Source organism: Peromyscus eremicus, chromosome 11 (genome assembly GCF_949786415.1).
Source record: "Peromyscus eremicus chromosome 11, PerEre_H2_v1, whole genome shotgun sequence".
Classification (NCBI taxonomy): domain Eukaryota; kingdom Metazoa; phylum Chordata; class Mammalia; order Rodentia; family Cricetidae; genus Peromyscus; species Peromyscus eremicus.
In genome coordinates, this window is record NC_081427.1 from 22,202,957 (window position 1) to 22,275,045 (window position 72,089).

Here is a 72,089-nt window from a genome sequence, read left to right on the forward strand (position 1 = left end):
TCCTACAATTCTTCCTCCCACTCTTCCACAGGATTCCCTAAGCTGCTTTGTATGTTGCTCTGGGTCTCCGCATCTGATCCCATCAGTTGCTGGATAAAGCCTGTCTGATGACAATTATTCTAAGCTCCAGTCTACAGTATAAACACTCTACCCTACCACAAGAACACTTGCTCAACTAAGTACTTAACAGCTTTGTTCATAATACCCATGCTGTGGGATGGTCTGTATGTCAAGTGTGTTGCTGATTGGTCAGTAAATAAATCACTGATTGGCCATTGGCTAGGCAGAAAGTATAGGCGGGACAAGGAGAAGAATTCTGGGAAGTGGAAGGCTGAGGGAGAGACACTGCCAGCCACCATCAGGACAAGGAAGATGTAAAGTACCGGTAAGCCACAAGCCACGTGGCAAAGTAAAGATTAATAGAAATGGTCTAAATATAAGAGTAAGAGCTAGACAATGACAGGCCTGAGCTAATGGCCAAGCAGTTTAAATAATATAAGAGTTTGTGTGTTTATTTTATAAGTGGGCTCTGGGACTGGCGGGACTTGGTGGCGGGAGCTGGAGAAAAATTCTCCAGCAACAAATGGCGCCCAACGTGTTGGCAAGAGTTTCCACCTAAAACCTGAGTAAAAAGATTCTAAAACGGAGCTGAAAACAGTTCCTAGTTGTCTCTTTCAAGTTAGCGGCAGCCTGCGTGTTTGAGCTACTGCTGGTGGGTTCCTAGCGTGCGTGCTCGACCTGCCGCCGTATGGCAGGAATGAGGCCTCTGCAAGTGGCACATTAAGCTATGTGGTGGATTTAGTCTTTGCTAGTACAAAAAAAAAAAAAAAAAAAAAAAAAAAGAGAGAGAGGTTTCTGGGCTACACGCTGCTTTGATAGAAGCATAGACCCACTATTTCTGAGAGTTGATGGCTCCCAGAACTGGCAGAATACGTACTACCACCATGTTGGGAAGCTGAAGTGGGCGGAGCCAGGAGCCATAGCGCCAGCGCCCTTTCAGGCTTAAAAGGCTGCAGTTTAAAGCAATAGGCTCAAGATAATATAAAAAAAATAAGCCACGTAGAGATGGCTACCACACAGAGAATCTGGATTATGTTCTCTTTGATATTCGTAACTGAAGAAAAACATTTGATTACAAAAGCTGTTGAGTTATGCCAAAATGTATATTTTAAAGGTACCTTGACTTCAAAATTTGGATGTAAGGATATGTTGCTTTGGAAAGGAGGCTCTGATTTTGTTTCCACAGAAAGCCAGAGGCTATGGATTTGTTCAAGATTAAGATACATCAGGTTTGACCAGCCAAGACCCCCTGAAAGGTCTCCGATGACACCATGGCCCTGATGATCCAACATCCAGAATGGTTTCAAGGCAACTGGCTCAGACGACATACCCTCATGGACTATTCCATAATTCTAAAATTTTCTTTGTATCCCCATAAGATACAGTGCCCCCCTCCAGTAAGAGAAACTACGCCCAAATTCCCAAATATACCAAGCTGACTTTGGAGATATGTAAAGGTTAAAACCTTCCTTTTTAAGAAAAGAAAAGGGGAAGTGCTGTGGGATGGTCTGTATGTCAAGTGTGTTGCTGATTGGTCAGTAAATAAATCACTGATTGGCCATTGGCTAGGCAGAAAGTATAGGCGGGACAAGGAGAAGAATTCTGGGAAGTGGAAGGCTGAGGGAGAGACACTGCCATCCGCCATCAGGACAAGGAAGATGTAAAGTACCGGTAAGCCACAAGCCACGTGGCAAAGTAAAGATTAATAGAAATGGTCTAAATATAAGAGTAAGAGCTAGACAATGACAGGCCTGAGCTAATGGCCAAGCAGTTTAAATAATATAAGAGTTTGTGTGTTTATTTTATAAGTGGGCTCTGGGACTGGCGGGACTTGGTGGCGGGAGCTGGAGAAAAATTCTCCAGCTACATACCCAGAAACTGGAAAAATCTAGATGTCCATCAACTGAAGAATGGATAAAGAAAATTTGGTACATTTACACACTGAGTATTACTATTGTTCAGCTATTAAATAATTCATGAAAATTGATGGAAATAGAAAAAGAAATGATCGTAACTGAGGTAATCCAGACACAGAAAGACAAACATTGTATAAACTCCCTTATAAGTGGATATTAGCTGTAAAGCAAAGGATAATCATAACAATCCATAGCCCGAGAAAGGCTAGGTAACAAGAACGATTCAATGGGGAAAACGTTATTTTCCATGGGAAGTGTAAATAGAATAGAATTTCAAGGGTAGACTGGGGGCCTGTGGGGATGGGAATAGGGAGATACAGGGTAGGATGATGAAGGAAGAATACTAGGAAAGATGACTGGAATTGGGGGGCATTTCATGGACAAGGTAGAAACTTAGTGCAATGGAAACTCCCAGGCATCTACCAGAGTGACGCCAGTGAAAACTCGTATTAATTTGGGATGTAGCATCTGAACCTGTCATCTTCTGTAACCAGGCAAGTATTCCAGTGAAGGAATTGAACACCAACTACAAAACTTTCTACCTACAATTTGTCCTGCTTGCAAGACATGCTGGGGTAACTGATGCAGACACTGTCAGGATGGCCAGGAACTAGAAACTAGATAACCCAGGGACCCAGGATAGTACCAAACATGTATGGAAAAATAAAAAGTCAGTGAAATGATCCCTAATGATACTCTGCTACACATAATATTTATTTACAAACGTAGCATGCCTTATCGAAATTCACATTTAAGAGCTGGTTCAACATATGAAGATGTAAAAGCCAAGACAGATAACATTAGTGTGTTCTAAGGACAATATATATTTCTGGTTTTATACATTTATTTATTTTATAGTGTGTGTGTGTGTCAGAAGAAATGTCAAAACTGTAACAACTATTGTTGATGCCTTAATTGTGATGACCCCAAAATTCCACTTTCTCCAATTCTCTCCAACCACAAAAGGAAGTAATTCAAAGAAAAGAAGGAAGAGGAGAGAGAAGGGATGATTATAATAAAATATTACATTAATATGTGTAAAAATGTCATAATGATTCCTATTAATTTGTTATATATAATATAATGATATTTTCAATGATTAAGATGGAAGAAGGAAATTAAAAGAGCGTAACAGTGGCAAATTAATATAACAGCATTGTCCAGAAATGTCACAATATAACTTATTTTCTATAATTAACCTATAGCATAATAAGTATTCTATGGTAAAAAGGATGCATTGAATAAGTGGAGTTCAGTCTTGTATTCATTTCCAGTCAGACAGTTAAGTAGATACTACTTCTAGATCTAAACTAGATATTAATGGTAAATACGTCATTGACATAAGACTCCTGCCAGTGCCACAGAAATGGTAACAGGGATGTTGAGCAATGAGACTCACAAGGTGACATGCATATCCACTGATAACAAATCTCATATTTAGCACTATGAATCTATTTTGGCTTTCTCATGCACTATTATGCGATTTGGTAAAATAAACATTCATAATGTCAAACTCATAACGATCATTGAAGAAGACCTTTCTTAGGTATTATCAAAGTATGTGGGAAAGTTATTGTATATTTAAAGGAAGAAATTAATGAGTGAATTCTGAAATAAGAATTATTCCTTCTTAAAGACAGAACTCCTGTATCAAATAAATAAGGCATGAGAATTAGTTACATCATGCAGCAATAGCATATACAAACCTAAATATGCAACTTCTTTTTTACAATCTGCAATTTTTAAGAACATTATACAGCTTGATTTGTCAATCACCAAACTTATAAAGAAAATCTACTCACACTGAGAAGCATGAAGCTGTCAATATAATGTTTATATATTGTTGACACTATATATCATTTCCTACAAAATGAAGAATGACAAATTGTAAATTGCATGACCTGTGAAATATACTGTCATTTACCACAGCCTCCCTTCAAGGTTTTAACACTGTAGAATAAATAAGTCTGTCAAAAGAAGAAATAACACAAAATTGACATCTAATTGAATGGCCTGTTTTAGAATAAAGATTTTCTTTGAATAGGAATGTTGAAAAATAGAGGCCATGAATTTGAAAGAGAGCAAGGAGGGTTATGAGGAAGGGTTTAGAGAGAGAAAAGGAAAGTGAAAATTATGTAATGATGTCAAAATAAAAGAAATAAATTGAGAAAGAATATTGAAACATGGTGATACAGCAGCAGTTCAGAGTTAGAAGCGTGTTACTCTGTCAAAGGACCTGGGTTTGGTTCTGAGGACATTGGATGATTAACAAGCATCCACAACCCTATTTCTAGGAGATCTAATTCATTTTTCTGATATCTGTGGTTACCAGGCACACATGTGACACACACTCATACATGTAAGTAAAACCATCACATTCATAAAAAATGAAAATCTCAAATTATATTTGAACACATTTGTGAACACAATATTTTAAATAGGAATGTAATACCTGTTTTGGAAACATTTGGCAAACTTCAATTTCTGTTGATTTTTTATATATACAGGGGTTTGAAATTTTACATAGATGAGGTTGAAAGAGTTGAGGAATGATTATTGGAATTATTAGAAGATCTTGGAGGACAAAAATGATTGCAGTGTAAAGGAGAAGACCCATTAACAGAACATAAACTGCTTTGAATTTTTAGATGAAAATATGTAATCTTCATATTTCCATGTCTAGTGAAGAATATAAAGGTGGAATTAGAAAGACAGTATAAAAAAGTAATTATGAATGCTAGTGCACACGGTTAAGAAATATAGGAAAGTATATAAAGTAAAAGTTACAATGTACTACTATATAGCCCTAAGGATTTTGATAATCTGAGAACTTTTGGTTAATAGAAATCCATGGGATTTTTTTAAATATCTAAGTTACATAATTTTGAAATTCAAATATTAAAATGCTTGGTATAACGTCAGAGATGCTTTTAGTTCATTCAGCTATTTATTAAGGATTCTGTGGGGAAAAATACATATAGATGAAACTGAACCAAAATTCAGTAATTTTAACAGCACTTCTGTCTCTTTGACCACTTATGAGGACTAATAAACTCTTAGACCTATTTAAAATATAAATTGTAATTTAGTTTGACTTATTTTTTTAATTTGGCTTCTAGATTATATCTAGTTGTTCTAATTTCATAACATGGACAGACATTTTTTTTTCTGTCCAGAAGACACCATAGTATTAGCAGATTGGATGTTTAGGAGACTGCTTCTCAGGAGGAATTGGCAATAGCCTAGACAGAGTATCTAAGGGAAGATGTTCAGCAAAGACAAGAAGCTGTTAATGAACAAGTCACTTCCCAAGAAAATCTAACTGTGCTCAAATGCATCAGAGAATAGGCCCATTGTTCTTGGTTCCTAGAAGTTCTGTTATATAAGGACTTTGTTGTAATCACATCTTAATTTATTTTTTGCTTGAATTAGTTCTATTTTCTTGGAAATCTATTTTTCAAGTTTTATGTTTGAGATTTATAATTATACCATTTCTGCTATTCCTTTGCTTTCTCTAATCTCTCTCATGTGCCCCCTGACTCTGCTTTCTGTTTTTTTTTCTTTTATAGTGATTTTGTTTTATTTAACTTTGACATGATTATCATACAATAACAAAAATGGCAAAAGGTTCAAGTATAAGCTATGTGATCTTCAGTACAAATGTTAATTAATAGTAAATAACTGCTCTCTTTCTGTTCATCGTTTCTTTTCCTTAGTTGTTGTTAGTGGTGTTGGTAGTAGTGGTGAGTGTGTGTGTGTTCCTAAACAATGAAATATATCCAGTACTGTTTGGATAATGTTATTTATACTTACATGTTTTCAAGTATGATGGTTTGTTGTTGGGAAAGTATTTTTCCCACTGTCAGTATTCCTTAGTTTCTTTTTCTTTTTTTATTTTATAATTTAATTTAATTTTACATATCAGCCACTCCCCTGTCTTCCCTCCTCCTGCCCCCCCCTGCACTCCCCCCAGCCCACCTGCCATTCCAATCTCCTCCAGGGCAAGGACTCCCCTGGGGATTCAGCTCAGCCTGGTAGATTCAGTCCAGGCAGGTCCAGTCCCCTCTTCCCTTCACCCAGGCTGAGCAAAGTGTTCCTGCATAGGCCCCAGGTTCCAAAGAGTCAGCTCATGCACTAAGGACAGGTCCTGGTCCCACTTCCTAGGGGCCTCCCAAGCAGTTCAAGTTAATCAAGTGTCTCACTTATCCAGAGGGCCTGATCCAGTTGGGGGTGCCTCAGTTATTAGTTCATAGTTCATATGTTTTCACTAGTTTGGCTATTTGTCCCTGTTCTTTTTCCAATCATGGTCTCAACAATTCTCACTCATACAATCCCTCCTCTTTCTTGCCAATTGGACTCTTGGAGCTCCACCTTGCCTGGCCATGGATCGCTGCATCCGCTTCCATCAGTCATTGGATGAGAGTTCTGGCATGACATTTAGGGTGTTAGGCCATCCTGTCACCAGAGTTGTTCAGTTCGGGCTTTCTCTCATCCATTGCCGGTAGGCTATTGTGGAGGTATCTTTGTTGATTTCTGGGGACCTTTCTAGCACTTTGCTTCTTCCTATTTTCATGGGGTCTTCATTTATCATGGTCTCTTATTTGTTGTTCTCCCTCTCTGTTCTTGATCCAGTTGAGATCTTCTGCTCCCCTAAGCTCTCTTTCCCCAGACCGTTGCCCTTCATTACCCGCCCCCTCATGTCCAGTTTGCTCATGTAGATCTCATCCATTTCTCTGTCGTTGGGTGATCCCTGTGTCTTTCTTAGGGTTTTCTTTTCTAGGTAGCCTCCATGGAGTTGTGAGTAGCAGTCTAGCCATCCTTTGTTTTACATCTAGTATCCACCTATGAGTGAGTACATACCATGTTTGTCTTTCTGAATCTGGGTTACTTCACTCAGGATGATTTTTTCTAGATCCATCCATTTGCCTGCAAACCTCATGATGTCATTGTTTTTCTCTGCTTAATAGTACTCCATTGTGTATATGCACCACATTTTATTTATCCATTCTTCAGTTGAAGGGCATCTAGGTTGTTTCCAGGTTCTGGCTATTACAAATAATGCTGCTATGAACATAGCTGAGCATGTGCCCTTGTATGATTGAGCATTCCTTGGGAATATGCCCAAGAGTGGCATAGCTGGATCTTGAGGGAGATTAATTCTAATTTTCTAAGAAAGCACCATATTGATTTCCAAAGTGGCTGTACAAGCTTGCATTCCAGAAATCATCTGTAGCTAGAGTTTTCCTGACTGGCCCACAGTCAGGACAAATCTCTGACACCCGCCAGTCCCACAGCCACTCAGACCCAACCAAATAAACACAGAGACTTATATTGGTTACAAACTGTATGGCCGTGGCAGGCTTCTTGCTAACTGTTCTTACAGCTTAAATTAATCCATTTCTATAAATCTATACCTTGCCACATGGCTTGTGGCTTACCGGTACTTACATCTTCCTTGTCCTGACGGTGGCTGGCAGTGTCTCCCTCACCCAGCTTCCTGTTCTCTCAATTCTCCTCTCTGTTAGTCCCGCCTATACTTCCTGCCTGGCCACTGGCCAATCAGTGATTTATTTATTGACCAATCAGCAACACATTTGACATACAGACCATCCCACAGCAATCATCTTCAACAAATGGTGCTGGCATAACTGAATGTCAACATGTGGAAGGCTGCAAATAGATCCATATCTGTCACCATGCAAAAAACTTAAGTCCAAGTGGATCAAAGACCTCAACATAAATCCAGTTACTCTGCACCTGCTAGAAGAGAAAGTAGGAATTAGTCTTGAATGCATTGGCACAGGAGACCACTTTCTATATATAATACCAGTAGCACAGACGCTAAGAGAAACAATCAATCAATGGGATCCCTTGAAGCTGAGAAACTTTTGTAGAGCAAAGGACATGGTCAACTAGACAAAGAGACAGCCTACAGAATGGGAAAAGATCTTCACCAACCCTACATCTGACAGAGGGCTGTTATCCAGTATTCCTTAGTTTCTTGAAGTTCTTTGTCTAGTGTTGAGGCCTGTTAAGGTGTCTCCCTCCTATATTAGCATGTCTTATAGTATCGTCCTTCTTCAGGTCATGTTTAGGCAGCCATGTTATTAAGACTTCATGAATTTGGCTTCTGACTTATCTAGGAGACTCTATCTCACAGAGAGCTCCATGTTCCTCTGGTTCTTACAGTCTTTCTTCCCTCTCTTCCACAGTGATCCTTGAGACTTTGGTGAGGAGTTGTGTAGTCCACGTCAGTCAGGACTGGGCTCCACAACTTGGGATTTTGGTCAGTTTTCTGCAATTGTCTCCATCTCTTCCAAACAGAAGTTTCCATGTTGAGGGCTGAGAACCACACTGATATGAACCAGCATTATTCTTTTCTAAATTCTAAATAATTGTTTTTATACCTATAGAAAATGTAGATCTGATTCCATTTTCAAGTAAGACCATTTTATTAAATATTCTATAAAACTGACAAAACCGATTTTATATTGAAACTATTTTCATAGTCATTAGAGAAAAATATGTTCAAAAAAGTCATTAAATCTACAGTCATAGTGTTTCTTTCTTTTTTACTCTCTTACACTATTTTAATTATATGCAATAATTCTTAGTTGTTATTTATCTGACTGTAGCTGGAAGTTTTCTCCAGTCCTGACAGGCCCCTGTAGTCCTATGATCCACTTATAAAATAATCACTCAGAAGCTTATATTAATTATAACTGCTTGGCCATTGGCTCAGGCTTATTATTGACTAGCTCTTACACTTAAATTAACCCATAATTCTTATCTATGTTTAGCCACATGACTTGGTACCTTTTCTCAGTTCTGTCTTGTCATCTTGCTTCCTCTGTGTCTGGCTGTCAACTCCCCACTCAACCCTCCTCTTCCCAGAATTCTCCTTGTCTGCTTGCCTTACCTGGCTACTAGCCAATCAGCCTTTTATTAAGCCAGTGTACTAGAGCATTATCCCACAGCATTTCCCCTCTTCTGTCTAATCAAAAAGGAAGCTTTTAACTTTTTAAGGTTTTATATCTAATTTATCTCTTATCATAATACAGGAAAATTATAAATATAACTATCTAGCCTTCAACTATATCAAACACCCTAGAAGGAAATGTGTTGTAAGCAACTTCCAAAATTCTGGAAATGACAGAGACAGATGTCTGCCTGGACAGTCATTTAAAGTTTCGCTACTATGGTGAGGCATCATCTTTGGCCTACAGGCTTAGCATATCTGACAGACTCATTTGTGAAGCAGGATGTACAGAAGGCCTGCAGCTCAACTCCACATTCAATGTGAGTATTCCACGTACCAGAAAAACTTGAATTCTGCCAGTGTCATGTCATGATTCAGGATTTTAAATTCTGGAAATAGCTGGTATTTTTGGAATTCAGCTTCTCATTCTTCTCGGCTTGTGAGTGGCTTCATCTCCTTTATTAAATGCCAGTCTACCATTGAGAGACCAGACTCCATCAGCCTACTTACTCCTTCAAGAGTAACTTCCCCAGCTACTGTTCCACTACATACAAGCAGCCGTCAGTCCACTGCCTATTCAACTGCCTTGAAAGGAAGGGGCACTGTACCTTTTCCAGATTGCAAAGCCACCTCAGCAATGTTGTCATATTTTCCTGGCCTCAGAGGATGCATAATGCCAAAGCAGCAAACACACTTGTCTTGGCAAGGATTGGCAGTTTTTTTGTATTTTTTTTTTTTTTTTACAAACTTGAAGGCCTGTGGCAGAAACTTCTTGCTAGCTAACTTTTCTATCTTAAATTAACCAATTTCTGTTAATCTATGTTTTGCCATGTGTTCTGTGGCTTACTGGTCTACTGGCATGTTGTTCCTTGGGGCGGCAGGCTGGCATCTCTCTGCCTTTCCTTTCCATTCCTATCTATCTGATTGGATTTCCACCTACCTCGAAAATGACTTGCCATAGGCCAATGCAACTTTATTTATCCACCAATCAGAGCAACACATATTCACAACATATAGAAAGACATCCCACAGGAATCTGACAGTTGACTCAGGTCTCTATTCATTATATTCGTACATGTTATTTGGGTTTTCCTCCTCCTTCTTCTTTTCTAAACTATGCTTTTTAATCTGACTGCACTGAGAAGAAGTGCAAAGTAATGGAAAAGGAGCAGTTTATCAAAGAAGGATCTCCTAGTCCCCAGTGACTAGAATGCACAGCTTGTCTACTAGAAAAGAAATATAACTCTAGACAATATGAAGGTCAAGCCAGATGGACCAGTGACTACAGGCTTTTGCTGTATAATTATGGCAACCTGATTTCATCTGTGTAACCTACCTAATGGTGAATGGACAGCACAGTTGTCCTATGAACTCCACATGGATAGTTTAGCTCAAGCCTCTCTTTATTCACACACACACACACACACACACACACACACACACACACACACACACACCATGAATACACACAACATCAATAATTATGTTTTCTTGAAATTTAAAACAGCACAGAAGTGCTTGTATAGAAGGCAGCCACTGCTCATAGTGCTAATACAAAATATGAAAGGAATAAACAGATTCACTTTATTCCACTTCTGCTCTCATGCCTCCTTACCCAGAACTGTGGAAACTCACTTTTCCCTGGAGGGACTGTGGCTGGAGCTTACCAGTTAATGAAATTCACTGAGGTTCCAAAAGGTGAGAAAGTTAAACTGGAGTCTGCTTCCTTTGGTACAAGAGGAACTCAGAAGAATTAACATTTTTATCATTTACAGTAAGGTTTGAACTTATTTGAAAGCTAGATTAATCGTGTGCAGCAATGTTATTGAACTTGTAGGCCCACAGAACTTGCTTGAATGATTTTTTTTCCAGGAACTCCACAATCTCATATCAGTTTCAGTACCCTGAATACCAGATGAGTACTTTCTGTCACAAGAAAAAAAGGACCCTGCTCATCCTGCAGTGTTCTCAAAACACTATATTAAAGTTAGCATAATAAAATATTAACATGCAATAAACTTTAAAACATAGCATGGTATCAGCTATTGGAGAAGTGTTTGTAAATAATAACCACAAAGAAGTTAGTATTAAATAATGACTTAGGGATTTGCTGCACTATTCTAAGTATAAAGAAGTTCATTTAGTGTCAGGGATACAATGTAGAGAAACTGAAGCGCCTAAGAAAACTTAAAGGTGAAAAGAAAATATACAGACAAATATCAGTTCTACAAACTGATATTAGGACATTAGGACATCAGATTTGTTAGAATACAAGCAAGCTGCCAAGAAAGGTCACAGCTAACCATAAGGAGGCATTATATGAACACATTGTTGCAGCTGGCTTTCTCAGAATGCCAGTTCCCAAATCATGATCCAGAGAACTATTATTAGTTACAATTGCTTAGTTTAGGCTTATTTCTGGATAGTTTTTTTATTAAAAAAAAACAAAACTTAAATAAACCTGTTTCTCTTTATCAACATTTTGCTTGGGGCTTTTTACCTTTCTTTCATTCTGTGTGTCCTATTTCTCTGCTTTCTCCTTGTCTGGAGGAAGCTGCTTGGATAGCTGGCACCAGGAGACTCCTTCTCTTTCTCCCTCATTCTCTTCTCTTTTTCTCTCAAGCTTAGATTCCTCCTCCTATTTATTCTCTGTGCCTGCCAGCCTTGCCTACCCTCTACTACCTAGCTATTGGCCAATCAGCTTTTTATTGAACCAATCAGGTATCTTTGGCAGGCAAGGTGGAACAAGTGCAATACAACTTTGTACAGTTAAACATATGGAACATAAACAAATGTAACAACCTTTACCTAGTTAAAGTAACATTCCATAACACATTATCAATATAAAATAAATTGCCCTTTGAAAATGCAACATTGCAGAACAGGTATGTGACAATAATATCTCAGCACTTAGAACTGTGCTAGGCACAGCCATTAAAACATATGAAAACTCTTGTATTCCAAAGGAAACGGGTTATCTAAAAGAGACAGATTAAACAATAAAACTATTTGAAAAATCACCCTGGAGACTTTTTTCCTTGTGGTTCAGGCACTGCTTTACTAACCAGGATGTACAGAATATAGCCATTTGGAAAAATTGCACTATATTTAAGTCATGCAAAACATAACAAAAGTACATTTATGAATACAAATCATAAAAGTCATATATTCAGAATGTTATGTAAGATTATGCAAAGCTATACGTGTACAATGTACAAAAGGAAGTCTTGCTTAGTTCAATCACAAATTAGATAAACATAAGACCAATACATACACCTAAATAAAATCTGTCCTCGATAAATGTAAAATAAATTGAGACAATTTTAATGATCTACTTAACCAAACAATTTAAGGAAGAACAAATATTTCTTACTTATATTTCTATCTCCTACTGCATCTCTAAGGGAAGTCAAGAGAGGAAATTGAGTAGGAACTGAGGTACAAACCGCCAAGAAAAGCTGCTTACTGGCTCACCTAGCTTGTTAGTACAGCCTAGGACCACCTGGCACTGTGGGGTCACACAGAGTGAGCTGGCCTCTTCCACATCAATCATGGCAATCTCCCACAGACATGGTTGCTGGCCAGTGTGATCAATACAGTTCTTCAATTTAGGTTCCCCATTCTCATGTGAGGATGGGTTATATCAACTTGATAACTAATCCAACCAGGACAACCTTGTACAAAATACGATAATGAGTAATTAATTCAAATTTTATAATCCCATTGTTCATCAAGCAAGTGTTGAATACTCCCCATAAGGGTGTATGTTAAAATCCTGAGCTCTGAAAGTATTGGAAGATGGTGGAAACTTGAGGTAAGTGAATGAAGTAGGAGGTCCTCATACCATAGAGAATATACCAAATTAAAGTTCTTGCAGAACTACTTTGTAGCTCCTCTCATAATCCTAAAATTCTCCTAAGAATGTTATTACAATAGGAATAATTCTGGTCCTTACTTCTCTCTTTTTTTTCTCTATGCCCAACATCTCCCTTTTTCTCTCCGCAGTTCAAGACACAATCTTCTGCTCACATAAAGAAGTATTTTCAAATATCACCCTCATCAGAAGGCAATAATTTTTGGCTAATTTCATCATGGAAGTCAAATCTCCAAATCTGCTAGAGAATAAAATGTTTCTCTTCACAAGAAGTTGTCTACAGGCATTTTAAAGGTGTATTACAGAGTTGATTGTTACACTCTTTTTTAAAGATCAATATCTAGAATCCTGTTATAGTTTTGGTTTCATGTGTGTTTGTGTGTGTGTGTGTGTGTGTGTGTGTGTGTGTGTGTGTGTGTGTGTGTAGATTAGGAAAGACCATCATAGAGCAATAGAAAGGTATTATAAAGAGAGATAACTACTTCAAAATTTATTTCTTTATTTTTATCTATATAAAGAACAAAAATTAAATAATTTGGTGAAAATTATAAATGATGAAGTTTAAATTTCATAAATTTAACCAGTCAATACTAAGCTCAAAAATGTACAAATAATTGTAGGTCTAACATACAACATTCTTTTCACAGTTTAATACCGTAGTTTCTTCCACAGCAATTAATTGTGATGCAATCATTCATGAAGTTTTGCTGAAAGTACAAATTTGAATATACTTAAATAGTTTCAAGTTTTCTTTTCTTTGGATGAAAGATTCTTTTATAGTGCAAATATATTTTAATTAGAATTTCTTTTGAAAAAAATCACAGTAAAGTGAAACTATTTTTAATGATAGAAGCCAGAGGGTAAATAATATTAATGCTAAATGTGTGTCTTTCAAGAAAGAAAGAAAATTTACTGTGACATGCCTTTGTTTAAGTACAATGATCGAATGTTCAACAATAGTTCTTTGAATGAAAGTTGAATCAGATTCTTTCTTCGAGTATGAAATCTGTGGACTTTGTGAGATAAACAGTGATTCTTTGATGCTTTACTTCAAAGCATCTAAAGGAAACTAAAAAATAATCCATGCTCTTTCTATTGGAAAAGACTTCTTACTGCTTTACTCTGGGCACTTTGTTATATTCTAATGAGTATTTGAAAGGGGGGAAAGTATTAAGTGGTGACATTAGCAAGAATATCAACCACTCAAATACTTTTTTCTACACAATGCTGGAAATGTGAATGGGTGAAGCAGATAAGCAAATGACTTGGGAATGTGGCAGAGTGCATGGCTTCCTTAAATGCAACAGATTACTGCTGAGTAACAATGAATTTCTGCTTCTGCTGCAGTGGAATTCAGAACAGGTATGAAGGACCTACCTATGATTGCAGAAGAGACAGAAATTCATAGGTTAATTTCACTTCTTTCATGATTTGCATGTCACTTTTATTTTTTTAAATGTTTGTGCTTTTCCAAACAAATTATTTGAGAGTCACAACCTCACTAAGTAAAGGAAACCTGCTTATGGTAAGAAGAAATACTTGCCCTGAGAACTATTGCCCCCTAAGCTATTCTAATCAAAGCCTTAAAATATACGTTTAAATCATTTGTGACAATTGTTTTTCCTGCCAGTATCTCCCTGGAGAATCTAATACTGTACTGTTTGCTAAGCTATTAGCGGAGCATCAGGTAGCCTTGCTCATGCAGCAAATGCAAGGAGTGGTTTTGTTGTTTTGTTGTTTTTTTGTGCTTTGGATATTTATGTTTGTATGGTTCCCTCTAATTAAATTGTTACTTTCTCTTGGAAATAGAAATGGAATGTGAACAATGTTTGAAAACTCACTAGAGTGTAATCATTTTCTGAAATGAAGGAAACTATTCTTAAACCCTTGTTTACTTGTCATATATGGTCTTTCCATGTCTGTTCTGAAATATGTAAAGAATGACCGGAATTGCTTTTCAAACTTCTAAGCTTTGTTAGTATTTAGGAAAGATGAGCTCTGTAGAAAGAGCCTTGAATTATGCTCCAGTTCTTGTATTTGCTGTTTGTTTTATACAAACTTCTTGCCTTCAACATGTGTGTGTTGTCTTTGTCCTTGAGTTTCCCTCTCTAAACGCAACATCTAACTACGTAGATGCATTATTCATAATGCCTCCTATATACCCCAACTTCATTTCATACTAACCTGTCCTAAGATTCATTTTTGTAGCATAATCGAGGATCTGATTTTACCTCTTGGGGGGCTATAAGAAGGGAAATCAACAATCTTCTGGTTTGTATCTCCCCATGACCATTGGCATGATTGTGTTTTTTAAAGATTTCCTGAGTTATTTTCTTGATTTATGTAGAAATCCTGCTATAGGTACCATTTTTCGTCAAACTGAAACAAACAAACAAACAAACAAACAAACAAACAAAAAACAGTGCTAATGCAAGTGGTATGAATGAGTGGGGAGGCAATAATGGAACCCTAAGATTTAAAAAGAACAGAAGAATGAGGAAGGTAGGGTACTACTAATGGAACTCATGCCCAGTAACATTAAATGGGCAAGAAACTGGATACCTATGCCATGGGTGTGGCTAATATTTTTCTGCTGTGTGAACACACAGTAATAAAATGCCTTCAAAATTTTCCCTTATCGGAGACTTTGTTTTGTTTTGTTTTTGGCAATTAAAACAGAGACTCACAATTGATCAAGGTGCATATTATAAACAACTTTTGAGCAATCAGTTTAACTAAAGCTGCGATGTACATCCTCCTCCCCTCTCCAAGGTTCAAAGATGATCTTAGAAGAGGAGATAGAATGATTATAAGAGAAGATGTAGATACCTGCAGCAAAACAGTACTTGCTGGTATGACATCCAAGATCTGCAAGTGTGCACATGGGACTACATATGAAGGACCTGCTCACAAGCAAACAATCTATAAATTACAGTGTGGATTGAAGGGGAACTAGTGAAGCCTCACTCCTAATTGGGAGATATTGTCAATGGATGGCTGCTAGGTAAATGACAGTCCATTTTTTTCCATGATCCTGGGCCTGAGAAGATACATATGCTTTGATCACACACCCAAGTACACAGGCAGCACTAAGTGGATAAAATGGTACACAAAACATGAAGTTATGAAGAAAAATAGTGGGTGATAGAGGAAAATATGCATGGAAGGGAATGGGTATGGATTTCACCAAAATATGTTATTTGTATATAGGGATATTAAATAAGTTAAAAAGCACTTTATTCAATGCTTTCTATACCTAGTGCATGGTGTAAAATTAGTACATCCTTTCTGTGTTATTTTTAGTTACTATATCATTAAAAATGTCATTGAGAATTATCAGCTCCTAGGTGAAAATTTAAATAATTGCGTCAAAACTTGGAGACATGCCATTGGCTTAGTAATGTGTTTTATACATGCACATGTTATATATTACATATAGTATACATGTAAAATATATTGTACATACATTATATATTACATATATATTGGTATATACATTAGACTATGGTATAATTAAGACAAAAACAATGCTTTTAAACTTGAGTTTTATGTACATTTATATGTGGATTATCTCATTAGAATATGTAGTTATAATGCCCTAATGCAGAACATTTCCGTTAAGTCATGAAGCAAGGGTGACATTAATAATATAAAGCCACATTTTAATTAAGAAAGAAAATGAAGCATAATTCATAACGTGTACACCAATCCATTATTTCTAAATGGTTAATATAGTTTGCCTTCACATACATTCATTTCTGTACTTTCTGATCAGAATAACTTTTGCACATTGACAGTTAATATAAATGATGAATAGAAAATCATATTTCATGAGGATTGTAAATAAAGGTCAACAAATTTGTTGTGGTTTCCTCTAAGCAAATATTTCTTAAATGTCACATTTGCACAGCATTAAACGTTTTAGCAAACACTTGAGAAGAGTGCCCTCTTGACACTGATGACTGAATATATTATCCTGTGTTTTTCACAAGAAGAAAGAACTGCTCTTGCCAGCTTTATTTGAACTAACAGATGTACTCTGGCCAAATGAGGTAGAATTTATTTGGAAGGATTACAGTATGCTAAATTAATATTTCTCTATAGTATGTTAAAATCAATGAGGACAAAAACGTGTTAGAGAAGTTGTCGCTTTAATACCACATTCTAAAGAACAAAGGCTATAGAGACTTTGGAAATGCTTTCTTCATCCCCTGTTTCCGGTGTTTGTTAGTATTCTGGATGCTCTGGGCTTCCACTTCACACAATATATCCAGCTAATGAAATTGCAGAGGCATGTGCTCTCCATCATTTCCTTATCAGTGACAGTCAGTCCATTAAACCTCTAACCTCAAGAATGGAATTTCAGTTTTAAGCCTTTGTATTCAGAGAATGGTCTTCCCTGGACTGTTAATAGATAAGATGGATGCCATATTTGGAGACAATTCATGATTCCCAACCTCTGTGAACTGTTTTAAAACCAACCACTGGCCTATTATCTTCTTCTACAAAGACATTTTAAAGTGTATTTAGTGAATCGTGAGACCCTGAAGTAAGCTTTAACTATTGTTTACCTGTATTGTTTCTGAGCACAAAGTAGAATAATATTTACAATATATAGTTTAGTCTTCATTTCATTTGTGTCTTTTCAGACAAATTGTATAGTTCTACTAAGTACAATCTTCTTCCTTTAGATAGAGAGGCATTATTCATCCTTCTGAGAACCAAAAGAAGTGATGTTTTATCTTTTGACCCACAATAAGTTGGACATCCAAACAAACTGAAAGTCAGAATTTTAGGCCAATAAAAATAGATTTGTCATGTTTACTGTGAGCCAATTTAAGTTAGTACAGGAGTTTAAACAGTCAAGCACAGGGATCAGTTCACTTTGTAACAAAGGAGGATAGTCTTTTCCAACAGTAAAAACCAAGGAAACAACCTGAATGATAGTGTATGCTGTTAATATCATGGACAGCTTAATCAACATAGTGTTCCACCTTTTATTTTATATTTGCCCATCCTGAAGAGACTCTAAGATCCAGATCAATTAAGGTTTTGTAAAGTAGGATGGAAAACCATCAAACTCAATTGAGCCTTTAAGGGGAATACAGTACAGGTTAAGGCTGTAACTGATCCTTAACCTGGATATTTTAGAGAAAGGAATACAGATTTAGATAGCTGGAGCTATAATTAATAAATATCTTTGAGATATGAAATAAGTCAGAAATAGATCAATCTATGCTTAGAATGATTTGATGGTAAAAAATGTGTAGAAATAAATGTCCTTGGACAGGATGTTATATAAACCAAAGTGTAATACATAGGAAAGAGTACATACTGAACAGTGTGAGCACAGAGAGATTATTAACCTGGTGTGCTAAGGAGTGGAATTCTTCCATCCAATGCTGAGATTAATATGTTTGGAAAATAGAGAAAAAACTTGAATCTCTGAAGAATTTTTTTGAACAGGAAAGGATCTTCATAATAGAAAAGAGAATCAAAGTTTGATTCAAATACGGTGTGCTGTTTTTAGAGATAAAGTATCGCCATATGTGGTCCAGTTGCATTACTATGAGAGAACAGTCCATTTTCCTGCCATGACTGAACTTTCTTTTCTTTGGCTCCAATTGCCTCTCTGACAGGGATATCCTCACACTCTGCCACCATTTGTTCAAAATCCTGCCATTGTATTTGCACTGGGAACAAGCTTTCCTGTAGTCTGGCTTTGACCCCCAGCTTCAATGTATCCTCTTGTGGGAGCAAGAGATACATACTTTTCAGATCACATTCATGTAACAGGCCTCTGACTCAATGACTAGCTCACAGTCCAGTATTCCCAAAGATCAATTCAGAATGTAAGTTTGTTGTAAATCTGTGTTCTTGAGAAACTTAGTTTTCCTTTCTCATAACGCAGCCTGTGCCCTTCATCAGATCCTAAGATTCCCCACGGGTTTACAGATGTGTACTCCTTAGGTACTTCCTTGGGTCTCAGTGTCTCTGCTTCTAGAACATCTCTGCTCTTAACAGACTCAGCAAGCTTTCCCACCTCCACATCCCAGGAAGGGGAGGCTGGGGCAGATCGCGCATGAGTCTGCACGCTCTTCTCGTGCACCTCGGCAGTGCTGCGGGGCAGCCTGGGAGGCGGCCATCTCGCGGGCTTTTTCCTTTAAAGGGAATACTGGATTTTGGTTACAGAGTAAAATGCAGATGTTACAATCCTTGTTGTGAAAATACAGTTGACAGGTGGAAAGACAAGAAAAATAAATTGAATGGCGGAGTCCTTGTGGAGTGGGACGGTACTATTGAGAGTGACTGGGACGTTTTGTGGATTATGGACAACCTTAAAGTTTCTAACTGCTAAATAGAGGGGGGTAACCACATGAAGTAAACAGGAAATGCCCAAAGATGGAGTGTTCTGAATGTCCAAAAAAGAGCAAATACCTGGTGTATGTGAATGTATGCTAGAGATTTTTCCAAGTCTGGGGTGAGTTAGTACTTACATTTTATTTTAAAATTAAAACTGAGGTCTTTATAAACCTTATGAGAAATAAAATATAGTCATAAAAAAGATTATCGCCCACCTTAATGGAAATAGCTCTCATAATTACTCAAGGATTAGGAAGGCTGAAAACAGCCTGGAAAGGGGAAACTCCTAAATGAATATGGTGCACAACAATTAAATAAAAACAATGATTTTATTCAATGGGTAAGATACCTAGTGTGAATAACTTTGCATAATTGATCCATGAAAAGAAAGTCTATATTATTAACAAATATCAGAATCACTAAAAGTTAAAGAATTAAAAGCAATTATAGAAATATAAATGTTAGTATGTCCATATATATATAGCCAGTTGAGACTAGTTCACAACATAAGTAGATTTTAGAATTATGAGTCAAGGAAGCACCTGAATGAAAGTTTACATCAGCAATATGTAACTCATATTGTGCTATAAGGAAACAAATTGCTTCTGATCTTAGGCATGTGCTTTCTGATCAAAGATTTCTGTGTTACTTCCATACTAAAGAAAAGCAACAAAGGACACATAAGCCCATAAATATGATACATAACATTTTATTTTTATTTATCTTATTTGATTTATTGAGTCAGTAAATGTGAGACATAATTAAGAAAGAGCTACATAAGGGTGCTCTAGTCTGAGTTACAAAAAGAGGTAGAATCACTTTTGCATTCTGTAATTGTTACAATACATAATGTTTTCCAGACCAGTGTAGCCTCCAATTACTTTTGTCCTTTGTCACTCATTGGTTTCAGATTGAAATGATTTTATGATTTATCACCTCTGTTTTATATAAATGTAAAACGGAAACTGTATCAGAACATTTGGTAATGAAAAATTTCAGTGTTCATATGGGTTTTTGTTTTCAAAAAGTTCTTGTATTTTCACTGTTGGAGATTAAATCTACAGCTTTGCATGCTAGGTAGATGCTTTAAAACCTAGCTACATTTTCTGGTGTTGGTTTATTAAAAAAGGTGTCATGAAATGTGCATTTTACTCTGAATCTACTCTCTAACATATTTTGGTGCCTTTCGGTTTCGGTTTAGAAGCAGTGTGGCTTGAATTTTTCTACAGCATGGGTACAAAAACTGTTGATTTAATGAAATAATGTCTATACAAATGTGTTGAACCAAATTTAAAGCTGTCCTAGGACACATACAAGCACATTTGGACCACAGGTTTGGCTAACTTACCTAGAGCTAACCATTTATAAACGCAAAGATAACTGTGTTTTAAGTATATGCAGTCCTGTACCTGATTATTTGTCAAAATGTTTGGATGTGTCCTTTTACAGAGATGGCAGTTTTCTGAATTAATCTTTTCATGTTTTAAGATGACTAATTTTCTTTTGACATCTATTAAAAAAAATCTAAAAATCCCCCTATTTTATTATGTATGGAAACACTCAAAATTTTGTGTTTTAAATTTATAGTATTATTAATATTTCACTTGAATATGCTGAATCAATAATTAGAATGCGGGAAAAGGTTGAGATTTTTTGGTTACTTTTTTATATTTTTTATTTAATTTTTTTCATTTTACATACCAACTGCTGTAGCTAGAATTTTTCTCTCCAGCTCCCGCCAAGCCCTGGCAGTCCTGTAGCTCTCTTATAGAATAAACATACAGATGCTTATATTATTTAAACTGCTCGGCCATCAGCTCAGGCCTACCATTGTCTAGCTCTTATTCTTATACTCAGCACACTTCTGTTAATCTATATGTTGCCACGTGTTCCATGGCTTTACCTGCTGCCTTTACATGATGCTCCCTGGATGGCAGGTTGGTGTCTCCTCTCCACCTTCCTCTTCTCTCAATTCTCCTCTCAGCTAGTCCCGCCTATGCTTCCTGCCTGGCTACTGGCCAATAAGTCTTTTATTTATCAGTCAATCATCCATAGCACTTCCCCTTTTTCTTTTTCTTTTTTTTTTCAGAAAGGAAGATTTTAACTTTAACATAGTAAAATTACATATATCAAAATAATTATCAAACAAGAATTACAGTTACAATATTAAAGAAGATATCCTATCTATCTTATATTTGTGAGTCTAAGGTTTTATATCTAACTTATCTTTTATCATAACTGAGGACATTATAACTCTAGTCTTCAACTACATCAAAGACCCCAGAAGGATATACTATTACCTGAGAAATGGGAGAAGGATGTAAGCAACTTTTGGGAGTCTTACAGGGTAAACAGAGACAGCTGGCAGGCTGGAGAGTCACCTAATATTCCTTTGTAAATTTGAGGCGTCTGTCTTCAGCCCACAGGCCTAGAGTCTCTTATTCACTTTTCTCTGTGTCCTGTAGAATGTCTGGCAGTTTCCTCTGAGTAGCAGGAACCTGAAAGACCATTTCGCCAAGCAAAGTTCAGTGGTCACTTTCCTATGGGTCCTGCATGTCTAGTTGATCAAGCAGTCCAGGCAAGAACAGTTTCTTGCCCAAATGGCTATTTTTGCCAAGGTGAAAATAGACTCCATATGGAATGTCTTTGATGCCCATCTTCCTCTCTGAAGTAAATTGGTGCTGCCAGGAGCAGACATGTTTCATTGTCCAGAAAGACTAAATTTTTAAAACATTTTAAATGCCATATTCTGTAGGTTTTTGAACTGTTTGAAGATTACCTACCTAATTGAATTATATCTATGTATACCTAGAAAACAACATGACTGTAAGTTTGACTATCATAGAAGACTAATTATTAATCTGTATCTCTTAATTATCCATTACAATTTAAATGAGTTACATAAACATACCTCAGACGTGAATAGAAATACATATACAATATAACAAAATTAAGTTTAAACTTGTATCAATAAACTAAAATCCATACCAATGTAAAACATTTTAAACAAGTTGCTCTTTAAAAGTAGATTCAATAATCTACCCTTTCATCCTATCATATCTATATCATATCTCCTTTTCATCTTTAGAAAGTAATTGCATTTTTTTTTTTTTTTTTTTTTTTTTTTTTTTTTTTTTTTTTTGGTTTTTCGAGACAGGGTTTCTCTGTGTAGCTTTGCGCCTCTCCTGGAACTCACTTGGTAGCCCAGGCTGGCCTCGAACTCACAGAGATCCACCTGGCTCTGCCTCCCGAGTGCTGGGATTAAAGGCGTGCGCCACCACCGCCCGGCTCAAGTAATTGCATTTTTAATCAACTTGATTTAAATAAAAATATTGGTTTTTCTGTGTCCCACACCAGAGGGCTCTTCTGATATGGGACAAAAGAATTTTTAACCTTTTTTTAAATTTTTTAAGCAATATGTTTGGGTTTAGAGAAGGAGTGAGCCAATTCCATCTCCAAAGCCAGCTTGGTATATTTGGGAATTTGGGCATAGCTTTTTTACTACTTCCTGCTGGAGGTGGGTGCTGTATCTTATGGGGACAGAATGAAAATTTTAGGATTATGGAGTAGTCCATGAGGGTATATCGTCTGAGCCAGTTGCCTTGAAACCATTCTGGATGTTGGATCATCAGTGCCATGGTGTCATTGGAGACCTTTGGGGGGGGGGTCTTGGCTGGTCAAACCTGATGTATCTTAATCTGGAACAAATTCATAGTCTGTGGCTTTCTGTGGAAACAAAAGCAGAGCCTCCATTCCAAAGCAACATATCCTTACATCCAAATTTTGAAATCAAGGTACCTTTAAAATATACATATTGGTTTAACTCAACAGTTTTTACAATCAAATGTTTTTCTGCAGTTAAGAATTCTAAAGACAATACAGTGCAGATTCTCTGTGTGATATCCATCTTTACGTGGCTTATTTTTTTATACTACCTTTTCTGTCTCTTTAAAGACTTTATTCTTAAAAACTATCTATTTGTTTATGTATATATATTCCTTTTTCTCTTTCTTTCAGGCCTACATATATTTTGACATACATTGTAAAGCATTTAAAGTCATGTTACATCTGAATCTGTCTTTTTGTGAACCTATTGCTTTAAACTGCAGCATTCTAAGACTGAAATGGCAGCTTTAGCTGGTGGCTCCACCCACCTCAGCTTCCCAACATGGCAATGGTAGAGTTTACTGCTATCCACAGACCTCCCCTCCTTCCTCCCACCCTCTTTCCCATGCCACCCTGCATCCTCACATCCCCCAAATCGAGGTCTCCCATGGGGAGTCAGCAGAGCCCAGCACACTGAGCCTAGGCAAGTCCAAGCCCGTTCCTATTGCACCAAGGCTGTGCAAGGTGTCACACCACAGGCACCAGATTCCAGAAGCCTGCCCATAGACCAGGGACAGATCCCGATCCTCCTGCCTGTGTGCCCCCCAAACAGTTTGAGCCAAACAACCATCTTCCGTGTCCAGAAGGCCTAGTATAGTCCCATGTAGGCTCCACAGCCACCAGTCCACAGTTCATGGGCTTTCACTAGTGTGGCCGGTCATCTCTGCACATCCTCCCACCATGATCTCGAAGTCCCTCGCCTGCAGTGTCCCTCCTCTCTCTCATCAATTGGATTCCCGGATCTCAGCCTGGTGCCTGGCCGTGGATCTCTGTATCTGCCTCCATCTGTCACTGGACAAAGGCTCTATGGTGATAGCTAGGTTATAGTGTGCAGCTTGGAGACACCTCTGTGTAACATAGCATAGGTCAAGCCTGCACTCATGCCAAGAACCCACCATAGAGTAGCTAAAATCTGCAGGCTGCAGCTAACTTGAGAGAGACAACTAGAAAGCTGTTTTTAGCTCTGTTTTAGAATCTTTTTTTTTTCAGGTTTTAAGTGGAAACTCTTGCCCCACATTGGGTGCCATTTATAGCTAGAGTTTTTTTCTCCAGATTCCACCAAGCCTCGGTAGTCCCGTAGCCCACTTATAAAATAAACATACAGATGCTTATATTATTTAAAATGCTCAGCCATTAGCTCAGGCCTACCATTGTCTAGCTCTTACTCTTATACTCTTATAAACTGCAGTTCCCCCTCCCAATCTTCTTGCACACCCTCTACATCTCCTCCCCAACCCACCCCCATCCACTTCTCACAGGGGGTAAGGCCTCCTTTGGGGAGTCAACACAGGCTGGCATACTAGGAAAAGGTTGTTAAACCTTCAGCACTCAAGCATCTATGGAACTTTACTTAAGTGTTCAATATAAGTTTTCTATTTCTAGCTTTTTGTGCTGATATTTTACTCTTTCCCCTCACTTTTTATTATATTTGCCTTTATATCTCCCCTTTAGGCTTGTCTCCATTTCTTGAATTTTTATATCCTAACAGTGGTTTGCAAAGTTAATCACTTATCTACTGGGGGATGGTCTTTCTGTCTGCTGTGAATATATGGTGCTACCATTGGCTAATAAAGAAGCTGTTTTAACCTATGCCAAGACAAGAGACGTCCAAGAGGGAAATCCAAGAGAAGTACAGGAAGAAGAAAGGCATGGTCAGAGGAGACACTGTGAGCCACTGCCTGAGAAGCAAGATGTAACGGAACTCAGGTAAAGCAAGGAAACACATGGCGATACATATATTAATAGAAATGGGTTAATTTGAGTGACCTAATTAGTAATGAATCTGACCCATAAACCTTAGACACTAGGCTCCAAAAAGCCTGCTTGTGCACCAGGGAAAGATCCTAATCCCACTATCTGGAGGCTCCCTAAAAGTTAAAGTGAAACAACTGTCTCAAGTATCCAGAGGGCCTAGTCCAGTCCCATGGGGGCTCCACAGCTATCGTTCCACAGTTCATGGCTTTCTACTAGTTTGGCTGGCCATCTCTGTATGGTTTCCCATCATGATCTTGATACCTCTTGCTTATAGCACTGCTCCTCTCTCTCATCAATTGGACTCCTGAAGTTCAGCCTGGTGCCCAGCTGTGGATCTCTGCATCTGTTTCCATTAGTAACAGGATGAATGCTCTTTGATGACAGTTAGGGCATCACTAATTCACTAATCTGGTTACCAGAGTAGACCAGTTCAGGCACGCCCTTGACAACTGCTAGTACACTAAGGTGGGGTCATGCTTTTGTATTCCTGTGAACTTCCCTAGCACCCTGTTCCTCCCTATTCACATGATGTCTTCATTTATTATGGTATCTCTTTCCTTGCTGTTCCTCTCTGTTCCTGTTCAACCTCGAACCTTCCATTTCCTTATGTTCTCATCCCCTATTCCTTGCTTTCCATTAACTTCCACCCCTCATTTTCTCATGTAGATCTTAACTATTTCTCCTTCACTGAGCTATCTATGTGTCCCTCTTAGGTTCCTCCTTGCTAGTTATCTTCTCTGGAACTATAGGTTGTATTCTGGTTATCCTTTGCTTCACATCTAGTATCCACTTATGAGTACCATGTTTGTTTTTTTTAAGTCTGTGTTACCTCACTCAGGGTGATATTTTCTAGTTCCATCCATTTGCCTGCAAATTTCATAATACCATTTTTTTCTGCTGAATAATACTCCATTGTGTATATATGCCACATTTTCTTTATCCACTCCTTAGTTGAGGAGCATCTAGGTTGTTTCTACATTCTGGCTCTTACAAATAGTGCTGCTATGAACATAGTTGAACATGTGTCCTTGTGGTATGATTGAGCATTCCTTGGGTATAATCCCAAGAGTGGAATAGCTGGGTCTTGAGGTATATTGATTCCCAATTTTCTGAGAAACCACCATACTGATTTCCAAAGTGGCTATATAAGTTTGCACTGCCACCAACAGTGGAGGAATGTTCCCTTTGCTCTGCATCCTCTCCAATATAAGTTGTCTTCAGTGTTTTTGATCATAGCCATTATGACAGGTATAAGATTGTATCTTGGAGTCGTTTTGATTTGCATTTCCCTGATGACTAAGGATGTTGAAAAATTCCTTAAATGTCTTTAGACACTTGAGATTCTTCTGTTGAATTCTCTGTTTAGCTCTGTAGCCCATTATTTAATTAAAGTCCTTGGTATTATGATATCTAGTTTTTTGAATTTTTATATATTTTAGACATATTCAATATAGTAGTTGAAGTACTGGCTAGAGCAATAAGACAACACAAGGAGATCAAGGGATTAGAAATTGGAAAGGAAGAAGTCAAACTTTCACTATTTGAAGATGACATGATAGTATATATACGTGACCCCAAAAATTCTACCAGGGAACTCCTACAGCTGACAAACACCTTCAGTAATGTGGCAGGATACAAGATTAACTCAAAAAATCAGTAACCCTCCTAAAAACAAATGATAAATGGGCTGAGAAAGAAATCAGAGAAACATCACCCTTTACAATAGCCACAAATAATATAAAATACCTTGTGGTAACTCTAACTAAGCGAATGAAAGACCTGTATAATAAGAACTTTAAGTCTCTGAAGAAAGAAATTGAAGAAGATATCAGAAAATGGAAAGATCTCCCATGCTCATTGATAGGTAGGAGTAACATAGTAAAAATGACAATCTTACCAAAAGCAATCTACAGATTCAATGCAATCCCCACCAAAATCCCAACACAATTATTCACTGACTTGGAAAGAACAATTCTTAACTTCATATGGAAAACAAAAAAAACCATGATAGCTAAAAGAATCCTGTGTAATAAAGCAATCTCTGGAGGCATCATGATCCTTAACCTCAAACTCTACTATGGCGCTATAGTAATAAAAACAGCTTGATACTGGCATAAAACCCAACATGTGGACCAATGGAATCAAATTGAAGACTCTGACATTAATCTGCACACCTATAAACACCTGATTTTTGACAAAGAAGCCAAAACTGTACAATGGAAAAAAGATAGCATATTCAACAAATGGTGCTGGCATAACTGGATGTCAACATGTAAAAGATTGCAAATAGATCCATATCTAACGCCATACACAAAAACTCAAGTCCAAGTGGATCAAAGACCTCAGCATAAATCCAGTTACACTGAACTTGATAGAAGAGAAAGTAAAAAGTAGTCTTGAATACATTGGCATAGGAGACCACCTCCTTAATATAACACCAGTAGCACAGACATTGAGAGCAACAATTAATAAATGAGACCTCTTGAAACTGAGAAGCTGTTGTAGGGCAGAGGACATGGTCAATAAGACAAAATGACAGCCTATAGAATGGGAAACAGCTAAAATAATTTAGGTGGATTTTTAAATTATTGACATAAATCTACTTTCCATGCATCCAATTAATTTACACGTTAACACTCAATAGACTGAGTATTTAAGTAGCATTTGATCTTCAGAAAACCTTTCCTAAATCATTATAAGCTTTTTAAATCACTTTCCTTAGAGGAAGAAAGCAGGTATTCTTTTGTGTAATCCAAATTAAATCCTAAAGTTTTACATTTGATGTAGCAGACTATGTAATGTTTTTATTTTCTTATTTTCTTTTTCTTAAATAATCATTTCTAGAGACTAATATAGAAAGATGGTATGACATCAACCTCTGTCCTCCACAAATGCACACATTGAAATATGCACTTGAGCACACATGTGCACATAAGCACCATCCATCTGAACTGTGTTCATCTTCCAGCATGTCATCCTACATGTCTCTGAAGATAATTTTCTCACTTTTATTCTCCTTTAATAGAAATGTTTGAATTTTAGACATATTCAGAGAAAATTATTCTCATTACAGAAGAAATTTGTCTTCTAAAATATTAACTTAATTGCTCTAAAATTTGAAATCCTTTCTTCAAAACAGAAAATCTTCTTGGTTTTATGTATTCAAATGGAAAGCCCCCCAAAAATGTGCATTCTGCTCCAAATTGGCTCACTATAATGACCAATATCTTCTGGAAATGACACTGTCTAGCTATGAAACATAATTACATCCATACTCCTTTTTTCTTTCTTTTTCTTCTCATTTTTGAAAGTTATATTTTGAAACTAGTTTGCTAACTGTTGGGTTTCCATGAAAGTTTTACAAGTATCCTTAGTTTTGGTTAACTAGTCATTACTCCTATGTCTACACTCTTCCCCAATCTTCAAATATCAACATTCTCCTCTCTTATTTCATTTCACATATGTACTACTATCATCCACTTATATATGTTAAGTTGGATTTTAAGATATCTACCTATGATTACAGGTCAGAGATCCCCAGATAACTGGAAAATTTACTGACTATTACTATTGCCCTCAATTACCCTTCATAACTACATAACAAGACCCTGCTGACTAAGAGACCCACATTGTAGACAAATTTGTAAACAGTCTTATTAAATAAGAAACACAGAGCTAAATACAGGAGTGCAAGCCTTAGAGATCAGAGCAATAGCCACCAACTAACCTTAGCTCACCATGTCTCCATAGCTTCCCAAGGGAACCTCTTTCTTTCTAACCTGTGCCTTTATTACCTTCCTGTTCTGACTTCTCATTGATTCTAAGCCCAGCCACATCACTTCCTCATCACTGCCTGTCTTTACAGACCTCCGGGTCTCTATGGTTGGTACTGGGATTAAAGGCATGTATCACCATACTTGGCTGTGTCCTTGAACACACAGAGACTCTGCCTGCCATGTGATCAGATTAAGGGTGTGTGCTACCACTGCCTGACTGCTGTTTTTGGCTGACTACGACCTCTGATCTCCAGGCAAACTTTATTAACATACAAATAAAATACCACATTTCAGCACAAATAAAATATCACCACACCACATGTATGCTAAAAGACATAGATAAACCAACCATAAATTTCCTACTGTTGGTTAGATTTTATAGTTCTGGAAGGTGTATGAAGGATGTTGGGAAGAAACTCATCAATTTGTCTGCTTAGAACAAGATTCTGTATGCTGCTGCACATAGGTCAATCAAGATGTGTGTGTCCATTGCTGCAGTGGTTTCATGAGCATTATGGATTAGATAACCACATTTTAAATGGATTTAAAACCTTCTGAACAGGGGGAATTTTCATATTTAATTTGTCAAATGTAAACAAAAATTTAAAAGACTTTTTTTCATTTTTAGCAATATAATATTTATGAGTTGCAAAGATATTGTGGCATCTGACTAAAACCTGAACTGATTCTTAATTATTTACTGTAATTTTTCCATTTGAATCATATAGTATACTATAACATTCCTGTTCAAATGAATATCATTTGTCATCTTTAAATTTATATATTTTGAGTAATTACATATATTTTCAATAGATTGACCTTGAAATAAATTAGCATAGGGAATTTAGAGAAATGTTGAAACATCTCCAGAAGCAATGGATAAAAAATAAATTTAATTTTACACATATTTTGGCTACCTTGATCACAAATTAAATCTCTATAAGATGTAGGTGAATTATTTTATTCAGTATTATTGCAACAAACACTACACACAATGCTAACATTTTTCCATTAACACATAATACTCAATATATATATCTATTTAAATAGGAACAAATTACAGTTGTTTTTCATTTTACTGTTTGCTCTTTTGGGGCCTGACACCCAGCTCCCAAAGAAATACAGGGAGACGTATTCTTAAATGTGAATGCCCAGCCATAGATTGGCTTGTTTCCAGCCAGCTTTACTTACATTATCCTATCTACCTTTTACCTCTGGGCTTTTACCTTTTTTTATTCTATATTACTTTTGTACCTTCTTATTCTATGGCTGATTGTGTAGTTGGGTGGCTGGCATCCTCCTCTCCTCTTTTTCTTGCTCCTCCCCCTTCTTTCTTCTCCTATTTATTCTCTCTGCCTGGCAGCCCTGCCTATCCCTATCTCCTGCCTGGCTTTTGGTCATTCAGATTTTTATTAAACAAATCTGGTGTTTTAGACAGGCAAACATGGCTTCACAGAGTTAAACAAATGTAATATAAAAGAATGCAATACATATTTACATCATTAAACAAATGTTACACAGCATAAATGAATGTAACACACCTTAAAATAATATTCTACAATAATAAATCATGACAATGTTCTGTTAGTTGAAGGAATTGTGTATTCAACATCCCCAAAAGACTTGGAACTTTTTCTTCTTTAATAAATATTCTAGATGTAAGTATATTGTCAGTTGAAGATCTTCCTCCAGATAGCATTAGCTTGCTTCAAAATGACAAAAACAAAAGAAAAATCAGAATAATTGACCCTTTGTCAGCTTGATACAAACGCTTTACTATTTAAATATTACCCTTCAATTACTCGTTATCCCAAAGATCTATTAATATCCTATCTCAATAAGAAACACATTCCACATTCCAACTTTTGAAAGTTCCACAGGCTTTAAAAATTCAAGGACTTTTAAAGTTCAATCTCTTTAAATACCCAAAGTCTCTTAACTGTGGGCTCCTGTATAATAAAAAATAATAAATTATCTACTTTCGTACTCCAAGAAGAAGAATCAGGGCACAGTCACAATCAAACCAAAGCAAACTAAAATTACACACTATAAAGTATTCAGTTTTTGACATATGGGACCCACTAAAGACTCCCTGAACTCCAATAGTAGGTCCATTTTTCAAGAACATAAAATATGCGTCTTAGTCTCAATCCATCTCTACACCACAGCTGTTGCTGCCCCATGGTGGTCATCCCATAGTACTAGAATGTTGACAATGACAAAGTCTTCTGAATCTAGGCTGTTCTTTAATAAATATCCTCTCCTGGGCTATCTTTAGGTACTAAGACCATGTCACATGGTACCAAGCCTCAATTCCTCATAATGATCCCTTCAATCATTGGGCATCTTCTGAAACTCAAGTTGTACCTTGTTCAAATGTAGCCCCCTGTAGGAACTGCTGTGAGTCTATGATTCTGGTACATGCAATGTCTGAAAACAACATTTGTCAGCTCCCTTCCCCCAAATCTAGCTCTTACATTCTCTCTGTAGTCTCTTCCTTAATGTTCTGTGAGTCTTGATGGTGGTAGAGGCTTAGCACTGAGTCTCATAGTCTTAGCATTTTGACAAATTTTGCATCTCTTCGTGAGCTGCTGTTCATTGGGAAAAGAAGCTTCTATGGTCAATGTTGAGAGCAATCCAGGTGAATGTGTATAAAAAAATATTTAAAAGATAATTTGACAGCAGGACCTTTTGCCACATAAAAATAGTGGGCTGTATCATAGAGCCTGCGAGCTTTAAATCAGTATCATAATATTGGTAAGGAAATATGTTCTTGTGGAACAAGGTTTAAATCCAATCAGAAAGTGATTAGTTAACCACCAACAGTCACAACAATACAGCAAAAATGTGTACTTTTTGCCTAGCAGGTGTCTTTCAGCATACTGTGCTGATGATAGCAACTGTCACTTTAGTCTTTCTGAATGCCGTTGTGCTTGGCTTAAGTCATGCAGTGTCTCCTGATTTTACTCATTCTCTTTGACAGCTACTTGACTATGATATAATCTGATTTCTACCAGTTCAACAGCTATGTGGTTTTTCTTTGCTCCTGTTTACAGTTTCTTATAATAATGAAATCCTTGCTGAGATTTTCTTTTTTGTTCTGGATATCTCTGGAACATTTTAGAGGACTTCTGTAGAGGATAAAATTTAATCTGGTAACAGCTGAATAAGGCAAATACAAACCTTATATTTCAAAGTTTAAAATTCTCAAAGGGAAAAGAATTGCTTGCTTTAGAATATAATGATCACTATTTTTTTATGTCATGAATATTCAAAACTTTAGTGTTGCAAGCTAATTACTATGGCAATATTTTGACAGGATATATCAGGTGGACTATTAATTAGTCAAACTAAATGATTCATATTTAATGAGAAGCTTTATTGACTAAGAAAAGAAAAAAATGTAAGGTTCAATTGCATCTCAGAAATAAAATACTACACATGTTTACTGTTTCCATAAAAAAGAAGAAATTCATTTGTTTAGTTTTTATCAAAATTAGTATTAAAAATGAGAAACTTTGTGCTTTCGGAAGTGACCTACAAGCATCAGGAAACAACACATACAGGAGTGGGCAGAGAAATAATGTAAGAATTGGTAGGGCTGCTGGAAAATTATGTCTTCTGCACAGGACGTGCTATTGTACTAATAAGCTCATGGGAGCTATGATTTCATGGACAAGACTTCTGCAAGATCAAGACAGAAAAAATCCTGGCATGAATCTGGAACAAGATCGTAATGATGTGCCCTTAACTGAAGAACTATTGACATCAAACCCTGAAAGACCAAAACTGTACAATCCCATTATTTTATTAAGAAAAAACTATTAAATTAACAGGTAAATAAAGTTACCATGATAAAAAACAGGTTTAAAGAATTCATGACTACAAGTCTAGGTCTACTCAGCTTACTAAAGGGGTTGCTTCAATATGAACAGAAGTATAAACACACCAAAGAGTTCACAAAAAAAAAAAAAAATTTAAAAAAAAAAAAACACTGAACAGGTTAAATAAAGAGGTATGAGAAAACAGAACAAAATGACATGAATTAATACACACCCTTCAATAATAACTCAGATATTAATAGTTTCAATTATTCTATACAAAAACACAGATTAGCAAATTGGAATAAAAACAGGAACTACATTTCAGATGATTCTAAGAAACACACCTCATCATTAAGTATAGACATCTCATTAATGTAAAGGGATGAAAATAAATGCATCACATGATAATAGAAGTAAGAAATAAGCAAGTGTGCCTTTTCTAATCTGTGACAAAATATATTTCAAACTAAAGAGTCAAAAAAGAAACTTCATATACATTAAATGAAATATCCATCAACAGGATGTTACAATCATATATATATGCCAAACACTACAGTATCTAATTTTACTTAACATACTATAAGATGAAATAATAATAATAATAATAATAATAATAATAATAATAACTGAGTGACACAACACAATGACATTGGGTGATGTCAATACTTGACTGTAAGAGTGTATCGCTGTAGACCCCATCACTTAAAAAATAGAGCACAGCCGGTCAGTGGTGGCACACGCCTTTAATCCCAGCACTCGGGAGGCAGAGCCAGGCGGATCTCTGTGAGTTCGAGGCCAGCCTGGGCTACCAAGTGAGTTCCAGGAAAAGGCGCGAAAAGCTACACAGAGAAACCCTGTCTTCAAAAACCAAAAAAAAAAAAAAAAAAAATAGAGCATGGACAAATCAAATTGTCACTCATCTGGAATCTTCATTCCTGCTGGCTAGGATTTATTGTGCTGGAAGCTGCTTTTCACACTACTGTAAGAAAGAAGGAATCATGACTCATCCCTAACTGTGTATCCTGAGATTGAAAACAAGGCTTGCCAGGCAATACGTACCAGTTGATGCAGGAGTGGCACATTTCATGGGAGTAAGCAACCACGTTTTGACTGGATTTTAGTCTTGCTTAACACGTTGAAACCCATGCCAAGGACCAGTATTAGAACCAAAATCTGTTGCTTATAAATATGTAAAAAACACTTTCTATGTTAATTTAAGAATGAATAATAATAAAACAGCACTCAAAATAGTTGAGACAGGTAATTAACATAGGGCTGGAGAGATTAAAGAAAAAAGGGATGGGGAGAGGTTAATCAATTGGTACTAAGTCATCACTGGAAGAACCAATAGTTTCTTGTATGTTGTTATACAGCAGAGCTCCTATAAAGAACAACAATAATATATGGATATTTGAAAAATTTAAAAAAGTTTTAATGTTTTTATTATGAATAAAAGATAAATGTTTGAAGTAGATATGTTTATCTTGACTTAAACACTGCTGTGTAATGTATTGAAAGATGACATGAAACCCTCAAATATTTAAGGTATTTATTTATCAGCTAAAAATAAATTTACATTAAATAAAACATAGAAATGAATTTGGTAGAAATATATTTTCTGGAGAGATATCAAAGAAAAGTGTCTCCTTCCAGCAGAGACCTTGAAAACTTAAGAGAGTAGCAAAATACACAGTGGTGTTACTAATTCATTAAATATTTACTTTTTTATTCACTAACAGATTAATACCACACAAAGGACATAGCGAGAAACTTCTTGTCAGAATATGAAAAACAAAAAGTAATGTTCTCCTGTAACAAGTATATATATTAATATATGCTGGTACTTATTAGCTATGTAGACACAACATACTCACCAGATCCACTGACTTCAGAATGACATCCATGCTATAGGTTGTAAGAGGTTGTTCAGGAAATCACCATCTGACGCAGAAGGAAATACACAGACACAGCATACTACTGAGCTTTGAGAGGTAAAGGTATTTACCAATGTTGACATGTTTATAAATATCCCAATTCTAGCTTTCAGCCAGTTGTATGTGACAGATAAGATTTACATATTTAGGTTAAGTCTTTAAAATGTCAACAATACTTATCCATTTAACATGTGCCTCTATTTGTGTGTTTGCACATATGTGATGCACACATGTCATGGTGCAGTTAAGGAAGTTAGAGGAAAATTTACAGGGGTCAATATTCTCCTTCAATCATTTGGGTCTCAGAGATCAAACTCAGGTATTCAGCTTTGGCAATGAATGCTTTTATCCAGTGAATCGCCTCACTGGCCCTAGAAAAATTCATATAATCTTAATTGGAGGCAGATTAAAGTAAGTATATTAAATCTGAAACACAAGTAGTTCAGAAAAAAAATTATTAAGGTTCTAATACAAAAGGAGAATCTTGGAATTATTTTTAATTGCTGTTCATTTTTTGTTACCAAAATGCTTTAAAAATGTTTATTGATTTTACATAAGGATTAAAGTTTAACATGTCTTCAGTAATTTGAGTAAACACATGATAAGAAAAGTAATTTAAATCATTTTTCATTTAAAAAATCTATGTTCTTGGATATTACATCTTAAAATACATCTTTTTCTTCTATAATAATATTTCATACATATAACTTTGACAATGTTAGATGAAATACATTTGAATTGCAAATCACTAACCATAAATTTGTCATTGGACATTTTAAAAATGCTTTTTGTTATTTGCTTTTTTTCATCCTGCCTTTATTTTAGATAAAATTTGCTGATGGTTTCTGTCTTTGTCAGAAGAAATTATAACTCTTATAGTTTTAACAATACAAGGTATAATTACATATGCTCAAAATAAACACATTTCTATAGAGTAAATGGTGAAATTTCCATCTCAAATAAAATCTGTTGTCATCAATTATGAATTTATCCCATCTTATCAGCACAAATACAATGTGCATAGTAGTCCCAAACTATGAGGACAGAATTCTAAAATGTGCTTCTTTGTCCTTAAGCTGAGTTTACAAACTTTATTATGTCAAAATCTTCTATACTTGGCTATGAGAAACAAATGACATGCTAGACCTTATAAACAAATCTTTAGTATGAACTAATAATGAAGAATTAGAATAACTGATTCCCTTTTTATTTTACGTACTTATGAACTTTCATCTTTTATTTTTTTTTATTTTTTGAGATAAGGTTGGCCTTGTAGCCCAGGGCAGTCTCAAACCAGCGTGCCTCTTTGTATGCATCAACATATATGTAATTAATATCTATTGATGCCTAATACGAATATCAGTAGTCATACAGTAACGAGTTGTTTTTAAACATTAATGATGCTGTGTGGAAAAACAAATCAGTGGGTATAAATGAGTTGAAATTTTAGGTATGCATCAAAAGACACACCTATATCCACTGATTTTTTTTCCCATACAGCATTATTTGTGTTTAACAACAACTTGGACTTATATGATTACTAATAATCATATTAGGAATCAAAATATATTATTTACATATAGTATTTCCATATACGATGTATTATTTCCAGCTTTTAAAGTGAAGCTAGTACATGTTTCTGGTTTGTCTTTCTCTTATTCTTTCATATTGTCATTTTGTTCATAGTGAATAACATAATATCACAACGATTCCAATGTTTAAGAAAAAGAGTACTTGTTTACCAAGAAGGCCAAAGTGGTAGTGTCTATAAGGTTACAGTGCTATTGGGTGTCAGGACTATCTGTAACTCTTGGAGCAGTTTTGGGCAATGAAGATTCTGCAAGAGAGAAGTCTGGAGGTTAAGGCATTAAAGGGACATGGTGGTGTCCAGTGAACCTTGGAAACGTTAAAATCATAAACAATTAAAAACTGCTGTTATGTGGACCCTATTGTAATGCCACTCTCTCTCTAGACCACAGATATCAATGTTTTGAAGACTTATTATGGTTTAATGGTAGCATGTAAATATGAAGTGATTTCTGAGGTAGGACCACTTGCATTGGGGGCAGTAGCAAATATAACCTTCCAAGTGACTTGACAGATTATAATGGATTTGTTTCATCAGTATGTAAACCAAGGTTGTGGTGAAATAATTTCTAAGGGAGAATAATTTTCATAGACATGAAGGAAAGTAAATGAAGGAAAACTTTCACACACAGAGGAGGAGATTCGTGTAAATAAATGATACTGGTTCCAGGAACAAAAAAAAAAAAAAATCAGTTAAGAAAACACACTACTGATTCTAACTTCTTCCGTTTCATTTCTATATCACTGCTTTTCCTTACATCTAAGAAATTCCCCATGTGAACTGTGATAAACTATAAGTGCTGTTTTATTCTGATATGATATCACTTGTATCACTTGGACCTTGGGCATTCAGCTAGTGATGATTTCCTCTTTACTCACGCTTTTACAACTTGGAGTTCAGGTTCATAATTACTTAAGGAGTTCAAAATGGTCTGTCACTCTCTCTTGAGCATGTTTGTGAGTTGTGCTTTGGTGGAAGAAAAAATGTATTTTCACCTACTCTACATCTCAATGTGAAGATCCCTGGCAGGTACAATCATGGCTGGGACTTCACCCAGGGGTTATATTAAGAGACTTAATTCAAGTTTATTTTTCAGAGGTTATTGTATGTAATGAAATCCAGAAAGGTGTAGTACTGTGTTAGGAGGCTCCATGAGAAAAGTTCCCTACACAGATTTACATGAAGTAATATTTTCCTTGCAGATTTACCCAGTCTGTGAGTTTCACATGCACTATCTGATTAAAACCTGAGCCACATGCACCTCCTGAGGAGACACAGAAGGCTAGATATGCAGTCGGTGAGGACTGATACATCATACGGCTATCCTGCAAGTTTTCTCCCAGGATTACAGCTGGTATTCTGATCAGTGAAATGTTTTGTTTGTTTGTTTGTTTGTTTGTTTGTTTTCTTAAACATTTCTGGTAGGTATGCTCTTTTGGCTGTTTTTTGTTGGCTATTTTGATCGTACTCTGAATCTCCTGAGACTGCCAATAAGTTAAACCTTGAATCAGAGGGTAGAGTCAACATTCAGCTGGCCAGAATTAACCATTAAATTTTTGTTGGACCCAGACTAGGATAGAGAGACACAGGAAGAAATAAGGAGAGGCTTAGAAGCTTTACAGGTCTTTTCAATCTGGAAGTGTGAAGAGGTAGGGCCAGCTGATCATTCCTCCATCGCTCTGTGGATCTATCAGGTTTTCACCCCAATATCTGACCCCCAAGTATTATTTAATAATAAAACAATATAAGTAATCACTCTATCTGGCATCCAATATGTGGTAAGATCACCTGGGGGTTTTAAAGCCACCACTTCTCTGTACTTCCGTGGCTCACTGGTTTTCCTGTCAAGGGTTTTTCTAGCGGTCTCTGAACCACGGCCCCACACGATGCCTGTACAGCCTCCTGAGTCAGCCACCTAATGCCAGCTCCGTCATTCAGGCAGCTGTGTGCCATCCCACACCATGTACTAGCCGCATGGGCTTCACTTGTCCATCTTTCTACATCTGCTTTTCATGTGGCAAACTGCCTCTTTCCACACTCAGTGAGCTGCTGCAATTATCTTTGGCCCAGGTGTGCAGCACAGTGACATCCCACTGCATCACACATGCCGGGCTCTGGACGTCCCACTGAGACTGTCCTCCCTGCTTGCATAGCTGAGCATCATCACTGCAGCAGGCTCCCCCACACAGCTCCATGTTGCTGCTGTGCAAAAACTAAAAAGTCAGCAGAGCTGGTGAGACACCTGGAAATTATTAAGGAGGAGATTAGATTAGGTTTAAATCTTTCTTAATTAAGAATGGGGAACAATAATATAACACAAGAAGTTAGGATTCTGTATGGTTCCATAAATCAATGGTCTGAAAAATGGAAAAATTAAATGAAGAGATAATCAACTTACCTGAGATTGACATGATGCTGACTATAATTACTATCAGCTTGGTAATTCATGTTTTATTCTAAAAATAGTGGTTTGATATCAGTGCAAAATATGAAAAATTGACTAATAAGATACAATTCTTAGTAAGACCTACTAATGATACTAAGAAAAATATTCACACACAAACACAGGAGTTTAAAGAAACCCTACCATATCATTGCATTATGAACTAAAGAGAAGCAACCAAAGGTTATTAGAAATCCAACCTTACTTAATCCAGTTACTATACAAGAATGACCACGAGATGATAGGCACCCCCAAGGATACACAAAAGTTAACTGAAATCCTGTAGAAATGTCACATTTGAAGAGATTTGAGGAAGCAGTCATTCCATATGGTATACATTCACGTTTTGTGAAGCAGATGTTAAATTCATGGGCAATTGGGAACAGAATTATTCCACAAGACTGGAAAGATTTAGCCACACCAATATTAGAAGCTAGTCCTCAGTTACAATGGTAAACATGGTGTAGAGGGGGAAACTAGGGTCAAAGAACAATGAAATAAGTCTGAAAATATTAAAATTTTCAAAGATCAGCTCATCAGCAAAGGACAGTATACTGATTTGCAAAGACAGTTTAGATTTGGTAATCATACCTTGGCTCTATGTTGAATACCAGCTTTAAATGCTTGGGACAGGGTTGAAGAATCAGGAAAGAGTACTGAGTCATTTAATAAAATTATACAAGGCCCAAAAGAAGCTTTCACTGATTTTTTGTAAAGACTGACTTCAGCTGTAAAAAGAATGATATCAGTTCCAGAAGATAAACAAATATTAATTGAATCTTTGAGTTTTGAAAACGCTAATTCAGAATGAAAAGATTGATTAGGCCTTTAAATATAAGATCAGCACCAATAGATGAATGCATCCAAAATACAGTTGATATTTGATCTGACACTTATGATAATACTTGCATAAGAGAAGTTATTTCTAAAAATTTTAAGAAAAAAAACAAAATGTCAGATGTTTAATTGTGGTAAATGAGCTCATTTGAAAAGGAATTGTAGACAAGACATTCCTAGAAACAAATGATTTTAAGAGAAAAATCCAATATGGATTTTTCAAAATTTTCAAAATTTTTCAAAAATTCAATATGGAATATGCAGAAGGTGAGGCAAAGGACAACATTTTACTAATGAATGCAGATTAACATAGGACAGGCAAGGTAACCCTTTGCCATCATAAAAAGTCTTAAGGGGCCTCTTACAAGCCCTAATGTCAAATCTGGTTCAATCACACCCTGTCAGCATTGGAGAAACTTGTCCATAGATCAATGAAAAGACATAATGCCTGTAGTTAAAAAACATACTGCTCTGGATGACAGAATAGTTTAAGTAGATAAAACAACATTTTTAGGAGAGACTATAAAACAAGTATTTTGGCAAACTTCTATAAATGATCAAAGACCAAAGCCAAAAATACAAATAAATGGCATTGTAATTGAAGGGTTACTAGACACAGGCATAAATGTAACAATAATTTCACCAAAATCATGACATCCAGATTGGCCTCTTCAGAAAGTAAATATTCGTTTCCAGAGATTAGAATTTTATCTCAGTTAAAATAAAATTAAGATGGGTCAAATGTATAAGTCTATAAAGACAGATAAAGTAAAGCCATATGTGGCTAACATAGCAATGAATTTATGGGGATATGATTTTTACAGCAATGGAAAACACAGAAATAAGCCATAAAATAAAGAATGCTTCTGAAAAAACATTAAGAGGTTTTATCAAGAACAGTCACTGATCATTCTGGTCATATATAAGCAGGGCACAACAGCTGTTGATCCTGCAAAGGTACCAACAACCCTACCTTTAAAATAGTTAACTGACAAACATGTCTAGGTTGAACAATGGCCTTTGACATCAGAAAAACCTAAAGGTACCAGAACAGCTAGTAGAGGAGCATCTAAATCCTTAACATATAGAAGAATTGACCAGTCCTTGGAATTCTCCAAAATTTGTCATTAAAAAGAAATCTGAAAAATGGTGAATGGTAACAGATTTGAGAGCTGTTACTAAGGTGATTCAGTCAATGGTCTCTTTATGTTCTGGAATTCTGTTGCCTTCTTTATTACCTAAAGAATGATCTGTTATAGTGATTGATTTAAAAGTCAGCATTTTCGCTATACTTTTACAAGAACAGAAAAGAAAAAATGTTGCCTTTATAGTGCCTACTTTTATTATTCCCAGCCAGTTAAAAGGTATCAGTAGAAAATTCTACCACAACGTATGTTGAACACCCCCACCTTGTGTTTATATATTGTACAACAGCCATAGGAAATAATTCATACACCCTTTCCTCAATGTAAAATTTACCACTGTATCAATGATATCTTACTAGCCGATAGTGGAGATAAAGTATTTGAAGTAAAGAAAGCTTTTTTTTGTTGAAGATTACAAATTGCTCCTGGAAAATACAAAAAGAAGATATATTAATTACCTAGGATATAGGATAGGTTTTAAAAATTCAACCACAAAAAGTACAAATCAGGACAGATAAATTATGAACACTTGTTGAGAGATATTAACTGACTATGGTCCAATATTGGACCAACAACTCAAGAACTAAGTAATTTATTTCAAACTTTACAAGGTAATAAAGACTTAAATATTCCAAGAAAATTATCATTTGAGCATGAAAGAGAATTGGCCTTGGGAGAAAAGAAATTACAGGATGCACATGTGGATCACATGGATCCACAGCTTGATAGTATTCTGTTATTTACCTTCTAAGCATTCTCCCACAGGAATTCTTATACATAGAGAAAATAATATATTAGAATGGATATTTAGGCTACACAAAAAGTAAAAAATTAAAAACGTATTTAGAAAAATTTTCTGAATTGATTCTTAAAGGAAAATTGAGACTTTGCAATTAACAGGAATAGATCCAACAGAAATTGTGGTCCATTTTACTAATGCTGAAATTGCCTCATTATGGGTAAAAAATAACACTGGAAAAGAGTTTTTAGTAAATTATATATATAATTGAATCCTTCCTCATAATGAGGAACAACAATTTCTACATTTTATACTGATGCAAAGAAATCAGTAAAAAGAGGTTATAAGTCAGAAAATTTAAGGAAAATGGGTCAAAGCCCTTATGATTCTGTTCAAGTCAAAATTATATGCTTTTCTCATGATATTATTAGATTTTCCAGAACCTCTTAATATACTTACTGACAGTTAATATGCAGAAAGAATTGTTTTACATATTAAAACCACTGAACTTATTCTAGATGATTCAGAATCAGCTTTGTTATTTATTCAATTAGGAGAAATAATGAGAAACAGAAATTATCTCTTGTATATAACACATATCAAATCATATACAGATCTACCAGGCCCTGTAGCACAGGTAATAATGAAACTGAAAAGCTATTGGTAGGAAATGGGATAAAATCCTCAGAATTTTATAAGAAACACCATGATAAAGGCAACTGCTTGAAGAAAGATTTTTCTATCACTTAGCAACAAGCCAAGGAAATGTTCTACTAGTACTTCATATTATCAAACTCTACAGTTTTCAGTATGTAACCGAAAGGATACTCAAAGAAACAATATTTGGCAAATGAATGTATAATTTATGCAGAGTTTGGAAAATTAAAGTATGTGCACCATACCATAGAAATATATACAGGATTTCAATGGTCACTTCTTTGTGTTCTGAAAGGGCTGGTTATGTGATTACATATTTATCAGAAGTCATGGCCACAGCAGGAATACCTGTATAAATTAAGACTGACAACCCTCCAGCATAGGTGTAATAAAATGAAACAGATTTTTGCATACTATAACATAAAGCATATTACAAGTATAAAACCCAATCCTACAGGAGAAGCAGTTATGGAAAGATCTAATCACACTTTAAAAGATAAGTTTAATAAACAAAAAGGGGTAACAAAGGCCCTAAGAGGTAGATTATAGAATATTTTATTAAGTTTAACTTTTATATGCTATTGAGATAGGAATAACAGCTGTGGGGAGATATTGGAGGGTAGAAGAAAACTGCTGAAGTACATCAGCCTGTACATTTTAAAGATGCGTTAACCTCAGAATGAAAACTAGGATAAGTGTTACTTTGCAAAAGAGGTTTTGCTTTTGTTTCCATATAAATAGAAAACCTTTGGTGACCTTCAAAATTGAAAAAGATTAGATTTGAATAGGAGAAACCTTTTGAATAGCAGAAGCAATAATTCATTAAATATTATGGCCATTCAATATAAAATAACTTATGAGACTAAGAAACACCTTTCATTTGATCAGATGTAACCTGCCAAAAAGAGAAACTCCACAAAGTTAGGGTTGGGGCAGGGGTTTTGGTTTTGTGTTTCCTGGAGAATAACAGTATCCCATTAAGGGATTTAAAATTTACTAGACAAACTATCAAAAGGATACATCATCCAGAGAAATGTCCCAGGAAATAGAGTTAATTTGCCTAATGATATATAGCATATTTACAACAGGATAAAATTTCATAAATCTTCACAAATTTTTGTTTCTGCTGTTCTCTACAAATATGTAAACCAAACAGTCTTTTTGTAGTCCCAATTCAATTAAAAATTAAAGCTGACTGGAGTTGGAGCACAACTCTCTCTTTGTCCAAGGGAGGTAGTTCCAAGTTGGTCTTGGTCATAGTCAAGGAGGAAACTAAGCAAAGGAGATTAGATTCAGGGATCTCATTCTGAAAAGAAGAAAAGGGTCATAGAATCATAGAATTGATAGGAATAAGGCAGATTATTTAATCTATTTTTAAACAAAAAATTAACTATTAGTCTTAAATATTTTACATTGTTATGGAATTTTATATTGTTATAAATTTAAGCTTATTTTTGTTATAACATTATATATATATATATATATATATATATATTTCTATTCTTGTTTAAGTTATTTTTGTATATTGATACAAATTTAAAGTTAATTTCATTATAACATACTGTTTATATGTTTCTACTCTTGTTTAAGGAATTGTACTATGTAGCTCATTTAAAAAAGTTATATAAAAAGTTCTAGTCCTTGAAAGGTATTATTATAAGTTATTTAAGATAATTAAGAAATTCAGGTTAGTAGTTAGTCATCTGTAACAATCAAATTTGTGGCCATGTTAGGTATGTTCTTAAGATCAGATATAGATTGTAGATAAATAGATGGTCTTCAAATATTTCAGAGACCTATGTAGGATACAGTATTTAAAATGTTTTAATAACATAAGGCATTTTACAAAAATGAGGCATATCTGCTTCTGGCAGTAGCAATTTACTTCAAAATAAGATGATGGGCATCAAAGAACCTCCATATGGAGTGTGCATTCATTTGTGGTAATTTAGCCACTGGACAAGAAACTGTCTTTGCTCTGACTTTTAACAGCATGCAGTCCAAATTCAACATGGAGGACACAAAAGAAGGCAACTCTCAAACTTTGCCAAGACAAGGTAGGACATTCCTTCAAAAAATCCCTGCTACACACACACACACACACACACACACACACACACACACACAAAGAAAAAAAAAACCCTGTCAAATATTATAGGCCTGTAGGACTAATATGGGTTCCCCATCTCTACAGAGAAATGTAGGGTGACTGTTGACTGTCCTGGTCCCAAATGTTTCTGTCATTCCTGTATTTGGAAGTGGCTTCCTCTGCCCTTTCTCTTCACTCACATAATTTTGTATCCCTCTTGGATCTTTGATGGGGTTGAGGACTACATAGTTATAGTTAAAATTTTTTCTTGTTATCAAGTTCACAAAAAAAAACTCAAAAAAGAGGTGTAAAGTTTATAAGGTTCAGATTCATAAAACCTTAAGTTTTTATTCAATAAAATGTTTTAAAGTCTAAAAAGATATTTTTAGGATTGTAATACAAGCTATAATAGAAAGTGGTTTAGGTATAAAACCTTGGACTCATGAAGATAGAATAAATACAGAGTAGTTTCTCCAATTTTGCCAAATGTATATTGATTGGACATTGTGAATATAATTCTTACTTGATAATTTTTCTTATTGTACAGAGTTTTACTATGTTAAGTTTGAAACTTTCCCTTTTTACTTAGACTGTACCTGATAATAATTCTTTTTTTTTTTTAGATTCTTGATATTTTATTACTATTTTGTAGACATTAGGAATAAGTTACAAGTGTTATGGTTGTAAGACTCTTTTTTTGTGTGTTTCATTTTTTTTATTTTATATAAGAGATTTTCTAGTCATTTTACATATCAGGCACGGATTCTCCTGTCCTCTCTCCTCCCACCCCAGCCTTCCCCCCCAATCCACCTCCCATTCCCACTTCTTCCAAGGCAAGGTCTCCCCTGGGGAGTCAGCAGAGCCTGGTACATTAAGTTGAGGCAGGTCCAATCTCCTCCTCCCTGCACCAAGGCTGAGCAAAGTGTCTCAGCATAGGCCCTAGGTTCCATTGTATATAATTTTATTGTGTTAGAGTTAAAACTTTCCCTTTTTATTTAGACAACAGGGTGGAAATGTGAGTTATTTTGATCATGCTCTGACACTACTGATACTGCCAATAAATTTAAATCTTGAATCAGAGGGTGGAGTCAACATTCACCTGGCCAGAATTAACCATAGAGTATTTGTCAGACCCAGATTAGGATAGAGAAGTACATGAAAGAATAGGAATGAGAATTGTGAAGAGGTATGATCAGCTGATCATTCCTCCATTGCCCCATGGGTCTATCAAGTTTCACCTCCATATTTTGCTCCCAAGTTTTATTTAACAATAGAACAATATAAGTAATCCCTTCAATGTTTGTTCCTCAAAATAATCTGCCATCATGTGTTAGCTACATAAAACTGTCATTGTCTCCTGTCATTGGTCATCATTCTAGGCAAGGGGTTTGCCATGTCACATAGATTCAGACCAAGAATTGAAAAGTTGGAACAGATAAGGACTAAAGAGCAATGTGCTAAGTATAATGGTCTATGTATATAAGACAAAATATTTGGAGATTGAGGCAGGAGAATCATGAGTTTGCAGTCAGTTTTTCTACAGAATGAGACCTTGTCTCAAAACAAACAAATTAGGATGTGTTGGTAATATCAGGGGAGTTACTTTGCAAATTTTAAGTGGAGCTATTTTATTTGAGGCATCAAATATTCTCTAAGAAAGTGAAAAACAGAAAATTTATCTGCACATAAATTATGGAAAGTTTAATAAGTCTATCATTTTCTTTGGATACTTGCCAAATTCATTAAAGAAAAGAATCCAAAGCATTAGGAGAATTCAACAGGTGCCGTTTGCTATACAGAAGCTATCAACTTCCTGAGGATCCACTTATTAATTGCTGACTTTAGTGCCTGTGCTAATGGTGTCTTGACAAGGACTTCATAATTAAGGTAAAGCAAGGGTCTACAGGATGAGAAGATCTTTATCAATTATATATAACTGACAGAGGGATAATACCTAAAATATATTCAAAACTATTCATAACAGCTAGAAACTGAAAACAGCCTAGATGTACATTAACTAATGAATAAATAATGAAAACATTGCATATTATATAAGGAAATATTCTTCAATTGTTAAATAAAATGAAATTTTCTGATAAGTAGAATTTAAGTTTAAAAAATCCTAATGATTGCTATTACCTGGATTCCCCCACCCCCAAACAAACAAACAAACAAATAAAAAGCCCAATACTTGTGATTTCTCTTACATGTTGGTGGTAGCTTTTTTGGTGTTTGTTTATGTTTGAGATTGTAATTTAAGTATAATGTTTCTCCTGTCACTTGTCTCTTTTCTTACTCCAAACCCTCCCTGCTCTAATTCAAATCCATAGCCCCTTTTTTCATTAACTGTTATTGTATGCATTTTGTATTTGTATATTCACATATATTTTTAAAAATAATGCATCAGGCCCAGTGAGACTCCATTGGAGAAAACTTTTTTCTTTTTGTTTTTTTTTCCTTCAGAGCTGAGGACCGAACCCAGGGCCTTGCACTTGCTAGGCAAGTGCTCTACCACTGAGCTAAATCTCCAACCCCGAAAAAACTCTTTTCTTTGCCTGCATATATCCGTTGTAAAGATCCTCTTGGCTACATGTCAGAGCCTGAGTCAAGTATTCTTTTCAGTGCACACAACCACCTGTACCTCTCTCTATAGAGGAGATAGGTTCTTGATGCTCTCCTTTGGTATCTAAGGATGACAACATCCAACATTCACACATATACACTGATACACATACATATCCGTAATTAAAATCAATTTTTAGAAAAATCTTCTAGATTGTGTTTGTACTTAAAATTACAAAATCTCCTATTTATTGCATAATTTTAGTCTAAATAGTGTGCCACAGAAAGTAACAGCAATAGTCAAATGCCTTCCTTACACAGAAATTCCAGTTAATAAATTCATTGTATAAATTATAGGAAATAAGAACAAATTCAAACTGACTAAAGAAAAATTTGAAATAGCATCAAGCAATTGGAAAAAAAAAACATTGCTAGGATGTTTGGGAAATTTTGCCATAAAAATGGAATTAACACATATAATCACCAGCCAGTTTCAACATTGATTGAGTTATCTTGAAGTAACATCTGTTCCCACTACATTCAAAATATTAATACAGTATTTATACCACAAACACAAAAAATACTCAACATATAGTAACATATAAATTGCATGTTACAATTAGAAATTACAGTAAAATATTGTTGTTTTGCATAGTACAATCTGGGGTTGAATTGCTACAACTCCTTTCTCATAACATATTAATATTCAGTAGGTTTAAATATAAGTATTGTTCTCTGTCATCCTTTTACATATTACACTGTGTCTGGATTAACCAGATTTTGTGTAAATACACATGAAAAATACATCAAAACACAAAGTGTCATTTGTTAGCTTCTCAATTATTATACTGATAAAATTCTACATTATGCTTAGAAGAAATAAGAAAACAACTTATATTTAGAATATAACAAAAACTGTCAATTATGTTCATTAAAATAACACTATTTCAAGTTCATAAAACATGTATTATATTGGTTTTCTCTTCCTTATTTTGAAAACACTCACCTATAATCATATCTGTCCATAATTCAAAATTTTAGAATAAAGTATTGGGAATCACTGATTCATTAATTTCCATTTCCATTGAGTAATATATATTATTTGATATTAATTTTATTTTACCGCAATATTTAATCTGAGCAAAATTCAGTGCATGGAGGAACACATGATTTACAAGTGTGTGTTAAACTCTATCTCATGTATAAATTTAACCACATCCAAGAGATATGAATGTTTTCATAAGTGAACTTCATGATGAGAAATGAAGTATCTAGTCTCAGAAACTATTTTATTTTTATGAGCTTCATGGAATACAGTGAAAGTAAATTAACATGGACAAGATGAATTTTGATTTAATCTTTAAATAAAACTGTACATTTCATTTCTAAGTCCATAAAGGAAGTATTTGAAGACATCATAATCATTTAATTTCAATATTTAAAAAGGAAAACTAAACAAAGCATTTAAACTTCAACAATCATTCTACTGTCTCAAAAATCTAAGGCAAATTTTTAATTTTTCTATTTATTGGGATAAAAATCTATGAAAATGATCCAGCTTTTAAAAGAAAAACAATAACCTGTAATTTATAGGATTTTTTAAAATATTCATGTGATATGAAGTTCTAGAAATTAATTCTACCAAATGAAAATGTGAAAACATACTGAAAGAAAACAAAGTGGATTATTTTTGATTGTTTTGGAACAGGAGAAACCAGCCTCCATTGTGAAAAAAGTTCAAGGACTTTCTACACCACCAAGAAAGTAACTGTTTAGTACATATGTCCACCCTTGTTAAACACACAAAAAGTATAATTAAATTACTTATTACCCCAAAATACATGTTGATGGTTATTTTAAGATAATATTTTGTTGATAAAATATTGATAATCTTTTATTAAGAGAAAACTTGGGTATGTTTTAATAATCTTTGGTTGAAATATTAAAAATGAATGTTTTTGTTTTCCACATAAGATTATTTAATTATTTATAAGAAATGGGCTATAGAACTAAACATAGAATTCTCAACAGAGGAAGCTCAAATGGCTGAAAGACATTTAAGGAATTGCTCAACATCCCTAATCATCAGGGAAATGCAAATCAAAACAACTCTGAGATACCACTTTACACCTGTCAGAATGGCTAAGATCAAAAATACTGAAGACAGCTTATACTGGAGAGGATGTGGAGCAAGGGGAACTCTCCTCCACTGCTGGTAGGAATGCAAGCTTGTATAGCCACTTTGGAAATCAATATGGTGTTTTTTTAGAAAACTGGGAATCTGTCTCCCCCAAGACACAACTATACCACTCTTGGGCATATACCCAAGGAATGCTCAATCATACCACAAGGGCACTTGCTCAGCTATGTTCATATCAGCATTGTTTGTAATAGCCAGAACCTGGAAACAACCTAGATGCCCTTCAACTGAAGAATGGATAAACAAAATGTGGTACATGTACACAATGGAATACTACTCAGCAGAGAAAAACAATGACATCATGAGGTTTGCAGGCAAATGAATGGATCTAGAAAAAAATCATCCTGAGTGAGGTAACCCAGGCTCAGAAAGACAAACATGGTATGTACTCATTCATAGGATGATACTAGATGTAAAACAAAGATGACTAGACTGCTACTCACAACTCCAGGGAGGCTACCTAGAACACAGGACCCCAAGAAAGACACAGGGATCGCCCAATGACTGAGAAATGGATGAGATCTACATGAACAACCTGGATGCGAATGGGAGTAATGAAGGGCAAGGGTCGAGGGCAAGAGAGCTTAGGGGAGCAGGAGATCCCAGCTGGATCAAGAACAGAGAAGGAGAACAAGGAATAAGAGACCATGATAAATGATGACCACATGGAAATAGGATGAAACAAAGTGCTAGAGAGGTCCACAGAAATCCACAGAGATACCTCCACAATAGACTACTGGCAATGGTCAAGAGAAAGCCTGAACTGACCTACTTTGGTGATAGAATAGCCAAACACCCTAACTACCATGCTAGAAATCTCATCCAATGACTGAGGGAAGCAGATGCAAGGATCCAAGGCCAGGATCCAAGGCCAGGCCCCAGGTGGAGCTCCAGGAGTCCAAATGGCGAGAAAGAGGAGGGATTGTATGAGCAAGAATTGTTGAGACCAAGCTTGGAAAAAGCACAGGGACAAATAGCCAAACCTATGGAAACACATGAACTATGAACCAATAGCTGAGGAGCCCCCAGCTGAATCAGGCCTTCTGGATAAGTGAGACAGTTAATTAGCTTGAACTGTTTGGGAGGCATCCAGGCAGTGGGACCGGGACCTGTCCTCAGTGCATGAGCTAGCTGTTTGGAACATGGGGCTTATACAGGGACACTTAGCTCAGCCTAGGAGGAGGGGACTGGACCTGCCTGGACTGAATCTACCAAGTTGAGTTGAATCCCCAGGGGAGTCTTTGCCCTGGAGGAGATGGGAATGGGGGGTGGGCTGGGAGGAAGGCGGGGGGGGGGGGCAGGAGGGGTAGGACAGGGGAATCTGTGGCTGATATGTAAAATTAAATTAAATGATAAAACAAACAAAAAACAAAAAACAAAAAATATTTCAATTGTATTCACCATTTTATATATATATACATATATATGCCATTATATATATATATATATATATAATTACTATTATCATTAAGAAATTTTTCTATTCATTTTACATACCAACCACAGATCACACTCTCCTCCCTCCTCCTGCCCTCCAGCTTCTCCCCGACCATTCTGCTGCCTATTCCCACCTCCTCCAATGCAAGTTCTCCCATGAAGAGTCAGCAGAGCCTGGTACATTCAGTTGAGGCAGTTCCAAGCCCTCTCCCTGCACCAAGACTGCTTAAGATGTCCCACCATAGGCACTGGGCTCCACAAACCCTTCTCATGCACCAGGGATAGTTCCCAATCCCTCTGCCTGGGGTCAGTGTTTTTTGATCTTAGCCATTCTGACAGGTGTAAGATGGTATCTCAGAGCTGTTTTGATTTGCATTTTCATGATGATTAAAGATGTTGAGCAATTCCTTAAATGTCTTTCAGCCATTTGAGATTCTTTTGTTGAGAATTCTCTGTTTAGCTCTGTAGCCCATTTTTTAATTGGATTGTTGAATATTTTGATGTCTAGTTTCTTGAATTCTTTATATATTTTAGAGATCAGCCCTCTGTGAGATGTGGGATGGTGAAGATCTTTTCCCATTTTTAGGCTGTTGTTTTGTCTTATTGACCATGTCCTTTGCTCTACAAAAGCTTCTCCGTTTTAGGAGGTCCCATTTGTTAATTGTTGCTTTCAGTGTGCATGCTACTGGTGTTATATTTAGGAAGTGTTCTCCTGTGCCAATTCATTCCAGACTACTTCCTACTTTCTCTTCTATCAAGTTCAGTGTAACTGGATTTATGTTGAGGTCTTTGATCCACTTGAGTTCTGTGTATAGTGACAGATATTGATCTATTTGCAATCTTCTACATGTTGACATTCAGTTATGACGGCACCATTTGTTGAATATGCTTACTTTTTTCCATGGTATAGTTTTGGCTTCTTTGTCAAAAATCAAGTGTTCATAAGTATGCAGGTTAATGTCAGGATCTTCAATTCAATTTCGTTGGTCTACATGTCGGTTTTATGGCAGTACAAAGCTGTTTTTATTGCTCTAGCTCTATAGTAGAACTTGAGGTCAGGGATCATGATGCCTCCAGAGGTTGCTTTATTGTACAGGATTCTTTTAACTATCCTGTTTTTTTTGTTTTTCCACATGAAGATGAGTATTGTTCTTTCCAAGTCTGTGAATAATTGTGTTGGGATTTTGATGGGGATTGCATTGAATCTGTAGATTTCTTTTGGTAAGTTTGCCATTTTTACTATGTTAAACTTACCTATCCTTGAGCATGGGAGATCATTCCATTTTCTGATATCTTCTTCAATTTATTTCTTCAGAGACTTAAAATTCTCATCACACAGGTCCTTTACTTGCTTAGTTAGAGTTACCGCAAGGTATTTTATATTATTTGTCACTATTGTAAAGGGTGATGTATCATTTTATCATTTGTATATAGGAAGGATACTGATTTTTTTTTTAGTTAATCTTGTATCCTGCCACATTACTGAAGGCATTTATCAGCTGTAGGAATTCCCTTGTAGAATTCTTGGGGTCAGGTATGTACACTATCATATCATCTGCAAATAGTGAAAGTTTGACTTCTTCCTTTCCAATATCTATCTCTTTGATCTTGTTTTGTTGTCTTATTGCTGTAGCTAGAACTTCAAGTACTATATTGATTAAATATGGTGAGAGTGGACAGCCTTGTCTTGTTCCTGATTTTAGTGGAATTGCTTTGAGTTTCTTTCCATTTAATTTGATGTAGGCTGTTGGCTTGCTGTAAATTGCCTTTATTATGTTTAGGTATGTGCCTTGTATTCCTGATCTCTCTAGGACCTTTATGAAGAGGTGTTGGATTTTGTCAAAGGTTTTTTCCAGCATCTAGTGAGATGATCATGTGTGTTTTTTTTTCTTTCAATTTGTTTATATGGTGTATTACATTACCAGATTTTCATATATTGAACCATCCTTACATCTTTGGGATGAAGCCTATTTGGTCATGGAGGATAACTTTTAATGTGTTCTTGGATTTGGTTTGCCAATATTTTCGTGAGTATTCTTGCATCAATGTTCATGAGGGAGAACAGTCTGTAATTCTCTTTCTTTGTTGCATCTTTGTGTGGTTTGAGTGTCAGGGTAACTGTAACCCCATAAAAAGAGTTTGGTAATATTCCTTCTGTTTTTTATTGTGTGGAACAATTTGAAGAGTATTGTTATTAGCTCTTTTTTAAAAATCTGGTACAATTCTGTGCTGAAACCATCTGGTCTTGGGCTTTTTTAAGTTGGGAGACTTTCAATAACTGTTTTTAATTCCTTAGGGGTTATTGATCTGTTTAAGTAGTTTATCGGGTCTTGATTTAACTTTGGTATGTGGTACCTATCCAGAAAACTGCCCATTTCTTTCAGATTTTCCAATTTTGTGGAGTACAGGTTTTTGAAGTATGATCTGGTGATTCTCTGGATTTCCTCATTGTCTGTTATATCTCCCATTTCATTTCTGATTTTGTTAATCCATCTAACTGTAAACCTATCTATTCTCTCTGTCTCTCTGTCTTTGTCTCTGTGTCTCTGTCTCTCTCTGTCTCTGTCTCTGTCTCTGTCTCTCTCTCTCTTTCTCTCTCTCTTTGTCTCTCTGCCTTTTGGTTAACTTGGATAAGGGCTTGTCTATCTTGTTGATTTTCTCAAAGAACCAACTCTTTCTTTCATTGATTCTTTGTATTGTTTTCTTTGTTTTTATTTTATTGATTTCAGTCCTTGATTTCATTATTTCCTGGCATCTATTCCTCCTGGGTGACTTTGCTTCTTTTTGTTCTAGAGCCTTTGGGTTTGCTGTTAAGTCACTAGGGTGAGATTTCTCCATCTTCTTTATGTGTGCATTTAGAGCCATGAATTTTCTTCTTAGCACTGCTTTAATAGTGTCCCATAAGTTTGGGTATGTTGTACATTTATTTTCATTGAATTCTAGGAAATCTTTAATTTATTTCATTTCTTCCTTAACCCATTGGTGATTCAGTTGGGCATTATTCAGTTTCCATAAAATTGTAGGCTTTCTGTAATTTTTGTTGTTGTTGAATCTAACTTTAAGTCATGGTGATCTGATAGAATACAAAAAGTTATTCCATTTTTTTTTATGTCGGTTGAGATTTGCATTGTGATTGACCATATAGTCAATTTTAGTTTAGTCAAAAATAGTTCCATGGGGTGCTGAGAATAAGGTATATTCTTTTGTTCTATAGATAGAAATTAAGTCCACTTAAGTCAAAATGTCTGTTAATTCCCTTATTTCCCTGTTAAGTTGCTGTCTGACAGACCTGGCCATTGGTGAGTGTGGGGTGTTGAAATCTCCTACTACTAATGTGTGGGGTTTGATGTGCAATTTAAGCTTTAGTAATGTTTCTTTTACAAACGTGGGTGCCCTTGTATTTAGGACTTAAATATTCAGAATTGAAAGCTCATCTTGGTGGATTTTTCACTGTGATAAATATGTAATGTCCTTCCTGACCTCTTCCAATTGATTTTAGTTTGAAGTCTATATTTTTAGATATTAGGATAGCTACACCAGCTTGCCTCTTAAGTCTGTTTGATTGGAAAGTCTTTTCCCAGCCTTTTACTCTGAGTTGTGTCTGTCTATGAAATTGTGGTGCATTTCTTGTATGCAGCAGGAGGATGAAAACAGTGATTAAATGTCATGAAGTAGGTGGCAATGCCTTAGCCATACGTGTGTTTTTAGGCCCAAGGGCCTCTTCCATCCTTGTCAAGGGGAATGCTAACCTTCTCTCCTTTTAGAAAACTCTACACTGTATATTTTTTACAAATGTTTATTTTTAATATAGCAGTTTTCATTAATTCATATTATATGAAACAAAATAATATAAAGTAAATATAATTAATTTATTTAAATGCACATGAGTTGCTAGTGTGGGGTATTTAGATTATAAAGGCACAATCAGGGTAAAGTCAGCTTGGAAGGGATTTAGTCTAATTGAATGTCAGTTATTTGATTTGCTGTAATTCAGACTATGTATGCTTGCTAATAGACACAGATGTTAGCCAAACAACTAGGAGGAAGCGATGAGCCATTGGTGGATGATATCTGCAATCTCAGCAAGCCATAGTAAGAAATAACATATTTTCACACATTGGAAAATGTTTAAAAAATATCTGTATGTGGCATCTCTAGTAATTTCCCCCATTAAGAATTTTGCCATGTCAATTCCATATTAAATATTTCATCATAACACATTATCAATTAAAAGAAAATTAACTTTGTTTTAAAATATTTGTTCTGCTTTATAGTATGTACATATACCATGCAAATCATATGGTATTGACTGTCTTATGAAATGAACTATTAATAACATATTATTTTCCTATTCCATATTCACTAGGCAGAGGAATTTCATCCTTCAGCTAGAAGGATTGAATTCATATACAAGATACGGAATTACCCAAGGTGTGAGGCATACAGACAGCCCTAAACTGTAGGGTCTTGATGTTTTCATGATTTATAAAGTTTAGAAACATTTTAGTACTATGTAGACAATAATAGTTTAAAAATGTAATATCATTTAAAAAAGTTTAATTTTATTATGTGGATGTTGTGTGTGTGTGTGTTTATCTTTCTGTGTGAGCATGCATGTGTGCATGGGTGTGTGCATGTGCATGTGTGTGTGTGTGTGTGTGTGTGTGTGTGTGTGAATTCTTGCTGTATCTGTATGAGTGCTTGTCAATGCCAGATGCTATATACTACAGATAAGAATTACCCAATGTGGCTGTTGGGAATTGCATTTGGTTCCTCTGTGAAGCAGGAAGTGCTCTTAATCAGTTTGACTTCTTCTGGTCTCTTAAAATAATTTTTAATAAACAAAACAATGAGTTTTATGATAATATTAATCTACATCTTTCATATTTTTCTAATGTTCACAATTTCTTATCTCTTGTTCTCCTTCTCCTCTATGCCAGAGCCTCTCCTTATCCATTCTAATTCTCTTATGCTATAATTTCACATACATGCACTAACCTTGTAGGAATACAAATCTGGATTATGATCATGAGTTGAAATTGTGAAATTTGTCTTTTGATTCCTGTTTATCTTCCTTGGTATAGTGACTTACCATTTCATATAGTTTTCACTAATGGAAAAAGTTAATTTATCTCTACTGTTAAATAAACCTCCATTGAATTTATGTGCCATATTTTCTTCATTCATCAGTTGATAAACATCCAGGCTGATTTGAAATGTATCTACTGTAAATAGTAATGTTATAAACAAACACACAGCCAGGCAATGGTGGCATATACCTTTAATCCCAGCACTAGGTTGACAGAAGCAAGTGGATACTGAGTTCCAGGCCTGTCTGGTCTACAGAGTAAGTTCCAGGACAGCTAGGTCTGCACAGTTCCAGGACAGCTAAATCTGCACAGAGAACACTCTCTCAATAAACCAAAACTAACTAACTAAAAAACTAACTTTGTGCACATTTGCTTGTGTCTGTGTTGTATACTGATTTAGATTTCACCCTCTACATATCTAAGAATAGTATAGTAAGATAATGGGGTAGCAGTTTTTTGAAGTAGTTTGAGAAATTCCTACACTGATTATCACAGGGCTGAGGTAATTTACAATACCACCAGCAATATGTAAGATTCTCATTCCTTTCCTATGTTCATGCCTGAGAAAAAAAGAAGGGGGGGGGAGAAAAGAAGAAAAGTAAATGTTGGGGCAGCACTTGAGGTGGTATTGTGTTCCCCAAAATATTGTGCACCCTAATAAACTTATCTGGGGTCAGAGACATACTAAACATAGAAGATAGGCAGTGGTAGCACACGCCTTTAATCCTAGCATTCCAGAGGCAGAAATCCATGTGTTCAAGGATACAGCCAAGATATACTGAACATGTTACAAGAGAAAATGAGAAATAGTCTTGAACTCATTGGCACAGGAAAGATTTCCTGAATAGAACAACATTACAACACATACTAAGATCAACAATTAATAAACGGGATTTAATGAAACTGAAAAATATTTTGTATGGCAATCAAACAAAACAGAAGACTACAGAATAGGAAAAGAATTTTAGCCACTGCTCATCCAATAGAGACCCAATACCCAAAATTTATAAACAAGTAAGGAAAATTGGATATCAAGAAAACAAATAACCCAATTAAAAATGGAACAGAGATCTAAACAGAGAATTCTCAAATGAAGAAATGTTGTAGAATATTATTTTAAAATGTGTTACATTTGTTTATGCTGTGGAATATTTGAGAATGCAAAGATGTGTTGTATTCATTCCTTTATGTTGCATTTGTTTCACTCTGTGAAGCTGTGTCACTTTGCCTATTTAAAACATGTGATGGTCTAATAAAAAGCTGAATGGCCCATAGCAAGGCAGGAGAAAGAATAGGTGGGACTGGCACCCAGATAGAACAAATCGAAGGAGAAATCTGGGAGGAGAAGAAGAAAGAGCAAGAGAAGAAGGAAAGAAGGATGCTAGGGGACAGCTGCACAGCCACACAGCCAGCCATAGAGTAAGAGTGAAAGTAAGATATACAGAAGTAAGAAAAGAAAAAAGCCCAGAGGCAAAAGCTAGATGGGATAATTTAAAGTTAAGAAAATCTGGCAAGAAACAAGCCAAGCTAAAGAGGGACATTTATAATTAAGAATATGCCTCTGCATGTGATTTATTTGGAATTTGGTGGCAGGTCCCTCACAAAAGCAAAAGCAAAACCCTGTCTCGAAAAACCAAAAAAAAAAAAAAAAAAAAAAAAAAAAACCAAAAAAAAAAAAAAACCCAAAAAAACAAAAAACAAAAGCAAAAGCAACAAGCAACATGTTGACACCCAATGTGGGGCTTGAATATCCCTAGGCCTTGAAAGCAATTTGATCCATAACTAGAAATACAAATAGGGTATGCATCTTAGTTTGAGTTTTTATTGTTGTGAAGAGACACCATGACCACGACAATTCTAACAAAGGAAAACTTTTATTTGGGGCTGGATTACTATTAAAGAGGTTTAGTCCATCATTGTCTTGGTGAGTAGCATGGTAGCATGCATGCAGACATGGTGCTAGAGAAGGAACTGAGAGTTCTACATTTTGATTTACAGGAGGCAGAAGAAGAACTGCTCCATACCACACTGAGTATAACTTGAGCATGTAAGAGACCTCAAAGCCTATGCCTGCAGTGATACACTTCCTCAAATAAGGCTACACCTATTCTATCATAGTAAAACCTCCTAATAATGCCACTCACTATGGACCAAGCATATAGACACATGAGTCTATGGGGATCATACCTACTCAAACTACCACATTCCACTACCTGAACCCCATGGGCATGTAGCCATAACATAATGCAAAATGTATTTAATTCAACTTCAAAAGTCTCCATAGTCTAGTACAGTCTCAACAATGTTTAAAATCCCAGAGTTCAAAGACTCTTCTGAGATTCATGCAATCTCTTAACTATAATCCCCAATAAAATAAAAATAAAAACCAGATTGCACACTTCCAAGACATAATGGCACAGGATATGTATTATCTATCCAAAATGGAGGAAAAGGAGGATAGTGAGAAAATATTAGACCAAAGCAACACCAAAAATGAGCTGGGCAAACTCCAAATTTTGTATCTCCATATCTTAAGTCAAAGCACTCTTCAGATATCCAGCTCCTTTCAGCCGTATTGACTATAACACATTTCTTTCTCTTAGACTAGTTCCACTCCCTATTAGTAGCTTTTCCTGGCAGGTATCCCATGGTGCTGACATCTCCACTGTCTTGTGGTCTCTAATAAACCCAGGCTTCAACTTCATAGCTTCAGACAATGGCCTCCCTGGGCCTCCATTCAGGGACACTGCTGCCACATGCCTGGCCTCTGCCATTTTTCCCAATGGTTTCTTTTACTGCCTAGTCTTGGCTGTAGACCAGGTTAAACTTGAATTCAAAGATCAGAATATCTCTGTCTCCTAAGTGCTGAGATTAAAACATGTGCCACCATTTCTAAGCCTAAGCTGTTCTTTAACTCTTTTTCACAAGATGGAAGCTTAGCTGGGTTGAATCCTGCCATGAGTTCTCCACTCCCTTTATTGCATTTGACACCAGGCTTTTCTTTAATCTGTTTATCTCCCTTAACACAGGATTAAACTCCATTCTACTTCTTGGTACCTCTTTTCTCCTCAAATTCCACATTTTGTATTTTTACTTCTCAGCTTGCTCCTTTTCATTTTATTATTTTCATAAGAGTGAATGCTAAAAACCATACAACAGAATCAATACTGGGCTGTTTTGTGATTTCTTCTGCCAATGGAGTTAATCTAAAATCTTTCACTATAGTCTCTGACATACTTTCTTACAAGGGCAAAAAGCAGCCATATTCTTCACCAAATTATCATCTAGGTCACACACTAAAATTCTTCTCCTATATTACCTCTTGAACCATAGTTTACATCACTCTAAGCACCACTGTCTTCATGTTTCTACTAGTATGCCTACTAAACCCCACTGCAATCTTCCAAATGACTTTCTGATCTTAACTTTTTAAGCTCACGTTCCACCAAACAAAAAATATGCAATACCCCAGTCCTTATGCCAACTTCTGTCTTCGTTAGGGTAATAGACACCATGACGATGGCAACTCTTATAGAGGAAAACATTTAATTGATAGTGCCTTACAGTTTTAAGGTTTAGTTCATTATCATTATGTCAAGAAGCAATGTGGCATGCAGACAGATTTGGTGTCAGAAAAGGAATTGAGAGTTCTATACCATGATCTGCAGACAGAAGTAGGAGAACTATAAACTACACTGAGCATAGCTTAAGCATATAAGAGCCATCAAAGCCCACCCCCACAGTGACATACTTACTCCAATAAAGCCACACCTACTATGACAAGACTACACTTCCTAATAGTGCCACTCCCTATGGGTCAAACATTCACCTCTCGTATCTAAGGGACCCATAATTATTCAAACTGCCAAAGTATATAATTGTTTATATGTAGGTTCTAGGTGTTAGAGCTTTTAGAAAGGTATGGTCTATATTACCACAGGGGTTAGATACAGAGTAATTAAATTGGGAGAAGATGGATTTCCCTAAGAAGAAGAAATAGAGTAGATAGTTGTGGGTGAGGCAGTCAGGAATAGGAGGCACAAAAGGAAAAAGGTGAAAGAAGAGAGGGCTGAGAGAAAAATACAAGGAGGGAGAGCTAAATCCAAGGGCCATTTGATAGGTCATACAGAAAACTAATACAACATAAACTTCCTAAATTATACACATAAATGAAGGCAATCAATGAAAATGCCAATTTATGGAGGTTATGGAGCATCAACTAGATGTTTAATCATGAAAAGAAGTCTACAGTTTGGCAATAAATTCAGCTGTTGTCCCAAAAGGGTGCCAGAGGATCCCCAAACCAAACAAGGTTATTGCCAAGACTAGTGGTTACTGACAGCAAGGCTCTATTGCTGAAAACACCTACATAACACATTGAATATGGAAAGCTGATCTGGTGCCTGCATAGACTCATTACACCTGAGGACCAGTATTCATGGCACTGGATGGTACTCTGCATGCTACCAAAGAAGAGGTAAACACCAACCCAACTACAAACTCCTTGAACTACAGTGTTGAACTGCCTGAAAGATGTACTAGAGCAATAGTGGAACAAAGAACAAAGGATCTGGGAGTGATTAACCAGTATCTGATTGGACTTAAGGCCACTACATGAGATAGAACCCATCCTTGAGACTGCGCAGGTAGCCAAAGACATGAGATCTGATAGATCAGTTACCCAGTAGAAAATCCAATACTACTTTTCTGCTAAAGCAGTGGTTCTCAACCTTCCTAAAATTGTTTCATTGCTACTTCATAACTATAATTTCACCACTCTTATGAATCATAATGTAGATATTGGAAATGGAGGATATTTAATATACAGTCCCCCAATGGGATCAGCACCCATAGATTAAGATCTACTGTGAAAAAGGAACATAGCAATAAAATGATTCTTAACATTTTCCTGTATTTGTAGATCAGTGCATTGCTTGGCCATCATCAGAGAATCTTATTCCTGCAGTAGATACAAGCAAATAAAGAGAGACCCACAGCTAGACAATATGTAGAGAGAAAAAGACCTTAGAATCCTTAATTCTAAATGATATGTCTACAAAAATACCTCTACTTAGGGCTCCGGGAACACTAAGATAGAGGGGAAGAAAGATTGTAAGAGAGTATGAAGGACATCAAGGAAACAGGTTCCTCTGAACACAGCAGGATTGCTGCACATAGGAAGTCAGTCTGTAGCACACACACAAGACCTGCAGGATTCTGTGCCAGATCAGGTTGCAGCACTGAGTGAAGTGGATACATACCCCCATCCCTAACCCTCCAACTGATACACTCAAAAATGAAAAACTAGCTTTCTCCTATGTAACTTTATTGGGAATACAGACCCTTAATGACAGACCCCATACTCAGCAGTAGATGAGCTAACACAAAATAAATTCAATGTCATCTTTGGACATTTTCTTATCATTTTTACAAGGATATTTTTAACCTTACAGCAGTTCCTTCATATATATATATATATATATATATATATATATATATATATATATATATATATATATATATATATAAATATATATATCAGCTTGTTGTTTTGTATTTTTATGGAATTGATGTGTGTAAAAATGTAGCTGTCTCTTCATTTATATGTTTCCTGTGATTTTTCTCTGGCTCTTTCACCTGTTTGTTTTATCCTATTCCATGTTGTTTGCTTTTGTTTGATCTTATTTTTTGTTATTATTCTTTAAATATCTCTTTTCTGGGGAGAGACAGAAACAGTGTGAGTTCTGATGGAATTAGAGGTGGGGAGAATCTTGGAGGAGTTGAGGAAGGGGAAAATAATCAGAATATATTGTTTTCAATGAAAAACAAATTAAAAGTTGGTATATAACTGAGAGTTCCCGAAAGAGAAAACACATGGTTTAGAAACACAAATGTTCAACATCCTCAGCCATTAGTAAAATATAAATCAAAATTACTTCAATATTACATCTTTTATGAGTCAGAAAGGCCAAGATCAATAAAACCAGTATGGAAATCAGTATGGAGGTTCTTCAGGAAGCTGAGAATAGATCTACCTCAAGATCCAGCTACAATCCTCTTATAGATAAAAATGCAGGGTAAACGTGTCTCGAGAGTCTTGAGGTAGAAACAAGGACTCCATTGGGCTTTTATTAGGTAAAATATGCAATAAACCTGATTAAATTCTACCTAATGTTCTGATAATTTTTTGTAACACTGAATTAGAAAATAATAGACTCATTTAATTTGAGGGGCAAGTTTTGAAAGCAAAACCTTAGAAAATTGTAGTGTTTTTGTTTAAGGTGAGGTTTTGCCACATTTATGATGATAATTTATGGCAAAGAGTGGAGTGAAGTATGAAATTTGGTTAAGGAAGGATAATAAATGCATCTGAAGCTCAGAACAAGTCAGATATGAAAGTGTTGCCCCAATACTTGGGGAAAATGCAGTATTTGAGAAACAAACAAACAAGCAAAAAAACATGAATTTTGTACCAGAAAAAAAATGAGGATGAAATGCTGAAGACTGAAAAGTTACAAAGATATCTGAAAAAAAAATATTCTTTTAAAAAGAGGATACCTGCTCCCTAAAGACTACATGGAGTTCACTTTTGTGTTTGGCATTTTCAGCCACTGGATAGTAATTCTATGGTCTAAAGGGATCTCTCTCTCTCTCTCTCTCTCTCTCTCTCTCTCTCTCTCTCTCTCTCTCTCTGTCTCTCTCTTTCTCTGCGTGTGTGTGTGTGTGTTCTCTCTCTCTGCCTCTTTGCCTTTCTCTCCTTGTCTTTCTGTCTTATGGTTGGAAAAAGGAACAACTTCTCAAATTGGTTCAAAACCCTGTTGTTATTCATGCTGAGTTGTTTTGTCTGTTATCCATCATATAATGATTGGGTCACTGTGCTTGTACCAAATTCCCATAATGATGTTTGTGAGGTCAGACCATGTATAGTGCAGTTGTATTTCCTATCCAGCACCCCTGACAGAATAAGATAGATGAATCTATAAATGCTAAGTCTAACTTAAGTGACAATAGAGACCACAAATTCTAGAATTCCAAGAATTTGGATACAAGATAAACAAAAAATGATAGACACTGACTGAAATCACAATTTAAGTCCAAATATGTCAGGGCTATATCGGCATGTTTGTGGATTTCCAAAAGAGCTCATAGCCTAATGCCATGTATTTTGGATAATTTATCTGAAGTATAAGATTTCATGTTTAACTACTGGTTGTCAGTCTTGTTTTAGTCCAATCTCTCCTACTCTCCTACCCATTGCTCCCTTTGTAATTGAGATTCTTCCTCTGTGTGGTTGTATATTAGATGGATGTAGTTTTCACTTTCATTTACAAGAGTTCATAACTAGGAGTTTCCCTTCTATAAGACTCTGAATAGGCAATGAACTTTCAAGAATATTGGAAATCTTAACATAATGAGGATGCTTGACAGAATCAATGTTCTATTTTCAGATTGCCATGAGCCTTTGGTGACCACGTGTTGAATGCTATCATTTGCATTCCCATCCAAGGGCTAATATGTTGAGTATTTGTTCTCTAGTCATTGGTGCTGCATTTGTGTGTTTCTTTAACTATATAGAACATTAAAGAGGTAGGGCTTCTAATTCCCTATAGGTACCTTATTGTATTTTATCTCCACTCTGGGTTCTGGCCTAGGCTCACTGAATTCTATGCAGTGCTACATGAAAAAGGCAATTTCAAACAATGTTCCACTTCAAAATATTTAATATTATATTAAATATACTTAATATTTCTTTCCATTTCTGTGTTTGACACTGTTTTATTTTTGGACTATGTTTTATTAGTTAGGTTTAATATAAACTACAGACCTTAGCTTATTACAAGCTTCTTATTTACTCTGAATACTTTGAATATCAGTGACTTTCATCAAATTTTTACACCATGTACTTTATCTTAATCATAACTTTGTATTTTAATAGTTATTACAGTTTTATTTCCTCAGTTGAATATGACATTATCTTTGCTTTTTCTAAAGATTGTGTCATTAACAAAAGTGAAAAATCATTCATATTATTGTAGTTGGAGGCTCACTGAGTAATAAAATGTCACTTACAAGCACATTTCCTAGAGTGTACATTTATGAAAAAGTGTCCACTGAAGGAGATAATATGGTTAAAAGGATTTCTTAGATTAGAAAAAGTTGTTTTTCATGAAGTCTAACATTCTTTTCAACTTCAATGTTCATTTCTAGAATTTATACAAAACATTTAAAAAATTACATGTTCTTCATTTGTCTTCAAAATACTCAATTTTAATTTGTAGCTATCATTGTATTCTAAATTTTTTTGTTCAATAAGCTTCTATAATTGTGTAGCAATTTTATGACTTGAGTGTTTATTATCTTTTGCCTTTAAAATGAATTTTTTTATTTTATGATCATATACTATATTTTTTCCTTTAAATACATGGTGAAAATGTTTTTAAAATTTGACAATAACATGTAATATTTATGAAACTTTGGGTATTAAAAATATATTTTGTAGTGGTATTGTGTTCCCCAAAATATGATGCACCCTAATAAACTTCTCTGGGGTCAGAGACAGAACAGCCACTAGATACAAAGGCTAGAAAATTGTGGCACTCACACCGTTAATCCTAGCATTCCAGAGGTAGAAATCCCTCTGGATCTCTGTGAGTTCAAGGCCACACTGGAAACAGCCAGGCATGATGACACACACCTTTAATCCCAGAAAGTGAGCCTTTAGTCCCAGGGAGTGATGGTAGAAAGGAAAGATATATAAGTCGTGAAGACCAGAAACTAGAAGCATTTGGCTGGTTAAGCTTTTAGGCTTTGAGCAGCACAGTTCAGCTGAGATCCATTTTGGATGAGGACTCAGAAGCTTCCAGTCTAAGGAAACAGGATCAGCTGAGGAATTGGCAAGGTGAGGTAGCTGTGGCTTGTTATGCTTCTCTGATCTTCCAGCATTCACCCCAATACCTGGCTCCGGGTTTGTATTTATTATTAAGAACTTTTAAGATTCCTGATACAATACTTTCTTTTGTCTATTTCTTATACACACACACACACACACACATGTATATACATAATATTATTTTTCTTCCACTATGAAACATACCAGCCAGGCTTTGTAAAAACTTAGTGCTCAGGTATACACAAAGATGAAAACTCCCTAAAGCAAGCTAGCTAGCTAGATTAATCAAATCAGTGAACTACAAGGTCAGAGATCACCTATGCCATAATAAGAGTTGGAAAGTGTTTTAAGGCACTTGATGTCAATTTCTATTCTCCACATACACTCCTAAACATATATGCACATCTGGATATAAAATTCACCCTTATACGTACAAATATGCATTACATCTAGACATGGAACAATAAACAAAGAAGAATAACAATTTAATATTTTAGATTACTGTAAACCCACATGTAAAGTACTATGTTTAAGATCTTTGCTCAGATTTTTCCATAACATAAACATACTTGCATTTCTCACTTTCTATACTTCATCTTCGTTGAAGTGAATAAGAATTACCGTCACACTTTCATAGAACTTATTAAAAAAAAAAATTGAATTTAGTTTTTTGTTTTATTTTATTTTCAAACTTTTTTTTTTTTTGGTTTGCTTGTGCTAGGTATTACCACTAAATGCCTGATAAATATTAACTATTACTCACATTGTCAAAGCAAAATTTCTGTGGATAAACTCAATGCATGATGAACACTTTATTAAGGTATAATGAAAACGAGAAAAAAAAAGGAGAACATAACAAAGCCTTAAAGAAGGCTAGAGACCTTTAAGAAGGAACTTAGTTGAATAATTACACAGAATCTATGTAAGTCTTCTAATTGGTCACCCCTGAAGGAAAATTCAACGCTCTCCTACTGGAGGTAATTTATAACTTAGAAACTGATACCAAGATATTTAGGAACTTACTCTCTTACTGTAACTAGAATGTAAATCTACAATATTCCTCAATTATTTTGTTTCAAAGGAATAGCTCCCAGGTTCCTTAGAAAGATATTCCTGGGGTGTTAAAAGTCAAGAGGTTTTGAAAACATTTGCATCTCAAAGGGAATAGAGAAAGAATTTACAATGGAAAGTGTTCTAAAGTAATTGCTCTACAAAAAGAATGCTTAGGGGCTGAGTCATATAGAAGTCTATCTAAAGTAGGTCAAGCTAAGGAGAGTATTGAGGCCATCTTGATCAGTCAATAGGACTAAAAGCACACTTAGGTTTTGTTCCCTTGGCTCACTTCTAAATAGATCCAGCTGCTTCCCTGGTTCAGGGTGAAAGAATGCCTAGAGTGATACACTCCTTTTACCTGGTCAAAGAACTAATGAAGTTTAAGAATCTTGGTGTAAGATTTTTTAATTAGAGGAAGCCTACTGTGAGCTCATCAAACAATCTTAATATATTTTGTGTTTCTGAATAGTTTATCACCATTTTCTGTTTGTTCTTGCTCTGAGACTAAAGGATCCATGGAATATCAGCAGGAAAGTCAGCTTCCACATCACAAATCTTTGAGGATTTTAGAGTCATTTCTCCCATTAGTAACATAAAAAGTATTCCAAATTTTCAATAAAATACTTTATTACTATTTATAATTCTGTTTTTAACTGAATTTTCTTTATAGAAAGACAGTGAAATGCAATTATTTCAAAAAATAGTTTTAACATAATATTAAATTGCTCAACATCCCTAATCATCAGGGAAATGCAAATCAAAACAATTCTGAGATAACACCTTACGCCTGTCAGAATGGCTAAGATAAAAAACACTGAAGACACCTTATGCTGGAGAGGATGTGGAGCTAGGGGAACTCTCCTCCACTGCTGGTGGGAATGGAAGCTTGTACAACCACTTTGGAAATCAATATGGCACTTTCTTAGAAAATTGGGAATCCATCTCCCCCAAGATCCAGCTATACCACTCTTGGGCATATACCCAAGGAATGCTCAACCACACCACAAGAGCACTTGTTCAGCTATGTTCATATCAGCATTGTTTGTAATAGCCAGAACCTGGAAACAACCTAGATGCCCTTCAACTGAAGAATGGATAAACAAAATGTGGTACATGTACACAATGGAATACTACTCAGCAGAGAAAAGCAATGATATCATGAGGTTTGCAGACAAATGTATGGATCTAGAAAAAATCATCCTGAGTGAGGTAACCCAGGCTCAGAAAGACAAACATGGTATGTACTCACTCATAGCAGGATACTAGATGTGGAACAAGGATGACTGGACTGCTACTCACATCACCAGGGAGGCTACCTAGAAAACAGGACCCCAAGAAAGACACAGGGATTGCCCAATGACAGAGAAATGGAAGAGATCTACATGAACAGCCTGGACATGAGTGGGGGTAGTGAAGGGCGAGGGTCGAGGGAAAGAGAGCTTGGGTGAGTGGGAGATCCCAGCTGGATCAACAACAGAGAGGGAGAACAAGGAATAGGAGACCATGGTAAATGAAGACCACATGAGAATAGGAAGAAACAAAGTGCTAGAGAGGCCCACAGAAATCCACAAAGATACCCCCACAACAGACTGCTGGCAATGGTTGAGAGACAGTCCGAATTGACCTACTCTGGTGATGGGATGGCCAAACACCCTAATTGTCGTGCTAGAAACCACATCCAACTACTGAGGGATCTGGATGCAGAGATTCATGGCTAGGCCCTGGGTGGATCTCTGGGAGTCCAATTAGCGAGAATGAGGAGGGTTTATATGAGCGAGAATTGTTGAGACCAAGGTTGGATAAAGCACAGGGACAAATAACCAAACGAATGGAAACACATGAACTATGAACCAATGGCTGAGGGGTCCCCAACTGGATCAGGCCCTCTGAATGGGTGAGACAGTTGATTGGCTTAATCTGTTTGGGAGGCATCCAGGCAGTGGGACCGGGTACTGTGCTCATTGCATGAGTTGGCTGTTTGAAACCTGGGGCCTATGCAGGATTGCTTGGCTCAGCCTGGGAGGAGGGGACTGGACCTACCTGGACTGAGTCTACCAGGTTGATCTCAGTCGCAGGGAAGGCTTTGCCCTGGAGGAGGTGGGAATGGGGTGTGGTGTGGGGGGAAGGTGAGGGGGACGGGAGGGGGGAGAACAAGGGAATCCGTGGCTGATATGTAGAACTGAATTGTATTGCAAAATAAAAAAAAAAAAAAGAGACAACAAAACAGGGAAAAATAAATAAATAAATATTTTATTTAATAATAAAATGTTTAATTAAAACATTTATTTCTACTGTTTGTCTTCTGCAAAAATGTAGTTATAGCTGGGTGGTAGTGGCTCATGCCTTTAATCCCAGCACTAAGGAGGCAGAGCCAAGTAAATTTCTGTGAGTTCAAGGCCAGCCTGGTCTACATAGTGAGGTCCAGGACAGGCACCAAAACTGCACAGAGAAACCCTGTCTTGAAAAAAAAAATGTTATTATAAATAAGAATAATATAAAATTAATCTTCCATTGGTATCAACAGAAGACTGTTTCTGAATTGCTCTCATAATATTAAAACATTCAGCAGCTCAAGTGGCTTTACATAAAATGGTCTAGTATATAATTAAGACACATACCTTCTATTTCAGATAATCTCTGCATTACTTATGATGAATTAAATGTAAATGCTAAATAAATAATTACATCATATTATCTATAGAACAATGACAAAACTAATCTTTATATTTTTGTACAATTACAAAATCTTTTTCAGTCTAAACTTGGTTGAATGTTTGGACATTGAACTCACATGTACAAAGTTGAACTGGATATATAATCATTACCCAAAATTGAATATACACACAAAAATAAAATACCAAAACTAAATAATTTAATCAATAAATGGGTATAGATAAGAAATAAAATAGAATTTTTCAATACATATGTGAAAATAAGTAAGACATTTTAATTATTGGGGAATTCAAATAAAATTACATTGGCATTCTTTTTCACCCTAAACAGAACAGCTATCTGCAAGAAAACTAATGACAGTAAATATTGATACGGAAAAGAAAATTCTTAAAATTACTTGTGAGAATAAAAATTATCACATTTCCAACAATTAGAGTTTAGTCTTGAGAAGACAGATGTTGGAAGAACAGAACTAACACCAATGAATTGTCCTCTGATCTATACACATACTACGTATACTCACACATACCTCCATTCACATACTAAATTCATGTAAACTAATTAAATATTAAGTTGAAAAATAAAATTTGTTCAAAATTAGACTCGAGACAAAGACATTAGTGCCACTGGCAATTAAATATTTTGCAATAAAGAAGATAACCACTTAATCACTTTCTAATTTGGGCAGACACAGTAAAATTTTGAACTCCTATGCCACATGGTGACACATTTACTAGAATCTACTGAAATCCATTTATGGTGTATATTAATCCATAATTTCTAAAATACTCTTTCAAAGTTATAGCACTTTATGCAATATTGGGATAGCAAACATTATTATTGATATGAGTTTTTTCACACACACTATAGATCTGTAGCAAATAGAAATAAATAACAAAATATAAGTAAACCTCTCAGTCCTAGTAGACTGTTTTAGAATATTTTGTTACTTGGTTATTTTAAACACTATGTATCACAAACTAACTACAGTTCACTATATGATCCTCTTGGCTCATTTCCCAAAATGTTACAGGTATGGGTACCCATATATACCCTAAAGTTTATGAATATGATAAAAAGCATGAGGTTTGAGCTATTGAAGATGAGGCTACATAGACACACAAATTATATCTTTAATTTTAACTCTTAGTTATTCATTTAGTGATATCACCATCATATTTATGAATAGATATGTTTTATGATGGAAAAAAGAAAATATTAATACTTCAGTTCAATTATCACCTATACATCAGATGTACACCTAATAATTAATCTAGTTACACAGAACTGATGCCTGTGTCATCTATAAAATATAAATCATGAGTCTAGCTACAAAGAACAATAGGGAAATAAAATAAATTTTAATAGAAGCTGCACATCTTCATGAAAATGGAACTTTTAGAAAGCTTGGTGTCAGAATACTTATACATGAACATCTATTATGTTATATACAGATAGATAGATGATAGATGATAGATAGATAGATAGATAGATAGATAGATAGATAGATAGATAGTTATAGGCTTGTAGATATAGGTAAAAGAGAGTTAGGTTATAAGATAAATGTAATTTCAATTTCCAGGATTCTCTCCTAGGAAAAGACTGCAAATCAGAGGTGGTGGATTAGAAGGGGAAATTCAAGTCCAAGCTGTCCTGCACATGCACCTCACCAAAAAAATGCCAATCCTGTGTAAAATAATCTGCGAATGATGGGATCTGATTTGAGTCTTAGAAGTCTTCAATTATAAAGTTATCAGAAATGTAGAAAGGCATTATTTTTTAAGAAGTCAAATAGTCAGTATTAAAGACTAAACATCAATGGACCTGACCATATTATTTTTTCTTCTGTCTTATGAATGATTCACATACAATTTTTCTGACTGTCATTAAATTATTATACTTCGGTATATGTAAACATTATGAGGAAAGCTGACTACTTTTAAATCACAATGTTTTCCTTAATTTGCATTATCTAATCAGTAGATTTCAGCTCCATTCTCTACTGCTTTTTATTTTGTCCATAGCTCTCCCACTTTTGCCAAGAGATTCTGACCTTGTTATTCATTGATGACAAAACATTATGCACACTGGACATTTTTACATGAACATTTTCCTTTCAACAATAACATAACTTCCTAGAATGTAAGATTATTGTACCACATTTTCTTCCTCTCAGTATATTTTAGAAATTAATCAAATTGTCTTTTTGCATTGAGTATTACTGTGAAGAAATCAAATTTAACTTGATATTTTCTATGATTAAAAAGCATGGTTTCTCCTGGGGATAAGCCTGAAATTTTCACTTTGTACTTGAATTTTAACATGTTTAGCAGACTATGCTTTGATTTTTAAATGCTAAGTATGAATATTAGCTACCATAACTTCTTAGGATTCTATGAACCCCACTCTTTGCACATTCAATTTGACATCAGTTCAGAAAACTTTTAGAAATGAATTCATCTAAGTTTGAGTCATTCTGTATTTTAAATATTCCACTTGCTGAGATATCCTTAAAACTTTAATGATGTACTTTGCATGTCATTTAGGTTTTCTTTCTATCATCCCACCTCTAATACTTTAGTATTCATTTTAGTCTTCTCTCTATCTCTCTTGCCTTTCCCCTGATTACTAATGACCATGAAAGGTTCCACATGGAGTAGATATTTCTTCTCAATATTAACATTTAATGTTTACTTAGGGGTTGATGTTCCCACATTATTTTATTATTATCTGCACATAATATATAGTTATTAACAGGTGTTCTTATTGTTAAAATTTTACTTATAATTTCTTGAACTGATCACTGTGGTTCTTATAAGGAAATGAATTAGCCTTTCCCTCATCTCTCTTTGTTGTCTTGTGATAGTACTTTTACCTTTCATTTCCTTTTATTAATCAAAAGGAAAAAAAATCAGTATATAATCAGTGATTTTATATAAATTTCATCTACATTATTCTTGTGGTTAGTCATATATCTCAGCCAATTTCACAACTGGAAATATGTAAGAATCAAAGCTTATAATCAAGTACTTTTTTAATATTTTCAGAAAATTATTACAAAAGTAAAATTGTATATATATATTGTATAATTGCATATACACATTTATATATACATACATTTGCATGTACACTTTTGTATATATATAGATGTATATATGTATATGCATATATATTCACATTCAATGTGTATTTGCTCAATATGCTTCACCAGAAAGTTTCTTGTTTAATTTAGCTTCTAGTCTGTTTAAAGTGACCCATTGAATAAGTAAGAAAATGTGTCTCACTGCCAGCTGATGCTAAAACAATTGAAACACCTTAAGATAGAATGAGGAAGGTGAGTTCAGGCGACCTCTCCATTATTGCTAGGAGTCTTAGTTGGGGTCATCCTTGTGGATTCCTGGGGATTTCCCTAACACCAGGTTTCTCCCCAACTCCCTAATGGTTCCCTCTACCAGGATATCTCTTTCATTGCTCTCTCTCTGTCCCTATAATCAGATTAGTGACTACCCTAATTGTCAGCATAGAACCTACATCCAGTAACTGACTGAAGCAGATGCAGAGATCCACAGCCAAGCACCAGGCTGAGCTCCTAGACTTCAGTTGAAGAGAGGAAGGTGGGATCACAGGAGCAACTGAGGTCAAGATCGTGATGGGGAAGACCACAGAGAGAGCTGAACCAAGCTGGTGGGAGCTCATGGACTCTGGCCTGTCAGCTGGGGAACAAACATGGGACCAAACTAGACCCTCTAAATGTGGGTGACAGTTATGTGGCTAGATGTGTTTGGGGAGCCCCTGGCAGTGTGACAAAGACTTATCCCCTGTGCATGTAATGGCTTTTTGAAGCACATTCCCTGGGTGGGATACCTTGCTTAGCCTTGAACACAGCGGGGAGGGGCTTGGTCCTGCCTAAACTTAGTATGTCAGAATTTGTTGACTCCCCAAGGGAAGCCTGAGGAGTGGATAGGGGGCATGGAGGGTGGGATTAGGGAGGTGAGGGGGAGGGAAAAGGGGAGGGAGGGGGTGCTGTGGGATGTTCTGTACGGCAAATGTGTTGCTCTGATTGGTTAGTAAATAAAACACTGATTGGCCAGTAGTCAGGCAGGAAGAAGTATAGGCAGACAAGGAGGAGAATAAAGCTGGGAAGTGGAAGGCTGAGTCAGAGACACTGTCAGCCGCCAAGATGACAAAGAGCATGTGAAGATGCCACGTGGAAAGGTATAGATTTATAGAAATGGATTAATTTAAGCTGTAAGAACAGTTAACAAGAAGCCTGGTATGGCCATACATTTTGTAAGCCATATAAGTCTCTGTGTTTACTTG

At 35.7% G+C, this 72,089-nt stretch overlaps 1 long non-coding RNA gene and 1 other non-coding gene across 2 annotated transcripts; both read right to left on the bottom strand.

Annotated features, from left to right (window-relative positions):
• Window positions 1-34,306: 34,306 nt before the first annotated feature.
• Window positions 34,307-40,422, bottom strand: LOC131921958 (uncharacterized). The gene is made up of 3 exons (XR_009382160.1): window positions 40,232-40,422; window positions 38,353-38,410; window positions 34,307-34,373 (listed from the first exon to the last, which is right to left on the bottom strand). It is a non-coding gene; the product is annotated as an uncharacterized LOC131921958 (long non-coding RNA).
• Window positions 40,423-53,708: 13,286 nt separating this feature from the next.
• LOC131922098 (U6atac minor spliceosomal RNA) lies at window positions 53,709-53,834 on the bottom strand. Its single transcript, XR_009382208.1, has one exon. It is a non-coding gene; the product is annotated as a U6atac minor spliceosomal RNA (small nuclear RNA).
• Between the last annotated feature and the right edge of the window lie 18,255 nt (window positions 53,835-72,089).